Below are 72,089 nucleotides of genomic sequence, written 5' to 3' on the forward strand. Positions count from 1 at the left end.
CGGACATTAAAATGTTGTCACACCCAACTAGAAGATGATATTTGACCAACCCAACCTCATAGTCTACTCCATTCAATCGACTTCTTTTCCTCACAAATCAACTAGCTAAGTTGTTTCAAACTAGCACTTGCCTAAAATACACTTCGAAATTTCAGTACAACCACCATGAAACAAAGAGGAAAAGCACTAAAGTAACATCACATTCTAATGTAAATATTTCAAATTTGACCATAGCCTATGGTTGAAGAGGAAAGGGTTGATAAATATGCATTTTTTAATAAATATAAAATCCTAATACACATGTTGAGCCTAAATTAGAAATTGGAGACATTTTCAAAGATATGGAATTGGTTTCAAACATTAATGTAATTTAAATAAAATTTCTTTACAGATATATTTAAAAATTTACAATCATAAAATAGGAGTTTCTTATAATTTATTCAAATAAAGAATAAAATAATATTATCAACCATATTTTAAATTCTAAATCTAATATCATTAATAATGAAGCTAAAACCAAATGTGATGTAAATGTCTCAAAGATTGTTAATAATGACCCAATTAACTTAAGTATTAAAAATAAATAAAAAATGTTTCATGTCATATGCACAAAAATGTGTCAAAGGAGCTAGCACCATTTATGAATTAGTAAATCTAATAGTTTTTTCTCAAAAGAGTTTAGAGAATAAATTAAATGGAAGTACCAAAATATTTCATTCACTCAAGCAAAGAGTATTTATACATTGCAATGTTTGTTAGCATACAACAAACTTAATTATGATCATATGTATCCTCTAAACTTGGTTTCAATGTCTCTTTAGTTTATGTCTCTTATCTAGAGAAAACAAGCATGATTCTAGTGTCATTAACAAAATTGCTACCTATTAAAATATATAATTTCACCCAATTTGACAAAAGAGGTCAATCATGTCCCAACTATCATATATTTATTATTTTCTCTTCTCAAACCATCTCTTTGACCAATATTTAAATATATTGTTCTCATTTTGATAATCTAAAATAAAATAATATGGCATTTTTACTTGGAAGGGGTAAGAAAGAAGAATGTGGCCTAAATTTTCCAAACCTCCATTAAAACCGTAGTTTACCGCCTTCTCATGTGATTTCTTACATTCTCTAGCTTTGCCTAATCATAACAATCTCATTATGATCATCAACTATTTACTACACTCAAATCAAGGTGCCCATTTGAAAATGAACTTCAAACACCTTTATGCTTGCAGTAAACTATTAGTATAAGAGAATGTCTAACTATTCTTGAATTTTTGTCAACCTACCACATTTTTTTTCAAATCCATCAATTGTTAGTAATTAATTTGTCAAGATTGTCAACTTTCTTGAATTTTGTCAACATCATCAAATATAGTGAGACACTGGTATAAATTATCAACCAACCCTCTTTATGATTCTAACAACTTGTCCCACTTCCTCTTAAAACCATGCACTACATTTACAATTCTTCTTAGAATTGTAAACTTTTTGTACCTTTGTCAAAATTATCAACTATCAACACATGATTTCTATCTAAATCTTCAAATGCAGTGTTTCTTATCAAACTTGTCAAATTGCAACATTCAAAAAAATATTTTTTTTTGAAAATTGACAAAATACAATATTTCTTCTCAATTTTGTCCAACAAAAAAATGATATTGCTTTTCAAATGGCATGTCCCTATCAATTTTCCCAAATATGGTTTCCTTGACACATTGTCTTGCAATTTTCTTTGCCCTCACCAAAGTCATGTATGTTCATTTATGGTCATATAGTTTCAAAAACCTTCAAGACAACACAAATGCAATTGGTTTATGCACTTAAGAATCTTTGATAGGTATATAGGAGAAACAATGGTGTCAAAAAACAAAATATTTTTTATTGGTTTTTGGTAAAGTTGGATAGAGCCACTGAACAATATTCATTAAAATAAAAGCTAGCTCAAAACATCCATAGAGAAAGAACTAGCAAGAAAAGCCTATTTCATTATTTAGGCACAACACAAAAGATTATTTCAAGTCGAGGCAAATCAAGGTATTTAGAGCTTGGAATAATTAAAATATATTAGAAGTATACATTCTCGCCTAATTTGAAAATCAAACATTATTTCATGTTTCTTTGATTAGTTTCATCCATTTTGAATCAAGGGAGTTGTTTCCTAACGTTAACATCATGAAGAAATCAGTTATTATCAATTTCAAAAGTAAGAATTCTTGTATATAAGTTAGAAAAAGCCATAAGGTGATCCAAGGTATTCCAGGGAGGACAAAATCAGCAATTTCTACTAGTCATTAAATTCTAATTATTGTGTCAAAAACATAATTGTCAATATGAGTTATTCCCAACTATGTTAACTTTGACACTATAGCAACTAATTGCATCACAAAACTTGATGATATTTTGTATAATTCACACTAACTATTAAGCCTGCAATCTGGTAAATCGTTAAAAATTCAAATTTTGAGTCTTAACTCATTCTCCCAAGTTTTATGGAAATTCAAAATCCATACAATTGAAACCCATGAGTTTGGAGCATAAGCTCAACTAATAGGAAATATAGCAATAGGGTTTTTAAATCCAATATTTTCAACTTTTTACTTAATTTCATCTTTTTCAATACAAATAATTAGATTACATATATGTTGACATCTCCACCTTCATATAGTTGATTATAACATGTGGGGAAGCATAGATATAAATCAAAAGTTGTGCTTTAGTTATGCTACCACAAGTAGGGAATTTAATCCATCAAAGTCACTCATGGGTTGAACCTAACCCAGTTCCACCTCTAAGGGATTCAAACTTTGATGGATAATGTAAACATGGAACATATCATCATCCTCATCCATTGTGTTCAACCAATTAATCTACAACACACTAACCAATTTCTTTTCTAAGAGATGCAAACAAGGTACAACAAAGTGATTATTTAGTGACTGAAATTTTGGTAGAAAGATAGAAACATTAATTGAAGTGCATTAAATAAGGACCTCCAATTTTCATACTCTTGTGTTTTGTTTTGTTTTGTTTTGTTCTTCTGATATTTTTTTCTTTTTATTTAAGATTTCATTTTCATAGAAATGAAAGCTCTCTCTAAAATTTTATTGTTCAAATCAACAATAGCAATGGGGAGCAACAACAAAAGGACTATGTATAGAAGCATGGCATACCAAGGGAGACCAAGCACATCTGTGACATGCATGTTTTACAAATTTAGTATAAGTGTGGGTATTGATAGATTAATATTCCACCTTTCTTGAGTTGTTGACGAAGATGTTAAGTTGTGTACATAAGTGTTCATAAGAAAAAAGAGTGTAAACATGTACTTTGTTTTCCAATTATGAAGAGAAGAAAATTAAACAAGGACAAGAAATCAATGGCAATTATGATGAATTCCACAAACACATTTGAATCTCCAACTAACATTTTTTTGTTACCAAACCACAAGCTAATTGTTTACTTTATCTTGAAATGTTTGAGGGGCACAACATTCATATGACACACCTATTAGTAACATTTTAAAAAAGAGAATCTACTTCAATATCAGGCATGTTGTGACAAAATGTGAGGCTGAAAAGTTCAAATCTAAGAAAACCTCATCATGGTGGAATGGTGCTTTGTTGCAAAATTATATAGTGTCCAAGATGCCTTCATCTAAAGTGCAAGCTCCCTCTGGGGTTACTGTTTCTCATGGAGAAGGTGATGTTGTTCCTTCTCCTGATCATTTGTTGGTAGTTAGTCTAGGTTAGACGGATGTTGTTACTTTAGTCCCTCCTATGGCTAGCTTTGTTCATGATGCTTGATGCCCCTGGGGTTACTTTAGTTGTTTTTTATCATAATAATGTTGATGGCTCATCCTAGCATGATATTGTTGAACCTATTGTTGTTGGAAATAACCAATGTATTGGTTTTGTGGCTTCTGTGGGAAAGTCTAATGTTGTCTACTCTGTTCTAAATGATTGTGAGTGGTGCATCTAGTGTTGTTGGATGTGTTAATGGTGTAGAGGTTATTGATTCTGGAAATTATGTTGATTTGTTGGCTTGGCACTCTGTGGAAACCAAGTGAGGAGGCATGAATTATGGTTAAAGTCAAACATTCAAATAGGTTTCCATCCAATTCTTCTCCTAAAGCCCACAAGTTGGGGGTTAAGGGAAAATCTTAATTCAGTTGCATTTTTCTTTTTGTAGGGTGGTCAGTTCATTAAGGGCTTACAAGTTTCTGTGGGTGGGGATTACAAGATGTTGCCCCCACCCCCTCTCACACCTCTTTGTCTTTGTTTTGCAATGTCTCCTACCATGTTTTTCTTTGAAGAGCGTATTGTATATCTTTCGGTTTGGTTTGCAAGTTGTCTTTCTTTACACCTACTTTGTATTTGGGTTTAAGGGCCCCTTCAAAACAGGTTTTACTTTATCAAAAACATTTTTAAAATGATGGCTACCACTCACGTTCCTGGCCATGGGTGATTGTCGTCTGTTGTTGTCACAGGTTCCTTTGATGGGTCTTTTTCTACCGTGGGAACTGTTGTGCCAGGTGTGGATCTTGTCTTTCCCGCCTATGTTGGTGTGGGGGCAACTGGTGGTGTGGCAAAGGCCATTGGTGGTGGGGCAGCGGCTTCTACTTCATCCTTTCTCCCTGCTATGCTAGTTAGGGTTTCTAGCCCCCTTCCTGATGTGGGTGTGGTTGTTCCTACCCAGGTTGATGATCGCTCTGCTATCTCCTTTACAGATGTGGTGACCTTTGAAGCTAGTATTGCTCTGGCTTTGAGGATGGGGTCCCGTCCGATTGGGGTTATTTGAGAGGTCACGTCTGTTCCTATTAGTAACCCATTAGTGCTTCACCTTGATGCTGACATTGTTGATGAAGTCAACTCATATGCTAATGATTTCTCTGCTACTGCTGCTATCTGTCGCTTTAGGGGTTTCTGGCCCTCTCTCGCAGAGCTGCATGCTCGGATATCCAAGGTTTGGGAACCTCTCATCTCAATTTAGTTTAGATATACCCTGTTGCCAAGGTTTTTTTATTGTGAGATTTGCTAATGTTGAGGATAGGGTTGTTGTCCTTTGTCATGGATTCTCTTGGGAGGAATGGTTCCACCTGATGGCCAAACCCTGGTATCCAGCTTTTGACCCTACTAAGGAATCCTTTGATAAGATTCTTCTTTGGGTTCGTTTGTCGAATCTTCCCCTTCATCTTGGTAGGACTCTGTCTTGGAGGTTGTGGGGGAAGGCCTTGGGGATTTCTTAATGGTTGAATCGGTTTCTTCCAATATCTTCAGGACAATGTATGCTTGCATTCTTGTGGAGATGGATATCTCTAAAGGGCTCCTTCCTATGATTAAGTTGCCTTCTCCCGGTGGTTCTTGGATCCAACTTCTCGATTATGAAGGTATCCCCTTTAGATGTAGGAAGTGTCACAATACTAGTCATCTTGCTAACCGGTGCTCTTCTGCTAAGGTCAGATCGAACAAATCTTTTTCTTGGTGGTCAGGGGCTTCTGAGGATCATTATACAGTTCAAAAAGTTACATCGGTTGAGGAGGGATTGATTAGTCCTTCACTTAATGATCTCCCTTTGGCTGAGGATTCCATTGATATCTCGGATGTTGTACCTGGGGCCCCCTCTACGATCCTCCCTCAAAGTGTAGTTGATGTTCTATCTCCTGCTAACTCTATGGTTCCTAACTCTTTGCCTACTTTGAGTCAGAATTTTGTTGCTGTCCCTTTTGTCCAAAACATGGCTTCTCGCTCTTTAGTTGGGGGGTTTTTGGGGGCTTGCGTGGATTGGCAGAACATGGTGAGGAAGGTGGAGGATGGTTGGACAACAGTTAAAAGAAAAAAAGTGAAGCCCTCCAATCCCTTGTTTGATATGGCTTTAAGATCTCAAAAGAAAGGACCAAAATGTAAATCTTGATGGTCTAATTATGCCTTGGGTTGTTTGCCCTCTTGTTGGGATTTTTTGTGTCCCTCTAAGTTTGTCGAGTGGTTTTCCACAGTTGTATTTGATTCTCGTTGCTATATTTTTCTTGTCCCTTTGTACAAGGTTTCGAGTCCTTTCAAAACTTGTTTTTACTTAATCTAAACATTTTTAAAATGAGATTAGGATGGCAACAACAAAAATTTTAAACTACAATACTATGCCATATAGTGTGGTAAATATCCCATATTGGGGAAGGTTGGTGGTTGTAAATGTGGAATTTAACACTCCAAGTAATAAGGATTGCAATGGTCTATTTTTGAAGGATGTGATATCATGATAAACACATAATGGATGATTAAAGTGAAACATGTAAAAAATAGTGGTAATGTTTTATTGGATAGATGAAAAAATAGAAAAAAGGAAGACAAAAATGCTCTTTAGTGCCTATGAATGGCATATTGGTGTTCTTGTTGTTTGAAGATGATTTGCAAAAAGCCAAATATGTTGAGACTTTATGTATTCAATTAGAAGGCTTAATTTAATTTATGCATTCAACTGTATTTAGTAGCTTGTGTTGTGCATTGCCAAGATTTAATACTTGATGGATCAAAAGAATAAATTAAAAATGAAGAATATTAAAGGAATCAAAATGTTCATTATGCCACTAAACAAGTTATCACAATTTCATTGAACCCTTGGTTTAATTAATAAACAAAAGAATCAAAAACATTTTTAAAATGAGATTGGGATGGTAATGACAAAAAATTGAAACTACAATACTATGCCATATAGTGTGGTAAATATCCCATATTGGAAAAGATTGGTGGTTGTAAATGTGGGGTTTAACACTCCAACTGTTATGGATTGCAGTGGTCTTTTGTTGAAGGATGTTGATGTCATCAAAAACACATAATGGATGATTAAAGTAAAACTTGTTAAAAAAATAGTCGCAATATTTTGCTGGATAGATGAACAAATAGAAAAAACAAGACAAACATACTCTTTAGTGCCTATGAGTGGGCATATTGGTGTTCTTGTTGTTTGAAGATTACTTGCATACATTCAAATATATTAATTTAAGGTATGCATTCAATTATTTTTAGCAGCTTGTGTTGTGCATTGCCAAGATTTAATACTTGTTGGATCAAAAGAATTGTTAAAAAATAAAGAATATTAAAGGAATCAAAATGTTCTTTATGCCACTAAAATTATCAAATTTTCATTGAACCCTTAGTTTAATGAATAAACAAAAGATTATTACCTTATGTAATCAAAAGTAACATTTATCACAAATTTAACCACAAAATTGAATGGTTAGTACCTTCTTTCATGCAAATAGTTGAGAATTATGTTTATATAGACTCTATACTTTTAAAAATTGAGAGGGAGCCAAATGCCGAATAAATTTTTTATGAGGTTTTTCTCAATGAGAAGACCTCAATCAAAACAACTATAAATTTAAATTTAATATAAAAAAAAAGTATTTGTTATTTTCTACTTTCTATTGACTTAAAATTTACTATTTGATTCTTAAGTAACAAAGCTTGTGTTCATATTATTATTTTATTATTAATTAACATGGAAGATATATATATATATATATATATATATATATATATATATAAAGTCAGCATCTAATTACATGTATAGATAAGATGGCAACAAACAAAATTTGAACAAGTTGGAGGTCTAGCAAGTTACAAAAGAGGCTACTCAAGTTGTCCTCTTGCCAAATTTTGTTTTTCGATCAATTGTTATGTCAATCATCTTTTAACTATGGTTTTTCTTATTTTTGACTTAAATAGTTGTTATGGGTTGCTTTAAACTTAATATAAGTTAAAAAAAAACTACACTTATTGTGAAAACAATATCATAACATTTTTTATTTATTTTTGAATTGACTATGATTTTCCTTATTTTTTAATTTAATTTTTTAACTTTAGTAGTTATTATGAGTTTTTTTTAACTTATCAAAGAAGTGAAAAAACTACTCACTTAGTTGTTATCTCCACTTTTAACTCATTTTTTTCTCATTCCAATATGATAGGAGTTGCTATGTTTTCAATATATATTTTTATATGTATCATATTATTTCTTCATAATAAATTTTTTTAGTAGAGACTCTTTTAAATGATTATTTTATTCATATATTTAAGTTGATAGACTTTTAAATTATTTAAATTTTTTGTTTTTTAAATTAGTTTCCTTTTTACTTTTTATAATTATTTTAATTTATTTTCTGCTTAATAATATCAGATTCCCACAATCCATTACTAATGATTTGATTTTGCTTCTAGATTTGATCGTGTGTGTTTTTTTATCATCAACATTTCGGATCACACTCACCAGGATGAACCTGATACATATTACATTCTTCTTTCATCCTGATGGTGGATCATAGAGTGTGATTTGAAATGTTGATGATAAAAAAAAACACACAATAAAATCCAAAAGCAAAATCAAATCATTATTTTTTACTCTTCATTTCATATTGTTTTATATCTTATTTGTAGATTTATGATGAGAGGTCAGCAATAAAATCGTGTCAAACCATTAGACTAATTTTTCGTGTTTTTTAACCCTGTTATTTATTGTTCATCTCACTCTGAACAAAATTGGTACTTATATGAGAACAAAATTAGAATTTATATAAGAGCATTTGTGGTAAGAAGAAAGACAAGTTGAATTTATATGAAAGCATTTACGGTAAGAAGAAAGACAAGTTATCCAAAGAGCACCTCAATGACCTTGTCTTCATTAAATACTACCTTTGCCTTGGAAACAAAACAATATAAGGTTCTCATGATAGCAAAGGCTTCGAATACATTGACTCGTCTTCGAATTAATATTGTTGTCAATGGAGGTCTGGTTGAATTTGAAATCGAATCATCAGATAAATCATACATTCACTCGTGATTATTCAAAAATTTAGTCAAGAGGATGGTGATAGTAGTACTGGAAGAGGGAAGAAGAAAATTGTATGCCTATTAACGACGTTGGACCATCATTGTTTATAATTTAATATTGTATTTTCTTTAAAACTACAAAATTTTGAATTCTAAATATTTGAAGATTACGAGGCATAAACTGTTAATTATTAGATTTGCGTAATCGCCCCATTCTTTCTTTGTTCTTATGCAATGATGTATATTGTTTTGTGTGTGATTTAAGTTTTTTTGGGTTTTTTCCCTAGTCCGGGATCCAAGTTGGAGTTACTAAGCATTACATTGTAACACCTTATATGGGCAAGAAACAGTATAGCAACATGCACGAACCGTGCAATAATCTACAAAGCAAACCAAAAGGATATAAGAAAACCCACATTTTAACAACAAATGCACCACACGTGGAATAATTTACAAAGCAAACCAAAAGGATAATCTTGGTTTCCAGAAAACCCACATTTTAACTCCAAATAAAACAACTCTAAAGGGAAGCAGACCCAACAGGGACTGCATGGCAAGAGCCCTTTTTCTGAAAAAAATTACCCGTTACTTGTAAACAAAAGTTCTCATATGTTTGTAAAAAAAATAGAAAAAGCAGAACAAAGAAACAATCCATAATACATGCCTTCATGCGCATGATTAAATCTAGTATTGTTTAGCTGTTTTCTGATAACAAAATGAAAAGATAGCTGATACTATATCAAGGCACTTCAGGGGATTAAAATAAGGGTGCATGTGTTCTAAGACACATTCACAATCGGCCAATGATGGTGAAACACAATCTAGTCTATTTGCTTAAGAACTTGGGCAGGTGAACTTCAAATGAAACATATGCTGCAGTATCATGGCACGTCCATATGCTCACTAACTACAAACATTTCAGATATATGAATATCTTTTGGATACCCATGAGAAATGGTCCAAGTAGGAAGATTTAAGGCCAATCCTTGCGTCTTTATGGGGAAAAGGAAGCTGACGGTCTTTTCTTTAGCTCTACAGGAAGCATGATATTTTCCATGCATAAGGAGTTGGTAGGCTTCTGATGCTTGAAGAGAGAGTCGCAACTTTGTATTCCTCTGTAATCATGAAAACTGATGAAGAAAGCATAAGTTTTGATGCCAAGGTTTTACATCTAAGCTTCTCCAAGCTACATCTTGTGTCATATTTATCTTGACCCTTAACTTCTCGTTGAAGCATAAATTTTGATGCCAAGGTTTTGCATCTAAGCTTCTCCAAGCTACATCTTGTGTCATATTTATCTTGATCATTAACTTCTCTATGTTGATTGTTAACTTTTAATTGCAGATTATTAACTTTTCTATGCAGATTGTTCAATTCTTCCATGCTGATGTCATCTCCACGAGTAAAGCAGAAGTTAATTTAAGCATAATCCTTAAGTCAGAATGGTAAATATAAGAGAGTTCAAAGTTTTTGCAGCAATTCGTATATTAAGCAATCATACAAGTATGTCAAAACTGATTTTCCAGTGTTCAAGGCGTGCCTTGTGTATATGCACATTGCAAAATAGATACAGGATGTAAGATTCATAGCTGTACCACATCAACTTTTATCTTAAGGTTTCAGCAGTAATTTGTTCATAGGACCAAATTTTCCAACACTGCTTTAAGAAACTGTTAATAAAAACCAGTAACAGATCACACAATTATCATTGATTATTATAAATATATCCGTAGAAAACCATTGAGAAAAAATGATACAAAACATTCTATTAGACTTGTGGTGCTCAACACTAATAACAAGTAGAAGTGTATTTATCTGGTGGGAAATATAAAGAGATTATAATAGCAGAGTACATAACAAATGGCATTGTCTTTATGAAATAACAAAAATGTTAAAGAATTACACTTTGCAAAAACATCCTCAATAATATCATGTTTTTTATTACTACAAAAAACTAGATAAATAAAGGAAATACATTATGAACATTTTTTCGAACTCAGGATGAGCAATCTCTACTGCAATTTTTTTTAAACAAAATGACTTATGTTGCCAAGTTGATTGTGAATGATACATATGGATAACTGTCAACTTCACCTCCAGCGAGACCTGTTATCCCCGCATCTTCTTCAGATTTCCAGAAGTTACTACATGATTGAAGAAAATTATTTCAGTTTTTTATATGGTAAGCCCAGAAGCACTTGTAAGAAATAAGACCTTGTAGACTTCACCAACACCTCTTTTACGGATTAAGACATAAATGATCTGATTATTTGCATACCTATTTTGATTACCAGACAATCGTTCAAGAATGGAGCGGACTTTCTTTTCACTTTTAAGTGGTGGAACTAAGACAGCTGCCTGATATACAAACAAGTTATAATTTCAAAGAACAATATACACCATGGAACAAAAGCTTATAGATCTCGAAAGAAGGATAGCAAGCATGTTAATTTTTCATACCAAGAATGAAGGTGGCAAGCCATATCTCAAAATGCTTTCTGTAAAGAGGCGAACTGCACACAGATGCATCCAGGAGCTGAAAACCTGCAATTGGGATGTCCAGGTAAAATGTGTCATTTAAAATAAGTTCCATCGAATTTGTATAAGCTAAAGAGTGCTGTCAGTTTCAGCATCTTGGTGAGAGCTCAAGATTGAACTAGGTAGGTGAGAATTGCCTCTAGCTTGTGGATGTTGACCAAAGAGGTATGACCTAGCCTCGGAAAGAGAGTTGACTCGGGCAGAAAACAATGTGCCCCTCTAGACATGTTCTAGAATCAAATTAAAAGCCCAAATTACTAGAATATGTACAAAAAAGACTTCCCAACACTTTGGCTGCTTAATATTCAACATAGATGTAATTGTTTGCTCCAACAGACCAGCGAAGACAAAATAACAGCCCAACAATTATGAAGCTGCTGCCATGTTAATTATGAAAGCACCATTATGTTGATTATGAAACTCTCGATTGGAGCTCAATTTTTCCTCCTGTGACTTTTGCACACAGACTCAAAACAAGATTCCATTTATACGTAATTTTAGAAAAGGAATCTTAATATGTAAAAATATTCAACTTTTGATGCCATCTAAGTAGCACTTTTGTCCCTGTAATAAAACTGCATTTATGAGGCTAAAACCATGGCTAAACCACTCCAAACAGTCACTAAATTCAAACAACTGATTTCGACAATGATCCAAATCCACATGTATTGCAACCATACCCTCTCTAACTCTCGTCACCTGTAATGTTCCCATTTTGGACAAGTTAATTATTTATAAAGTTATCAAATTAAAAATATATATTACAAGGTAACTTTATATTTAATTAATTTAATAAAGTGATATACTTTATAAAGTCATTTAATAAAATAATGTTCTAAAGGTTGCTGGAAGAAGCGGAGAAAAAATTAAAAAGGAGGCCAACCTATCGAGGGAAAAAGGATAAATAGGCATTGAGGGCTCATTGTCTATCATCCAAATTTATTGTTGATATTTGTTGATGTGCATTGTGGAGCCTGGAGTTTCTGCAAGTAGTCACCATTGGCCATTGAGAACGAAAACTCTTAATTGGTACGCAATTTTGACGGTGTGAAAGATCACTTGAATTACTGCAAAGTTGAGGAAGTTGCTTCAGACTTTCTACTTGTACTGTAAAGTAAAACATTGTGGTGGTATCAATTGGATGAATTGTTGGGGATATTTGTGTGATCAAAGTTTTCATCTACTGGCAATATTAGGGTTTGATTTGCAGCATTCTTTATTTCCAGGTTTACTCCAGACATTTGCATCTCAGTATAGTAATCTTTAATCTACCTATTTTGCATTGTTAAAAAAAAAAAATGTTAGAAAGGCAGTGAAATTTCAGTCATTAGTGTTACATAAGAGTGCATTAGGAGATCATGGTCATTGCATAGTTTTTTTTTAATTTGCAACTGTAGGTTTGCATTTTTATTTCAGCAAAACACCATAATTGTATGTCATTGTAATTTTGCCAAGAGTTTGGCTATTTGAAATCAGCATTTTGAGGTTAAATTTGAGCAGGTTCATTACATCACCAGATCCTGAGCAAACATTTGTAGCCCTCTTCCTCACAATCTCAAATGAATGAAAAAGAACATGTCAATAGTCCCAGAAATGTAGCTACTTTTATTCTACATTAAGTATATGAACATGAAATGTCACACTCATTGTATAAGCAGAAATATTAGTTTCCGTTTACAGAGGATATAGCCAATCATCCTCAAAAAAATATTTAAAAAAGAAACAAATGAAGAGGAATATTTTCTCCATTCCTATTTGTAGTGTATAAAGGCCTTCAATAAACTTAAGATTGGCTCATGAACAAAACACTGCAAAGGTACCAACACAACTAGCGAGTATAGAAAAGAACATGATAGAATGGATGATTGATGGTAACAGAAAACTTGTTAACTTCACACAGAACCGTCAGTAATCTAAACATTAGGACACACGTCACTGGGATATTGCATTAAGTGCAATCACTCATTTGATTATAAACATCTTTGAAGTTATTGACTCCATGCATCCAAAGTGTAAGAACAATATTGTTATGAATTACCACCAAGAGGTTTTACTTCCAGAGTTGATAATTCAGAAAATGATATAACATGTGCTCCACACAGATTTAACAAATATTTGACTACATTTAAGGGATTGTGTGGAATTGAAAGGTTCAGTTTCATTTTATGATCATGAAGGAAGATCACACTTGAAGGTGTCAAAAGCACAATGCATGAGTTACGGTAACTGATTAGTTACTTGAGATAATAAAATTAACATCAACTAGAATTTTTAATCAGGTCAATTTAGGACAATGAAGATTTTAGAAACTTGTCTATATAGGACAAAGAAATAAAGATCATCAATCCACAGAAACATAAAGTTATGAGGCTACCTCTCCATAGCTAGCATGGCACCATTGTTGGAGAGCACCTCTAGTGGTTTCCTGATCATTCAGTATTTGATCCATCTCCCCTCTCCTCCTTTCTTGGGCTTCTGGATCATATTCGAAATCACGAATCTAACATGCATAATATACATCATTTGGATTAAAAGTGGTACTTGTGCTCTCAGATAGTAATCTTTATTCAATTAAGATACTTTTTTATTTAAAAGATTTAGAATTACATACTTTGAATATTATGTAGCAATATATTTTTTAAATATTGGTTGAATGGATCCTTATCTTTGAACAACTCTCAGACACAGTGACATTATAAGCACAATGAGAATACTTCAATTACAAAAAGATAACGAACAAATTACAACTCAGGCATTCAATAGTAAAATATAATGCTTGTCAATAAAACTTGCATAATATATTACCATTTGATCCCATCAAGACATACTGACCTGAAATCCTTTTTCACGTGCGCTAATTTTGAAACTATCAGCTACTTTCCTGAAAAGGGTAACACTGTAAAGTACTGCCTCATTATCCTCGTATAACATTTTAGATGACCTTGGTACCTACAAAATGTCCATTTCAATGAGCACACTTGCATATGTTTTTTACATTTAATGAACACCCTGTATTTTCTAAAAGAGGCATTAAATTGTCCAGATATCAAAACGGATAGCCATAGACACAATCTGATAAAAGGAAGAATGAATATTATAACTATCATGACCAGCAAAAATGAAGCCTTGCAGTCAATTTAACTTTTTCAATCACCAACCAATTACATGTTCTCCAATATTCCCTGTAAAGAAATACATATCAGAATGGCAAGACACTTGTCATGCACAAGCAATTTCAAATAAGACGCACATTCTGCATATATTACAAGAGGCTCAAAAGTTTTGAAACACAAAAATACTAATGTGAAGCTCCAGAACTGTAGGTGATAAGATGCAACTAATATGCATAAGACAAGTCAGATGGCAGATGATAATCTAGGAGATATATGACAGGAATATTCAAAATGACAAAACCAAAGCAAACCCTCGGAAAATTTATATGATGAACATTCAACACTTAACACTTACAAACCAAAAACAATGATATTTGCCATGTTCGAAAATGAGAAAAAATAGAACCAAAAAAATGAAATTCGTTTTCCCAAAACATTGGAATCATTGGTTCAATGAGTTTAAAATAAGATTATTGGCATTTGTAACATACAAAGCATATGTTAACTAATAAATGACAACCATAACAAATTAGGGATAAAAGTGAGCATACCTAATAAAGAATGCAAATGTGTTATCTCCCTTGACTATAGTCTATAAGTCCTTTGTCCTCTTTCTCCCTCTCTTTTTTGCTTGTCCAAAAACGTATTGAAATTAAGATTTACAACCTAGGCCTTCTCACTAGAGTTTAACTTTTTTTGGCATCTTGTTAGGTGTATTATTTTCAAACTGAGTCCCCTTGCTATGAATAGACTTCAATGTGCTTGACCATAGTGATGAGCTTGGCGGTTTCAGGTTTGAAAGAATGGAAAATCAATAGTTTTATCAAAAACAAATTGAAAAGGCAACTGAATGTGTTAAATTCTTTGTAGAAAGGGAAGGCATAAAGTATAGTTATCTAGATTCTGGTATAGTTTCTGTAACAATTAATGAGGGAAAAAGAGAATGTACTACAATTTAGATAGCTTCTACCTTACCAGAGATCATTTTATAAGCCGTAATGTGGGTCAATGCAAAGCAAGAAAGGTCTTTCCCTAAGATCTTTCTATTTGCTGCCCAGTTAAAATGGGTTTTCAATTAGCTTCATCCTCTTTGAAATGTTGGCACAAGATAACTGTTTTATATAGTGGCAGTAAACGTCACTTTTCTGTCAACTTTTCCACTATCACCCCTAAAAAACCAAACTCTGTCTTACGCAAAGTCGCTAGAGTACGATTAACTTCTAAATATGAAATCACTGCTTATATACCTGGTATTGACCATAATTTACAAGAACATTCTGTAGTATTAGTAAGAGGTGGAAGAGTCAAAGATTTGCCCGGTGTTAAATATCACATAATTCGAGGAATTTTAGATGCTGTCTCAGTCAAAAACCGGAAACAAGGGCATTCTACTGCGTTGTATATTCTTATCTAAGATTTGTATCATTTTATGATGATGCCATGTCAATTGCTAAAAACATGTAAAGTATATGGCTAACCCAATAACGAACGTTTTCTAAGGGGACTAGAGCAGGCTAAAACAATAAGGATAATATATGTCTAAGGTTTAATATTTAATTCATTTTATAAGTTTTCCCTTACTTAGTGTGTGTTAACATAAAATTGGAAATGTCTTGACTTTTTTGGAGCAGACTCAATTCAAATAGCATTGATTTAAAACACCTTTTCCTTTTTTATACTTTGTTTTAAACTAAGGACCTAATCTTATAGATATAGAAAATACAAGATTTCTAATCATAGCAAAAGAAAGGAAACGGATACTCAATTGAGAATGAGTAAACATAATTCTATGCATAAGAATGAATATCTTCTATATATGCAAATAGAATCATGTGGAAAGCCGTATCCGACGAAAGTCGTATGTACAGTTTGGAGGGAGATATTTGATACCTTTAGAGATCTACCCTACAATATGGAGTTAAAAAGCCGAAATAAGTAGTGATTAGTCTTTATGAAATAAATTTATGAACCTTTTTCACACTCATGTCACGCCAAAGTACTGTAGAAAAGAAAATTGATAAATTTGATCCGATCTATCATAATCAATTAGTTAACATGGTTGTAACCGTATTCTTAAGAACAGAAAAAAATCATTAGCTTATCGAATTTTTTATCAATCTCTAGAAAAGATTCAACAAAAAATAGAGAAAAATCCACTAATTGTTCTATGTCAAGCAATAGACAAATTAACTCCCAAATTGATAGTAAAATCAAAACATGTAAGTGGATCCACTTATCAAATTCCCATTGAAATAAAAGAGAACGAAGGAAAAATACTTGAGATTCGTTGGTTATTAGAGTCATCCCGAAAACGTTCTAGTCCAAATATGCAATTCAAATTAAGTTACGAAATAATGGATGCTGCCAGAGAGAAAGGCAATGCTATACGCAAGAAGGAAGAGATTCATAAAATGGCAGAATCTAATAAAGCTTTTGCGCATTACCGTTAATCCACTAACTAGTATAAATAGATCCACAGATCTATCCCATTTTGATCAATAAAAGAAAACTTACTTTCTCAAAATTGATACAAATTTTATTGGAACGAAAACGAAAGGAAAAGAAGAATGAAAAATAAATCATAGATATAATGATAATAAGGAGATTTTAAATAAAATGTTGCTCGAATATTAATTGAAGTTAGTAACTAATGATCCGGACAAAATGAAAAATGCATTTTTTATACCTAAAAATCATTTTTATGAAAGAATTTCATTTGCTTCTCTTCTATGGAAGTTCCATTTTCCCAAAATGCATCCTGATTTTCGGCCTATTTCTTCTTCTAGTAATCGATGTCATTTTTTATCAGAAAAAGACAACTTGGTTTTATTTCATCTCTTTAACAAGTTTAGTGCTAAGCATAGCTTTTTGGTTATTTCAACGGAGAGAAGAACCCACGATTAGTTTTTTTGGCAATTTACAAACAAACAATTTTAATAAAATATTTCGGTTTCTCATTTTATTATGTTCCACTTTGTGTATTCCTCTATCCGTGGAATACATTCAATGTACAGAAATGGCTGTTATTCATATTAACGGCTACTCTAGGAGGAATGTTTTTATGTGGTGTTAATGATTTAACAACTATCTTCGTATCTTTAGAATGTTTAAGTCTATGTTCTTATCTATTATCTGGATATACCAAAAGAGATGTTCGGTCTAATGAGGCTATTATGAAATATTTACTTATGGGTGGAACAAGTTCTTCCATTCTTGCTTATGGTCTTTCTTGGCTATATGGTCTATCTGGAGGTGAGATTGAAATTCAAGAAATAGCCAATGGTCTTATAAATACACAAATGTATAACTCTCCAGGAATTTGGATTGCACTTCTATCTGTAATGGTAGGAATTGCATTCAAACTTTTTCAGGGTTCCCAAATGCCTTGCCTGCATTAAAAACCTATGGCTTCTTATTAAATCTTCCTGCCCCTCTGAGTAAACTGTATTTAGACGGAGAAATGTTTGGATGCCATCAACGATTTAGAGATTTTGGTAGATATAAAAGCTTGAAGAAGAAAAACATTTGCTAGGATAAGTCACAAGACAGACGGTGATTTAGAATCACAACTACAAAATCAGCTAGATAATCTAGTTCTTGGAGAGCAGTTTTTTATATTTTAACATGATTTTGATGTCCAACAAAATTACATTAACAAAGAGCTCCAATTGGATCTAGCCTCACATTGCCGCAATGGGGAGAGAAGAATAGATACCTCTTGAGAATTCTCAAGTTGCCATGTGAGAGAAACAATTTCTACTATTAATATTGGGAAGTTTGTGCCTTCTGGCCCTGCTGAAATTGGTAAGACTTCATTTTCTATCTAAGAAATCCCAACTTCAAATGGTATTTCAGATGATATTGAAGGGACGTGCCCCTATGTGCTCAAGTTGTTGCCTGAAAACCTTCTTCAAATGCCTCCTTTTGGAAGGTGGCATTCTTCTGAGTGAAAGAAAATATTTAATTGATTGTCTTGATTATTAAGAGCCCTGTTGTTTTAATGCCTTTTTTTGCTAAGATCCACAGGTTAGTGAGGATTGGGTTGTTTCTGTGCTGTTAAGGATCTATAATTAAGGTATTCAATGTTCGAACATAATATTAAATCGCGAGGCAATGTAAATAACAACCAATAATGTGATATATTATTATTGGTAAACCATAGAAATGGTTATTAAGTTGTTTATAGTTATTTGGTCAGTAGTGAGTATAGCCATCTCTCTTGTGTACACAGTGGCTGATGATCAATAAAGAATCGCTCAACATTTTGCCCAAATTTATTTAGGTACCAAAGTATTTTTCCTTCTTGTGCCTATGAGTGCAAGCCAGGGTTCAAAAAAGACAGTTAACAAGACCGTGAAGCAGACCAGAGGAAAGTTGTGGAAGAAACAATGGGAGTCCAATAAAAAGAAGAGCTGAGTGCACACCTCAACAAGAGTAGTTGTAAGAAACAAGGAGACTGACTTCTCCATTCGCCTGATGCCCTCATGACATTTACAAATGGACTTGCTTCATGTTGTCATTCAACAAATGTGAGAAAATGTAGGATGTCATATATACACATATATATACATACATGAATACACACACACACATATTGTAGAGGTACATAGCACTGCTAGAAGTATGTTATATCGATGGTGCAGGACAACCAATGTGATGGCCATGCCAAATTTGCTTGTCATCTTTCTCATCTATCCCACATCATTGGTTTCAGTTTTTTCTTCAAAATTTGTTCATTTTGATTATTGAGGATTTGTTGAGAACTATTATAAGCCCTAGATAAACACCCACTAAAAGGTGCTAATGTTTTTATTTTAGCTTTCCCTCGAGTATCCTACTTTCCTAAAGACAAAGAAATAAATGTTCTTACCAAATATGGGATCCCAACTTTAACGAGTTGAGAAAATAAAAAACTCTTGCAAACTTTTCTTTCTCTATTGTAGCAGAAGTATTAGAGGTGGATATTAAAATCTAATATACTTAAAATCAAAAAATGCACAAGACTATATTGGTATGAGTTATTGTGCTTAGTAAATATTATTTGGATCAAACAAAAAAATAATTGAAGCCATTTATTTATTGTATATCATAAATGACCAAGCAGCATTCAGTATAAAGTTTCAATAGCTGACTCTCATTTACCAGTAATGATATATTGCGGAATTACATCGAACACCTAACAAATCTGCAACAACATGTGACATTTGAAATGGTAATTGAATTATTAGAATAAGGAGAGGAATTGAATACTCCTTATAGAGAACACAAAATGATGTTTTTAAGACAAAAAATTGTGAACTAAAACAATTCAAGAAATGTATTACCATTGTAACAAGAATCGCCTGAATCGTCGATTTGGCGATTCGATTCATGGTTCCCAATTTTCTTTTGACCGGTGAACCAGATCAGTGATTTCATCGCATGAATAGCCGATTCATGCAAATAATCACCTTTGTGAATCGCAGAAAATCAAAAAAGTGAGAGGATGATGATGAGGCTTGAGTTAGAGCTTTGTTTTTTCATTTTGTTTATAGATACTGATAGACATACGTTGCATCGATCTTCATTTTACATACATTCTACGATTTGACTCATTATGATCCCATGATTTCTATTTACTTCAGCTACAATTTACATTTTATGTGTAACGTAGTTACGAATGTGATGGATTTATCATTTATGTTCCATGTTAGCTTCTATTTGATGATGTTATAGTGTGTTTAAGTTATATTGAATAAAGGGTGCATGAAATAAGTTTTAAATTGTTAAAATCTCTAAATTTCAAGGGTTTTTTTTTAATTTGCTAATTCATGGTCGATTCGTGATTCGATTCGGCCCTGCCGATTATGATTCTCGTTACTTTGATTAAAACTACTAATCTTATCTAAATGACTAATAAGACCATTATATAAAACATCCAACTTTAATACCCTCCCTTAATGGTCATTCTATAATCACTAAGTTACTTCTTAAATTTTACAAACTTTTGTGGGATTATAGACTTGGTTAGAATGTATGCAGCCTGATCCTCAGTCAGAACATGCTGCAACATAACAGATCCATCTTCATCAAGTTGTTGAATGAAGTAGCCAAGGAGGTCAACATGCTTTGTCCGCTCATGGAAGATTAGATCCTTGGCAAGCTTTAGCAACCCTTGGTTGTCACATAACAAGGGTGAAGACCGTACTTGAGATATTTTCAAGTCAAAAATCATCCTCCAAAGGCAAGCTGCCCCACATGTTCCTTTTTGCAATTCCCAGATACTCAGCTTATGTCAAGGAAAGAGATATTGGCTCATTGTGTCATCAGGTCATCAATAGAAACCCGTCCAATCTGAATCTGTAAAATGAACCAGTTGAGAATCTTTGCTTCTCTTGTATAGAATGCCAAAGTTGAAATTGTTAAACACTGAACGAATGGAGAAATGGAATGAATGATTGCATTAACAATGAACTCTTAATTAGAGTTTACAAATGCTAATAATAGCATGAACCAAAAAGCAAGGTTGTCTTAATAAAGACAACATCTATAAAATAACTGAAAAAGCAAACTAAAAAGAAAGCCTAGATGACCATTTTCTAGAACTAGCTAAATATAGCGAGATGCTAAATATATCAAAAAAATATTCTAATACCCTCCATTAAAGGCCATTTTATCAGCTACCCTACTAAAGACGATACATTGTCTTGTAGTTACAAATCGTTCAAAGTCTGCAGCTACTAAGACCCTCACTAGATCTGGAAAATGTTAATAACAAAGTGTAGCCAAGCCAGACAAAAACAGAGAAGGTAGTTCCCTTCTTCAGAATGATTTGCAACAAGAGTGTGGAACCTGTCACACACTCTTCCACTAACCCTCCCAAAATCTGCAAACCCGTTGACCAGAAATGATCCCAAAAACACCCGACCTAATGTTTGATAACTGAATTGTCCTTCCCTGAAAACAGAGATATACTCAGAACAGCTGGCCTGATTTTGAGGAAAAATTGGCAAACCCTCCAAACTTTGCAAATGACCAAGATGCTCTAACACAGACTGCAAAATATCACGATTTCAAAAGGACAAAGCATCATTTTTCAGAGAAAAGCGGTAAAAACCCTACAAAACATCCCACGTGAAATTCTTCTATTACGGTAACAAAAAAAATTGAGAAAAAACAACCAAAACTAAACGAGATTTTTGGTCTAATAAATAAATCAAAACCAAACAGAAGCAAAGATATGGATCACAGAATACGAAACTTCTAAAAAATGGTAAATCCAACTTAGTTCTTTTTAAGGGAAAAAAATTGTGACAACCAACAACCGGAGAAGAATTTAAATTACTTTTCCATATGTGTTTTCTAAACACAAATTATAGAAAAAAAAATTCCTAAAAAAAATTCTCTAATACCATGAAATTGTTAAAAATTGAATGAACGGAGAAAACAGAATGCATGATTGCATTATCAATGAAATCTTAATTAGAGTTTACAAACACTGATAATAGTGTGAACAAAAAAGCAAGGTTGTCTTAATTAAGACAATGTCTATAAATAGAACTGAAAGAGGAAACTAGAAAGAATGCCTAAATGACAATTAACAAGAACAAGCTAAATATAGCAAGATACTAAAACTATTAAAATTATTCTTAGTATGCTATGCTACAACCCAATTATCTTCTTTAGGGGCAACCAAGAAACAAGTGGTTGTAGGACATATGAGACCACCAACTAGTTGCCTAAATGTTGACTCATTCACCATTGGTGAATCAAATTTGGCTGATAGTTCGAGTACGAGATAACAATATCATCGACATAGATGACAAGACAAATCATATCACTACCATTGCTCTTAACAAACAAGTTTGGATCTAAAGGTTTCCTTAGAAAGCCTTTGGCATCTAAATATTTGTCAATCTTGATGAACCGCACTCTAGGGCCTTCTTTAGGCCAAGCCGCCTTCACTACTCCTCCATACTTAATGCTCTTTACTTACAACCTTGAAAACTTAAGGTTGCATCATGTAAACCTATTCTTCAATATCCACTAAGGCACTTTTGACATCCATTTGATGGACTTCCCAGCAAAACTGAATTGCACTGACTAAAACTCATGATGTTTTGTTTGGCCCCCTAGGATCCTAGTCCACGAGCGATTGGAACTGGGTTCAAGTCTAGCAAAAATTCGACTATGGATCCAAACAAGGTCTATGCCCATAGCACATGGTCCAACATCGATGCTGATAATGCTCTATGCTTCTTTTTCTTCCTCTTAGCAAGTTTGTCAAATCTAAAAATGAGTAGAAGAGCGGACAGCAAAATAAAATTAAAAATGATTGTTTGGGAGTGTCTTGCTTTTACCCGACTGGCTGGAAAAAGGGGACGGACAGCAGTTTCGGGGATGGATGCCATCCCCTGTACTGGTGGTCACCCCCAAGTTTCCTACAAAATAAAAATTGGTCGTTTCAAGGACATTTATGAATTTGGCAAAAAGGGGACGGCTTTGGGGACAGAAAAAAAACCGTCCCCATTTTATCCCTGGGACAGGTACATGTGTCCCCGTGGAACATTGGGTTTTATTGACTTCATTGTGGCATCTGACTAGGATCATCATGTATTCATTTATCCTTGCTGGCAGAACATTCAAACATGTGCATTCAGGAATCCATAACGATAGCATGTTTGTAACCATCATCTCTTGACCATGTTATGCATCCTTGGGCATCCGTGTATTATCTACAACAAAGATTATTGGGTTCAAACATTATCGTGTGTAACCTGTAGCTCAGAGATTATTGTGTGAGATATAACACACATATACGACTTCTTATTGTTAGTGTGTTGTCATTATTCATTCAGCTATTCTATAATAACGTACAACCATTTTGTGAGTAAATTTTTGTATGCTCAATGGTTTCAGCAATGGTGTAATCTTGTATGTTTTTCTGAGTGTGTGTAGTCAGTGTTAGATGGTTTGAGCAATGGTGTAATCTTGTATGTCTTTCATTAATAGTTGCTTGCAGCTACTTATCATTGTTTTATTCATCTCTGATATATGTGTGCATACTGTGAGGAATAGAATGGGATGAAAGCAAAAGTCTTGAAATTTTGATTTGAGAAAATCAATAAAGAATCTAAGTTTGGCAGGCTAGGTTGTTTCCCTCTTTGTGGAGGGTTTTTTCCAAGATATCTCTTGTGCTTCTTGCATTATTTATTACAAGTTTTATCCATGTTTTCTGGTTCAAATTTCAACAGGTATTATAAGACCCCTTAAAAGAGGTGGTGGATTCCACTGGAAATATCAAAGTTAGTTCATATTATCGGATGGTAGTCCATTTGTGTGGATACCCTATAAGAGGAGTCCTCAAATGCTCTGGATAATTACTTGTGGCCATTGTTCATTGAAATTTGACAGAAAAAGATTGTAAAAGAGCACCTGACATATTTACAATAAAATGCTAAGAAAGAGGGACAATGGGATTTCAGAAAACAGAAGATTGAGTATCCAACAAATGTTTTTGTTTAAGGTTTCAATTCTCTTGTTTTTATTTTGAATGTGTATAAAATTTCTTACCATAGGAAGTACAATGGCATCTACCTCTTCCTCCAAAGGCAATAATGAACAAAAAATAGATCCAAATTGTCATTCTAGTTTGTGAAACTATGTTGATATTATAAGACCTCTTCCAAGAGGTGATTGATTCTATTGGAAATGTCAAAGTTATGATAAAGAAAGGAATAGTTAATATTATCAGGTGGTAGGTCATTTGCATGGATACCTTGGAAGAGTTCTCAAATGCTCTGGAAAAAAAAATGAATCAATCAAAACAGTATCCAAATATATCATAAAGCATGAAGAAGCAAAAGAGAGCAGCGCGTACACAAAGTTTGCCCACTGAAAAAAGGGAATGTAGCCCCCATCTTCAAATATTGTGATAGAAGACCAACCCTTTTATACTACCGCAGTTGAGCCTAAACTGAAACCCAAGCACCCATTCCACACAAAAAAAATGGATCTTTGGAAATTTCATTTCAAAATGAGACTCAGGACATTGTTGACCAAGATATAGCAAGATCAAGATGCATATATGCAAATGGGCTACCTCTGAGAGTTATTCATTCCCCATTCCAGAAGAAGATGTTGAAGAGTGTCAACGAAGCTCCAAGAAAGTAAAGGGCTCCAATTATGAGAAAACATGGACCAGATTGTTGGAAAGCACAATCAAGGTGGTTAAGTATCCATTGAAGCTTGTAAAGGATTCGTGGACTGACACAGGGTTATCAATTGTTTCACATGGGTGGAAAGATGCAAGGAATCCTTCCTTGATCAATGTCATTGCGGTCTCTCATAAAGGGCCAATGTTTTTGATATCCATGGATTAAGGGCTAAGTAAAAGATGGGCAATTTATTACTAATATTCTCATCTCTGCCATTGAGTCAGTGGGACCGAGAAACATTGTCCAAGTCATAATGGATGATGCAAAGAATTGTAGAGCAGTTGGTTTGCTGGTTGAAGAGTGATATCAGTATATCTTTTAGACAGTTTATGTGGTCCACTCAGTCACTCTTATGCAACAAAAGATTGAGAACAAAACTAGGTGGATCAAAGAGGTGTATGTCAATGCTGAGGACATCCAAATATTCATCATAAACCACATGACTCAAGAAGTTTTCCAGAAAATTCTTGAGTTCAAAGCTTTTGAAGGTAAGTAACTTAAACTTGAAGCTAAGTAACTTAAACTTGAAGCAGTCATGTAAGTAAAAAAATTAAAAAGTGGTAGTTTACATTTCCTGATTCGCATAAGTTGATTGTGTAATGTTTATTCTTTTTTAAAGTTTTCCTCTATTTAATAGTATTTTATTACTCTTATTATTATTAAAGGTTGCTGAGACCCATTTTGCATCAAACTTAATCATCTTTAGACACCTTGTGAAAGTGAATGTAGCACTTTGTTATATCGTGATTGGCAAAAATTGGTCTATATGGAGGCAAAGCAACATTGAGAGGGCAACAAAAACTAAGCAAACGATAACGGATGACTCATTGTTAGAAAATGTGGAGTATCTCCTTCACTTCACCAAGCCTATTATGAACTTGCTTCGCAACATTGACATGGATGGGCCTTGCCTTGTAGAGATGTATGATGGCATCAATTCCATGCTTGAGAAGATGAAGAAAATCATAAATAACAAAGAGCAAGACCCTGAGACTTCAAACAATTGCAAGAAATTATTGAAGAAGGATGGAACAAGACAACAACTCCTCTACATTTGTTTTTCTTATGCATTGACACCAAAATATTACAGCAACCAATATCTTAGTATGATGGGAAGATTGCCACATATAGAGATTTAGAAGTGTTTGGTGGGTACAAGGAAGCATTCCAAAGACTCTATCCTGATGGTAGGTGAGATTTGATTAAAAATGGGTTCATAGAGTTTGTAAATGCAAGAGGAGTAATGATACTCTTTGTCATCGGTTTAGAAAGGATGATGCTCATAGTTGACAATACCTCCATGGCCAATGATTCCAATTGCTGCAGCCTCTTGATATCAAAACCATATCGCAAGTTTTAAAATTTATTTATGATTTCATTTATTGTCTTCGTAGGTTGCTAGTAATTTTATAACTTAAATAATTTTATTTTAGCTGTTTCAATTTTTAATTTGTCTCGTCTTCATAGGTTGCTGGTTTATCTGAATCAAAAAGAAAGTAGAGCACATATTCTTTCATCCACTCAGTAAAGCACAATAGGTTGCAATCAAAAAGAGCAGAGAACTTAGTATATGCATTCCAACTTGTGTCTGCTTTCACACAAGCACAGTGAATAAAAAGAAGGGGAGTCAAAGATGTAGGATATAAATGCAGACCCTACAAACACAAAAACAAACCATGCCATACTAAAACATTTTCTTAACAAGAATGGACACCAAACCGGATTAAAAAAGTGAGCACCAACCCCAGAGAGCACCAACTCCAGTCAACCGAGTCACCAACCCCAGAAAGCAAAACTCATGATCACTAAAACTTAGAAAACATCATACGCTCAATCACTTCAATAATATACTCTAGTCATGCTATCTCAAAAATACTGTTCTCAATATACTGCTAACAAAAACCAGATAATCACCACCCACAAAAACTTAAGATATTTTTCAGCTCAAAAAACCATATACAGAAGACTCCTTAATCACCCAGTCCTTCAGGGCACAATACAAACTTCATAGTAGTCGCTCATTTATATTCTGTTCTTTTTGTTCCAACCATTCAAAAGAGCGACTTCAGATTTGCATGCACACCCAGCCATTAAGTAAAAGAAACGCAGCCTCTTTCTTCTGCTCAAATCCTTAAAAACACTACTCTGTCGTATCATAAAGAAGCAGGTAGCTGAAACTCGCAAGGAGCTGGCCGATGGTTGGGTCTGCTTGTTGTGTCTCTGCCAGCAGTGTTTTGTTTTGGAGAACGTTATTGAATATCTGTTGTAATGCTTTGCAAGGGGTTTCGGGATCCTCATTTAAACCTGTTTTTTCCTTAATCCAAAACACTGCTCCATTGTAACCAACACGCACAGCAACTTTTTCTAGAGTATCAAACCCCTGTTTTTTTCACTCAGCACAACTCCACACTCTCAAAGAAGATTCTATTATCTTAAAATGTACAGCAGAAAAATCTAAAATGTAATGAACGCACAACCAGTCACTATCAAAAACTTCAGTGCAGCACTTCTATCTTTCAAACATTGACTCATTCCTCTTTTTCTACTCAACTCATATTAGCTTAAGTCATCTTTCCAAAAAATAGTTACATCAAGCATTAAACAAGAACTGCAAAGACTGACCAGTAATTAATGTTAATGCTGTACTCCTCCATTACACAGCCCAATCAATGATTGAAGTTATTGCAGACCTGTGCTTTTCAAAATTGGCACCTTAACATTCATTTCATATGCTCTGCTCACAACATATATCCTTCAAACATAGAAAAGCAAATTTGACTTCATAATATTGTCCCATAATTTCATTTTAAAATCCACAATCCTGAGTAGCGTGTCTTCTATACTGCCCAGACTAAAAAGGAATAGTCAATCATCCAAAAAGAATGCACCACTATATGCACAATTTTTTCAATTCATCATGATGTCTCTTTTAAAAGTGCCTAGCTCGAATTAAAATGCATGATACTGCAAAAACACCCAGCCACAAGCAATATTAAATTCTGCCAGTCTGTTTTAAAAGGCATGACACAATTCCTTAAAACAAAGCCAGCTGCTATCACAATCCAAAATATTTCTTCACCCCTTTCATACACGGGGCTTTTCTTAATAGAAGGCACAACTTCAAATTTTCACATCACAAATCAAAAGAATGCTTCCAGCCAACCACGACATAGGCTTGAAAACTATGGGACCCAAAATAGGAAGTTGAAATAAATACAAAAATAAATCTGAAGACATTTAATGAGCCATTACTTAGACCATTGCATTGAAGGATATATGTTTGTTGCATAATTTAAACTTAGCCACCACATTTGAAGATTCAACCGCTGATGTATCAATCTGACTTGGCATAAAGTGGACATGCAAGCAGCTGACAAGCTGCTAAAGTAGACACACAACCAGCTTAAGCATCCAGGCAGCTCAATCCAATTCTTTATTATTTAGAATGATCCTCCAGAATTTACATGACCTTGATCATCAACCTCTGATATCAATGACAACAAACTCAACAAAATACACTCAACTAGATACTATAGTTTATGAAAACAAGTTTAAAGATACATACATGGGTCCATATTTGATATTACCTTGTGTTTATAGTCCAGAATCCAGGTGATAAGAAAGTAACCTCATTGGAAATTGGGGTGCTTTCACATAGATTTCTTTAAGCTCAGTCTGATTTGATTATTAAAACGGGGTGGATGAAATGTCAGATCCATTCCTAACATGTCGCACAGTGTTGTCAATCAACACCCACCTGGGGGTTAGAGGGATGTGAGGAATACAAACATAAACTCAAATGCAAAAAGTACTAAACTATAGAAACATCAGATCTGGTAGAAAATCAGAGGGAAATCCATGGTAAAAGATTTCAAGGAAATCTAATGGACATCCAGATGAATTATTTCATTGAAACCAGTTTGGATATGAACCATCTACCTTAACTCAAACCATTCAAGCATATACCACTTAAAAAGGTAATCGGGTCCAATTTTGACTAACTCTAAGTCTATCCAAAGTTTGTGATTAGGTCTTCCACATGCCAGCATCTCATGCCAGTGCTTCCCAGTACATGGCATGATCTCACAGAAATCGCAGATCGGAAAAATAGGAACAAAGTTAAATGAGACATGACAAAAATAGAACTAAATTTGAGGACCATATCAGTCTTGGTTTCTCATTGAAGGTAAAGAATGCCAAATAAATATGAAAGGCAGACAATCTAAAACATTAATAGTCAATGACAAATAACAGATTATTACTTCTTCCCGGTACATGGTATGATCTCACAGAAATCACAGATTGGAAAAATAGGAACAAAGTTAAACGAGACATGACAAATATAGAACTAGATTTGAAGACCATATCAGTCTTGGTTTCTCATTGAAGGTAAAGCATGCCAAATAAATATGAAAGGCAGACAATCTAAAACATTAATATTCAATGGAAATAAGTTAATAACAGATTATTACTTAGGTGTTTAAACTTGAATCTTATAATCTTTGTAGAGATAATAAATATTTTTTAAATATTGAAATATTTAGAGTTCAATGAAACTAAAATGAACCATGCATCTTTATTGAAGGATACTTCAAAGAGTAATGAATAGATAATGAGCATATTTTTCCTAAAACAAAGAGTTGTCTTGAAAACATTGGACAGGCACCCATCAACAACTTTTAAATCTGTAATTATAAGCATGAGCTAGAATTTAGCACCATCATAATCTCGCTTAAAACTTGGTTATTTATAATTCAAACAGATCTAAACCAATTGCACATAGATACTCCTCCAAATAATAATACAAGTCCTACTAGTGTGTTTCCTAAAGCCAGCATGCAATAAAAGACAAGTCATACCACAAAAGTAGAAAGTGTTTCATAGTTCGATAGCCAATCCTTTTGAGAATATTTTGGCACAACTGCGAGAAGTGTGGTCAAATGTTCTGAGCTTATCATATCCTCAGCTTTCACTATGTTGGAAAGATCACGCACTGCCATGCTGAATGATCAATAAAGGCAAGTTAGCCAGACATAATATTTGGACAATTGTTCAATCAAAAAAATATTCATGCTAACCCAATATGCAATACATGGCACAAAAAACTCAATCCATAGTGTTAGCAATGGCACTTCCATGTTTAGTAAAAATTTCATTTTGATTCCTCCATCTACAAAGAAGAGCATTCTAAAGTCTAGTAAAAGTTCTGTTCGACCTTCCTCCTCTATAATAATTCCCCTATGTTCTCCAAGGTTTCTTCCACAGAGTTCCAGGTTATCAGTTCATACATTGCCTCTGGTTTATGTCATACCTTCCAGATTGCTTCCTGTTTATAGCATTAAGTTGGCTCCTGATGTTGTTAAACTCAGCCACACGTACCTGGCAAGCAAGAAGTAAGAAATAGTTAAGGTAAATTGGCGGTGCACATGTCTCTGCTAACTTCAGCCTACATAATTTTGCCAAAAAGAGGTTTTCCTACTTGCCAACCACTAGCAGGTCAAAACCGGTATAATATTTAATTTGAAATGGGTTCAACTTATTAGAGCTATAACCACAAAATACTAAAAAACTAAAAAGAAATAGCAAGAAATATTAAAGTTAATGAAGTCAATTTCAGGTGCCCTAAAAATTTAAAAAGGAAAATCTATGTACTCTTAGAAGAAATACTAAATACAATAACACTGAATATTTGTTTGGGTTTACAGCTACCATGTTAAAGCACCACCTTCATGCATGCAAAAGTGTTGTAGCACAGTTGCACCTAAGCCTTAAATATGTCAACATGTCTTACAAGTTTACAGCCACAGAGAATAATATTTGTGCCAATAAAAGAGTTTTCAAGTCATTTGGCTTGACAACACCAAACTGCTGTCTATCAACAATTTGGGGAAATAGTTATGGTTACTCTTGCTTTATGGATAATTACCTGTTGAGCCATTGTTCATTGAGATTTGACAAAAAAATATTGTAAAAGAAGACAACGACATATTTACAATGAGATGCTAAGAAAGAGAGACAATGAGACTTCAGGAAACAGAAGATTGAGTGTCCAACCAATGTTTTCTAAGAAGGAAAGGACAACGAAAATTAACAAAGGCTCTGCATAGTGCCAACAAATTTATTGAAACTGAAATTGGATCTCTTATAATTTCTTTGAGAGCGCCTCTGTTGAACATATGTCTTGTGTGCACAAATTATAGTCTCCCAATGGAATTATTCATTCATTCTAAAACAATGGAATCATTCATTCATTCCAAAAGCTTGAATCTCTTGAAATTTCTTCAGAAGCATATATTTTCTTATTATTTGTCCACTCCTATTGATTTATTTTTCTCTTAACTATGGATCTACACAATCTGTTTCTTTGTCATTTTGGCATCTGAAGCAAAAGGAAAACTAGTAACACACTCATGGAAGAGAAGGGCATTAAGGAATTGGAGAGATGAAGAAAGCAATGAAAGAGGGAAACCGGAAAAAGATATGAGATAATGCTGCATTGAGAATATGGAAAGGAGATAAGGGCCACTGGGTTTAATGTAATACGAGTGAAATTAAAATTTGGTATTTTATTTATGTACAGAAGGATAGCACACATTATCAACCAGTGGCAATTAAAAAGAACAACATTTAGCAACATCCGAAACAGTTGCTATTGTATAGATGTAAGAATGTGCAGACAAAAACAGATGCATTCTGCAGAATAGCCTGAACTGATAGGGCTCAAGGATGACCGTTCATGTCCAAAAGATAATGCAATCAACATAAAATAAGTTTGCCCAAAGAAGAAGAATTCCTCGCATACAAGGATAAAGAAAATCCAATGCAAATGAAGCAACAGCTTAGCCATCTGTAATCTGTGATCCTGTGGGAAGGCCAAATCTAAGTAGATTGGTTCTTGTATGCAAGGAAAACTGTAGAAGTAACCCTCACAGACTGCCTTCCCAATTGATTGGAAAACACTTAACAAGAGAACTTAACCAGTGCACTGGTGAAAGAATTATTTGAAAAAAATCTGTCAAGTTAGGGTTGATTTGGTATAAAAAATGGAACAAAATCATACAGAGTTGGATGGGATAAATGTTTAGGATAATAATTTTCAATGTAGATCTATGAACCTAAATGATAAACAAAGCACTTGAAAAGTAAATATGAAACTAAGTGACAATGATACTAAGGACTACGTAAACAAATTGATCTGATATACTATTCCTACCATTCATAACTAATTTTAAAACCCAATAGAACTTTGTTCACAGATGGTGATGCTGATGAAGGTAGACTATGCTATCAAAAGCTTCAACAAATCACCTATATACACAAACAACTATAAGGTCGGCTAACAAATTATAGTACCAAATGCAGAGAATGATATAGAATTATTATTAGAGAGAACAAGATTCAAATAGTCTAAGGAAGAAATGGAGCATACAAGTAACAGTCGAAGTATCAAAGCTACAAAAAATGAGAATAAAATTTAAATCTAAAATAGAAAACCAAGCAATAAAAACAACTCAAATGATCTCCATACTGATAATATATAAAAGACACAACTGTAAAGATGTGAAAAGCATTTAATTAGGTGGATCTGATGCTGAAACAGTCAAGAAACACACAGTAAACAATCACAACAGCATATGAATAACAAGATATGAAATATTGCCAATTTTGCCTATTTTTCCTTAAATAGGTATGAGAGATGGGAATATGTCATAGTCAAAAAAGCAATAGCTGGAAGTCAGCAGAAAGAACAAATTATGAGTTTAAAACTTACGATTCAAATTTTATCAAAAAGGTCAAATTTGGCAAAGTTTACGTAACAGCAAGAAAGAAAATGCAAAGTGTGTGGAAGCTAAAAATAGCAAGATGGTGATAAGAAGAACGAATGTGAATTAACAACAAAGATATGATTGACAAATTTGATAGAAAAAGGTCCAAATTGTTCCTTTCATGACTTGTAGCTTTCAAGTTTCCAAGAAGCCTAATCGTTAGTTAGCTAACAGATTGGTGCATAATTCCTTCCTTGCTAAGATAGAGTGCTGAGCTTTTAGCTCAGCCTGGATGCATGGAAAGGTTCAAGTGATTTTAATTATTCTATTCTGTATTTCACTTTTGAGGATTAAAGTTCATGACTTTTCAGCTTGTAAGTCTAAATAATCAGTAGATAAACATTAAGGTCTTTCTTCCATCTAGTCCTTTCAAGTGATATTGATGCTTTTGTAAGTAAAGCTGATTTTTGGAAAATGAGCATTTTAGGTAAATTAGTACTAAGATAAGAGCGTGATAGAAAGATTGTAACATACTAAGTACAGTAAATTTCCATGCAACTATGAGTTCTATCAATTGTGGGCATCGTTGCTTCTAAGTTTTTCAAAGGAATGAAAGAATATTTAGAAGATAAAATAACAGCTGTATCCTTCCGTGTTTTGAATTTTTCATTATTGTGCAATTTATGCAATCTTGTTTAGCACTAGGACTTACTCAACAATTATTTTCAAATTGTTTCAAGCATAGATGGACTATTGGCAGAGTACTTTTCCGAGTTTCAAAAACTTGCCGAGTTTTCTAACTTGGCAATTTTTATGAATTTTACTCACGCCAAAAACTTGCAGAATTTTTGGAAAGAACTTGTTGAGTACTTGCTGAGTTTTTGTTAAAATCTCGGTTTTAGTTTTATAACAGCAGTTAAAGGCAAAGAACAGCCCAAATCAGTTTCATTTCTCATTTCTTTACTTGTATTTTGCTGAGCGGGGAAAAGTCTTCCAAACACTTGCAAACTGATTTCAATCGATTTGAACTGGACTTGGGGTGGGTTTGAAAGCACATTTGCAGTGTGTTTGGAGTGGAGTTTTTGAAGAGGATGACATCAATGATTTGAAAAGGCATGCTATGGAGGAAGGCGTGGATTTGGTTTCATGCTGGATGACATGAGTTTAATGAGTAGTCACTACTAGTGCCAAGAGAAGCTAGAGGCAGAGATATATCTAGAATTGAGGACAAACCACAAACTGAGTTAGACATACCGAGCAAGAAGGCAATCATGGCCAGTGCAGAATTCTAAGATTAGACCCTCCAATCCTCTCCCTTAGTTTTTATTAGAACTGAGAAGAGGAAGATGTAATTAGAATGATGTATTTACTTTTCGTTTTACATAAATTAATTACTTTTTTGCTTCCAGTCATGAGTCTTCTCAAGAGAATGTGATTTGTACCCACTTTGTGTTAAAATATATCTAGACTAAGCTTGTTTGTTTTGTGTTCTCATTTATTGACTCATTGGATGTATCTTCTCAATGGATTTTGAGAAAAAATACATTTCTAATTAAATTAAAGCAATTTTTTAAGTTGTCAAGTTTTTGCTGAAAACTGGTCAAGTTTTCCCCGAATTTATTTTTCAGACCTTGGCAAGTTTTTGGCTTTGGTGAGTTTTCCAACTATGGTTTCAAGTATTACTATAGAATTGAAAAATTCAAATAAAACCTTCAATAAGATAAGATAATTTTATTAATGTCCAACAAGATACCACAAAGAAGGTCGAAGGGACTACCAAAATACGATAAGAGAAGCCAATCTAATAATAAGGGACTACAAAACCTCCCTCTAATCTCATTCTAAATGGGGCAACAAAAGATAAAGTGTATCTTTGTCTCAAGCTCTCCCATGTTACAAAGCCGACTGAACTTATCCTCCCTAGCAATTAGGTGACTAGTTTGCCTACAAATGATGAGAGTCCACCCTGAAAGACCCTACGGAAATGTGGACCGCATGTGTCCAACATCAGGAGAGGTATGAGAGTCATGCAAAGCCTCGTCCTATAAGTCTTGAAACTTCTCAAGCATAGAAGGCCATCCTCGACTGCAACTCCCCCAAGGGATCAATCCAAGTTATATGATATACTGCCTGTACATGTCCATCCTGACATGCTTGTGCAACTCCTGATGGAAATGGAGGATATGAGCAATTAGATCCCAAGAGTAGTGGAAAGGAGGAACGTAGTCAATCTTGATCCCCACTAACCTCAATAAAGCAGAAACTTGGGCAAACCAACATTGGGTTGGATGTAATATCCCTAACCGGATATTTTCACAAAACCCTTAGGGCCCGTTTGGTTGCAGGCATAGGAATTGGGAATTAGAAGAGAAAATTTGAGCGGGAATGGAAATGGGGAATGAGAATAGGAAATTACAATCCAATCCCATTTATCTCTTGTTTGGTTGCACAAACTTGAATTGAAGATTGAAGGTTCGAACCCATCAAATTTAATGAATGAAAAAATATACAATCTGCATTTCACAGAATATGATCAAAAAATCCAAAGCTAAAACCTCTATTAGAAAAACTCGAGCGGAAGAAGACGCGGCATGAGATATAAACTAAAAAATAAGGAAAATTCAAATAGTCGTGAAATCAAATGGAATGTAGAAGCCACAACGTAGAGCGAGAGTGATGAGCTTCAAGATGACAATTTTCTTCTTCATCATCCTCTGGAGGAAGATTCAGGTCCAGGCCAACCTTACGAGGCACAAATGACACAGAAGAACCGTAATTGCTACCTAGGGTTTTTAAGGTTTCAACTTCGTTACAGCTGCCATTACCTGCGGCAACGGTCGATTGTGGCAGTTTCGGCTAAAGCTTTGCCCTGTTACTCTAACAAACACGGGCGATCGATCTAGCAAACAAGTTTGACCTTGAATTTCTCTTCCATGGCAGAGAGCGGGAAAATTCATTTTCGCTTTGGTGCCTCTGAGAAATGTAGCGGCTCTATTATAATGAAGCGGATCTAAAAACATTTTCAAATAAGAAAAATTCAAAATGGGAATGGGAATAGCAATTCCAATTACAAGTATTTTGGAGAATGGACAAATGCTCATTTTGGGACAAAATGGGAATACATATTCCTATTCCCAATTCTGATTTGGCGCACCAAACAGAGAATTAAAAATGAATTCTAATTTTCTATTCCTATTCTAATTGTATTCCAACAACCAAACGGGCCCTTAAGGAATCTCAAAAAAAAAAAAACAGATATATATTGCAATGTATTTCAAATTTCAACAGCAAAAACCCCCAATAAACAACCAGATAAAAGAAGTCCCAAAAGATTATTTCATTGATCTCCAATAGAAATATATTTTTAGAATTAATATTTCATTGAAGGTCATCAGTAAAATGACCAAGAAATTCGCTCGTTGATACAATAACTACAGCAAGATTGGATAATAAAAAAGATGAACCTGGAATACAAAGTGAAACTCCTAAAGATCCAAGCTTGAAATTTTTTGTCCTCTTACTTGTTGAAAGTCGAAGCTTCTGAAAAAAGCTATCCAAGAGAGAATAAAAACCCAAATCAGAAACCAAGTATGCTAGAACTAAGCACCATCTTCCCTTTCAAGAACAAACAGGTGACTCTTCACATTCCCATTTATGTTTCTTTATTTCCTCTTTAAAATAATACTTTTCCCCCACTTAAGAAATAAAGTGTGCATAGATATTAGTGACATTAACAATATCAGCTTAAGTTATTAAGTCACTTTATAATAAATCAGTTAATCTTCAAGCATTAAAATTTTGAATCAAATGGACTAGGGTATGCATGTGTCATTACTCATCGAAAAGGTCTCGACAAGACGCTCCTAGTCCCACCTTGAAATACCAAGAATGTTAAGTCCACTAACTTACTAAAAATAGCTATAAACCTCACTGAAACAACCCCAATTAGCCTTCCACTGAAATCTCCTAAGCCAAAAATTGTTCTAACCGAATAGAAAACCTAGTTTTCCCATGGGACCAAGGCAAAACAAGCTAAAGGCACAGCAAAACTCGCTAACTAGAAAAGGGGGCATAATAGTGGCCCAGTGGAGATGACACTTGCAATCACCTCCAAGGAGCGATAAGTCAAATAGAAGTATTTGTACAACCCCTCAGCCAAATCTGCAAAGGCAAAGCACCAAAGATTGTGGAGGAACCAAACCAGGTCGAAGATGGCCCTAAGTCTTAGAGGGTGTGCCCCAAACTTGGGTAAAATAATACTATAAGGAATAGACTGGTGAAATCTGATGATATGCTTGAGAAGAAGGGTCTAGTCCCTCTCCACCGCAGCCCAATCCGACTCCACGAGAGAAGGGCCCCCAAACTACAAAATCGTAAAGCACATTCAATCTGATCAAAATGTCCAAGAGAGCCACCTTGGATGTGGAGTCATGGAAATGATGTCTAACACACTATCACTCAAGCAAAGCAAGAGCCATACCCCTTGTTAATGTGTGGTTGCATGGCATGTCTCATGTTGAAACGAGGTCTAGAAAACTTGAACCCCAAATATGTGTAAGAAGAAGACATCTTAACCTCCACAGAAGAAATGGAAATGAAAGGTCTTCAAAAGAACATCACCCAGGTCTTGCCCAGGTTAACCACCAATTCTCACAAGTCACAAAAGGAAGCTAGGTCATCAAGCAACCGCTAAAGACCCTCTAGAGAGGATGCTACAAGAACCACATCATCCAAGAAAAGTAAAATGGAGATCAAGGTCTGATGTAATAGGCAACCATCTTCCTAGAGCATGTACTCCCAAAGGCAAGCCTCCAACTTGTCAATGTAAATGCCAAATAAGGTAGGGAAGTCGGGATTGTTGGTTCCCAAAACCGCAGATTGGAATCCTACGAGCCTTGCCTGCTCGATGCTGGGATATCCAACTGGTTAAGGCCAACTTTCAATGTGATCTAAATCCCCTGCGCTTCCGGCTCTGCAAGACCGAGGCGGGTGCACCTAATCCTGGACGAAATACTTAGATCCAAGATACTTAAAACAGATCAATTAGAACACGAATACAATAAAAGTTTCCCTAATGGCAAGAACTATAGGAAAACTTTAAACTTGCAATTTCTGAACTGAGAACAAAAGTAAATGATTGAAATAATGTTTAGATAAAAAATAAATATAGATTAATGCAACAGATGAATATATTAATTCCGTAAAGGTAAGGAATGAAACATTTGCTAGCGTATGGATTATGAATTAAGAATAAAAGACCAGTGCCTAATTAAATGGGCAATAGAGTCAACATTATTAGTTGAAACGTACAACTTTATAAAGTTTAATATATCTAACTATAAATAAATTTAATGATTCAGACACGACGGATCAATTATATGAATGCAATTCAAATTAGTCTAAAATGCACTTTAACTCCTACGGAGACAAATTGGAACAATAAAGTATTTCACAATATTTAAGTTTATCAAATTTAAAATGCAATAACGATCCAGTCCACTTATCCAAATATTAAAATATTTATAGAAAATAATAAAAAATGATTATAAAGGACACAACTTAATAAAAAATTAAAACTCTAATGCAAATAAATTAAATAAATACTTCTTACTAATCCGGAAATAAAATCATACTGGAGACATTCCCTACAGGTGATCCATCCAATGTAATTCAACTCTAGAATCGCACAAGAATTTATTCCATAATTCACCATCCAGAAGCTTAGTTCAAAAAGTCATTTCCTTCGCCAATTGGAAAGATATAATCTCTCATAAAGCATAGGTGAGGAAAAAAGTTAAAGATACAAGAATGAATATTGTCTCTCTCCTAAATTTCATTTTACATCTATTTATAAGTTTTAGAAGGGTGCCGGTTATTATACTAAACATCGTATCCCTTCACAACAAAAAACTAACCAAATTAATTTTATTTGGGAAAACTAACTAATATATAATTTTATCTGAACCCAAACATAATCGGCACTTTAGACTATTGTCTTTTATATCTCTTGGGCATCGTTTATTTCATCTTCTCCTGCGCAATTCTTCACCCATGAAATGACTTCCCTGATCCAATTACAATCTGATTCAAAGATTGAGTCCTGGAAAACTCGCAATCCCGTGAGCACTTTTTTGCAAAACTTTCCACACAAAGGCAAGTAGCAGACTGCAAAAGCACCACTTCCATTCAACCTCTGCTCTTCTCCATACAATTCCTTACTGCGTGACTCTAGAGGTGATGATGCGATTTCCCTAAATCCCGTGGGCATTTTTCTTTGCAATCCACTGAACGGCTTCTTTCTCCAAAGCGTAATTTGTGACATTCCACTCTTTATTTACTTTTCTTTTACACAATATTCAAATCATATACATTTTAGAGCCGCCTTGGTTATGACTTGAAACGGGTAGAGTAATTGATGTCTGAAAACAAATATTGTGCCCCATTCTTAGATTTTAAGTCTCCACTGTCAACATATGATGCGCTCCTTGTTGGAAGTTTCATCCGCACAATTTATCTTTTCCATCGCACTCCATCATCAAACCTGAAACAAATGCAATGAAATATTAGATATATTAACAGTTGGTGCTAATTAATGTAAAATTTTCTTGATTTCTGTGGAGTGGATCCAGTGTCTGGCTCGTGTAAATCTGCTATTGATGACTTCCAAAAAATAGCAAAGGCTTTCTTGATGGACGAGGGACGCACTGTCACTGGATTCCCAGAAGCAGTTTGAAACATTACAGTTGCCTTATTTACAGTCTGCGACTTGGATCTAGTATGCAATTCAGAAAATGTGAAAGACGTGTCTTACTCCAAATTATTTTTTGCTCTCTGGATTGACAAAGAGGAATCATTTGCAGGATACCAACTTCAAAATTTGATGTGGTTTGACTCCGAGAAAACAACACTGTCACATAATTCTCTTGGGCAGCACCAAACATTTTAATATCCTTATTCCTAGTTTGAGGAACAGATTTGCAATGTGATTTGACCAACCACAAATGGTAGATTGTGGTCTCATGATAGAAGATGTTGGAATTACTTCAGGATCTTCTCCTTCAGTAGTTTGAGGCACCAGCATACTGTGGGATTCCAACACTTCAGATGTAGCATCTTCAAAACAAAGAGGCTGTGCCCTCTTGATAGATGGTGTTGTAACAGCTGGAGGGATTATGGGAGCGGTTGGTAACAGTCCCCTAACTTCACCATTCTGTGAAATATCAGCAGAGCCAGGGTCATTTTAATTCTGAACCAAAATCCTTGCCAAGAACTACCCTAGCTCTTTTCCAAGGACAAAGACGACATACAGACAGATTTTCCTGAATCTTTCTTAAACATTTCAGTAAAATCACTGGCTCCCTTTTGAAGAAATCAAACCATCTGTACTAGAATTTCCACTAGCCCTATCTTTAATCAACAAGTTAGATTTTGAGCAATTACTAAATTGCAGCTCTTCATTGCGAAAAGATGATTTGAACACTGATCGTTTACTGCTATATTCTTGCCCAGCTTCCCTATTTCAGTAGTATTACAAGTTAAGGATGAGGTACTAGCAGATATCTGTAGACTACTGGCATGAAGGTTTCAATCCTGCTCTGCCACTAATTTTCTACAATAATCTTATTCGTGTTCTGCATCATGTCCATTGACAAGGAACTCTGAATGATAAGGATTTAAATGTGGTATGTCAACAGAATTTGAGGCCATCTGCAAGGTAATTGGTCTCTGCAAAGATCCATCACATCCATTTTCCTTCGAAGAATATCTGTCATATCTGGTTTCCTTTAGCAATTAATTCACCGAGGGAAGGCATGCTGTTCTGATCCTTGTTTGCAATCGGGCCACCATTTTTAGACACAAAATATTTTCCTCTCTCGAGTTTCCACTTCCCACTCTCCCCTCTACATGGGTCACAGATTTGTGAAAAAGGAATTTCATCAGTCCAATCCATTATGATTGGAAACTTTATCTCAACCTTATATACTAACAAGTGCCGCTTCATTCCTTGAAAGTCAATCGACGATTCTTCACAAGAAGAAACTGCATCAATTTTACTGACAACAATGAAAACTTTATCAAGTCTCCAAAAATGTTTTATCACAAATGGAGGCCATATTTTAGGGCTCCATCAGGGACATCCCTGCTTCACCCCAATAGTGCTTTCTATATGATCTGAAAAACCCTACTAAGTCGTAAATCTGCCCACCACACACTCATACAGCCTCATGATGGTGGTCAAAAGAATCTCTAAAATCCCCAAGTTCTTGAGTCTCAAAAACAAGGCCACCCGAGGAACAGAATCAAACACTTCGTGAAACTCCACAAAGCGATAGTAGACTTCCACCAAACAGTACCTAACCTCTTCAATGACAGCCTGCTACATCAAAATGTGGTCCATGGTGTTAAAATCTACCCTGAAACCAACCTGCCCCCTCACCCTAAGATGATGTTGATCAATCTCCTTGGACAGAATAGAGTGCAGCACTGTAGCATATAGCTTAGAGAATGTGTACCCAACCATAACAGTCTTGTAGTTGTTGGAGTCTGAGGTAGGCCCAGTCTTGTGAATCGGATGAATAATATGTCGCAACTTAAAAGGTGGAAACCAGAGCACACCACCCCGTTGACGAGCATTATGAGGAAGGGGCCCAAGATTGTAATGCCAAGCTTGAAGAGTTCTGCCTAAAACCCTTCCACATCTTGCAGCTCTATTGTTATTCACTTGACAGCCTCACTGATGGTGAGATGGTGAAAAGATGGCAATATGGCCGGGGTTAAGGAGGAAGGGGGATTGGTCAAGAATGTTGTAAAGGGCGAAGGTGTGGATGGCCAAGGAGCCGAAATCAAGCATGGAACAAGGGGGGGATGACAGGGAGAAAAGGTGCCCCAAAAGGGCATAGGGAACTGCAAAAGCACAATTTTGTTTCTTAATTAAACAATGAATGTTAAGATGCTCACATTCATTGTGGCTCAAGATGCTTGTGCATACATATTAACAGTGATAGTATAAACTATAGCCTATATAACCCACTTTAACCACACCTAGAGTAACCATTCTTGCCTTCACTATGCACTTCTCACAAAAGTCCACAACAATGATGGGGCTATTGTAAGTTGACTTGCAGATGACTAGTTCTTGTTCACTTTTGGAAAGAAAAGAAAAAAAGTAGTTGCTTGGGGTTATGCATCTAGTTCTTGAAGTGTAAACTCATTTGGGTCTTTGTGGCTGGGTTACACAAGATTCTAGCAGTTAAAGCAACCATGTTTTGAGATCAAGCCAACTCAGGTTTTCATCATTAGCAAACTAGTGGTGTAGACATAAAATTAGTTTCAGGTTGATGCTTTGGTGATTTGATGGAGTACACAAAGGAATATTGCAATCATTTTTTTGAGGAACTACAACACAGTAACACAAGTTTCTTGCACATCACGGAGTATTGATTGAGTAGACAGACAGTCCAGATATTAAGAATGTACAATACAATCTACATTTGTTATTGGCAGTCTAGTTGAACACTTATTCTTGTTATGTTTAACATGGACAACATTTAAAACATATTTCTACCTGAAGCACAAGAATAAAGCAACCAGAATTTGAAGTTAGGAATAAGAAGGTACTACCCATTACTCAGAATTTGGACTCTTAACAGGAAGAAAATTGAAATGAAAACCATGCCACCTACAATTTTAAGAATTTTGATAAACATCAAGCCAGAATAAAAAGTGCCAAGAATGACAATTCAATATGTAACACAAAAACAAGAAGCAAGCTATGTGGCAGCATTATATGCAGTCCTGGTGTCTTCCCTAGACAACAATGATGCAAACACTTGCTGGGTTTTCATTCCAGCACATCTAGTCATAGCATGTTTAATTTACTGTTGGCTATAATCAGAAAATTATGTCTTGCTCAGTTATGTTAGATCACATCCAGTAGACGGAATCTAGTATGTGAGAATTGTGTTAAGTGATGCATGAAATCCATAGTTGAAAATGTTAATTTTTTATTTTAAAAATGAACAAGAACTAGTCATCTGCAAGTCAATTTACATATAGCCCTATCAATGGTCTGGGCTTTTGCAAGAAGTGCATGGTCAAGGGAAGAATGGTTACCCTAAGGGTGGTAAAGTGGGTTGTATAGGCTATAGTTTATCCTATCACACTTAATATGTGTGCACAAGCATCTTGAGGCATGATGAATATGGGCATCTCAACATTCATTTTTAGTGAATCCAAACAAAATAAGGATGATTTACAATTTTTCATCCAAGAAAAGCAGCATAGGTGTGCAAGGTATTTGGCTGGTAAATGAAAATACTAAATAGAGGTTATTTTTTAGTTAAGGGGCATGGATTGTAAAAGAGGCTTTCGATCAATCTCATGCAAATCTATATGAGCCATCTTTGTAATCATATAAATTCTCAATGTAAGGTATTTCTTTTAATGGGTGATGGTTTCTCTAAAAAAATGTCAGACTACTTTTAAAAATAGAAATGCTTTGGTTCCTTTGTCAAGTTCAAACAATTAGTTGAAAATCAAATGAGTAGACCAATTAAAAATGGGTGTAAGTTCACTTCCAAGTAGTTCAAGAACTGCTGTGGGAAGGAAGGAATTCAAAGAAATTAAACAGCCCCATACGCTTCTTAACAAAATGAGTGATCATAAGGAGAAGCAAGATGATTGTGGAGAAGGTTTAGTGCATGATCTAGAAACACCATGATGAAGCAGTGAATGCACGGTGTATCATTTAAACAGAAGTCCATTAAAAGCCTTGTAAGACATTGCAACCAGAAATCTCTGATCTTGGCTAAAACACAGGGTAACAGAATTGTGTTTTTGCTGCAAATGCATATGTTTAGTTCCTAATAACAAAAGAATAAGTTTGATCATAAGAGCTATGGATAATTCTTTGCTTGCTACAGTAAATAATATAGAGCACAGGGCCATTGATATTTCTACAAGTGATCTCATGATTAATCAAGATGATGTAAAAGAAACAAAACACTTCTTAATGTCTGGACTGTCTGTCTACTCAATCAATACTCAGTGAATGTGCGAGAAACTTCTGTTACTGTGTTGTAGTCCCTCAAAAAAATTATTGCTATATTTCTTCTTGTACTCCATCAAATCACCAAAGCATCAACCCCAATCTAATTTCACCTTCAGGCCACTAGTTTGCTAATGATGAAAACCTGAGTTGGCTTGAACTCAAAACATGGTTGCTTCAACCGCTAGAATCTTGAGCAACCCAGCCACAAAGACCCAACTGAATTTATTCCACTTCAAGAAATGCAAGTCTTCTTGATGGAATGGTTACTAATTAACCATCTTAGATGTTAAATTTCAAGGTAGAGTGCTCTGTTTCTACTCATCCTGAATATTCTAGTGCCGAGGTGTTTTGTTTATTAATTTTGATTTGTATCTCTTGATTCACCTTTGAGATATTTAAGTGCCAAGGTGGCTGACCACTACATACAAGCCTTTGACTACTGTTGTGATCCATCTTGAAATCATATGCCATTCTTCATGCGTTGAAAAAACCTTAAACAAATATGTATATGTAAGTTGCCAATTCATAGTTTGTGTTTATGTACACCATCCATGTCACCTACCTTAAATGAAGATCTAGGATCCATGTGGTTGAGTTATAGACTTTCCCAGTAATGTCTATAAATCTGAAGTTATGAGAATATCATTGGACCTACATTGGAGCTATGGAGATCTCAAATGAAACTTGGAAAATTTCCTGGCTAACACTTAATCATTTGCATTATGTCTATTTGAGCAATAATGCAAACTGAAAGAAATTGTAACATTCTAGTAAGTAGGATGTATTCAAAACATATTCATCCATGTATTCAATGGATGCAGATATCTAATTGTACTCTTATTCAAGTTTTTAGATTTCAATCAAAATGGGCTTTGACTCACGCACATTCTATAATGTGGCGAAAGATGAATTTGTATGTCATATGAGAAATGTCATTTTTTTTCAATATTTGTCTTATATGCAGATATACATTCTTGATTGTAAGTAATAAGATAGGTATCACATTGTTAATATTTTATGTCTTAAATGCACACATGCATTCTTTATTGTGGAAAAATGTGAATTTGTATGTAATGAATATGTAATTCGAAGCAATTAGACTTCAATGGCATAGTTTATTTTTTCCAAATTGAAATCATCAAAATTTAGAAATCAAGTAATGTATTTAAACCTCTTCCCAAGTTAATTTGAAATGCTTGTTGTACACATGCAATTATGCTTCTTGAAATTATTTTCTTGCTTTACTTGGTGAAATTGATTTCCAGACATATGCATCCTATAGGTAAATTGATTTCCAGACATGCATCCTATAGGTGTTCATTCCCTATTCATGAATGGAGATAAGGATAAAATTTGAGTGCTTTCTATATCTCACTAACTTTCTACAGTCCAAATCCCCTATTTGATGGTAGAATTTGCTAGAAACAAATTCTATTTCTCCAAGGCAAATGCAAGTTTGCCTATTAAAACAAAACTGATAAAAGGGGTGATCAGTTTAGCAAGATGAAAATTTAATATTTATCCTTTCAAAAAAGTTTGAAAGGTGAAAATTGACCCTTTGCACCTTTCTCCCATTTTTTCATGTAGAGAAATATATCACTATGGTTGTTTAAGTGCTCTCAATGCACCTTAAGTGCATTTGTGTTCTTTGATACATAAGACCAAACTCTTGTGCAATCTAGGTGAACTAGATAGTATCCTAAGTGTCGCCTTTGTTGTGCAAGTAAAACTATGAAGAAAAAGTAATGCCATATCTTTACTATTTGTGTATGCTCTTAATGGAATTCAAACAGACTTGATGGATGTGGCTTAATTCACATGCTTCCTCTTTTATGTTTAAAATAAGAAATTAACAAACGTATTGCATCTTTCCTTCTTGCAATAGTTTCTTGTTTAAATGACTAGGTGGTGGATACATGAACCTAGTATTTCTAATAGGGTGAAAACCTGTCTCCCTATTTGGTGTCATCTGTTTAGCTTGACACTTGTCAATGTTCCTTCTTGAACCTTACAGTGAGTTGTCTAGAGAGGAGTAAGTCTTCCACAAGTGCATTGTGTAAGCTTGAAGTGTGCTTCATTGGAATGTACACTACTTTCCAGTGGATTGGTGTGATTGCACTTCTACAACTTGCATATTGATTGTCATGAGAAACAACAATGTGTGTGCGCAGTGCACACTGATGTGTTGTGATTGTCAACACATTTTTAAAAAATTAGAAAATCACAGGTCATGTTTTCGACATGGTTACCCAGAGACCCATCTCCCACCTCTTAAAGCACATCTCAAAGACAGAGAGGTGTCATCAATACCGAAGACATATCTGGAAACTTCCCAACGCATGAAGTTCTTTTGGCTGCTATTTAAAAATTCTCCAAATCAGAAACCGGCATCTCACCCTCAAATGTGTAGTTTGGAACACTTAGAATTCAATGGCATAGTTCATTTTACTCCAAACTGAAATCATCAAAAGTTATAAATCAAATCATGTGTTTAAACCTCTTTCCTAGTTAGAATGAAATGTCTGCTGTACAGATGCAATTATGCTTCTTGAAATTATTATTTTGCTTTAATCGGTGAAATTGATTTCCAGACATACACGTCCCATAGGTGTCCAGACTCCAAATACCCTATTTGATGGTAAAATTTGCTAGAAAAAAAATCTGGTTCTCCAAGGCAAATGCAAGTTTTCCTATGAAAACAAGAACGATAAAAGGTGAAAATTGTGAAAGCTGAAAATTTCTCCCATCTTCGTGTAAAAACATATCATTATGGTTCTTTAAGTTTTCTAAATATGCTTTAAGTGCATTTGTGTTCTTTGATACATGAGACCATACTCTTGTGCAACTAGGTGGACTAGATAGTGCCCTAACTCATAAGTGTCACCTTGGTTGTGCAAGTGAAACTGTGAAGAAAAAGCAATGTCATTTATTTACTATTTGTGTATGCTACTTGGTGGAATTCAAACAGATTGATGGATGTGGCTTAATTCACATTTGAAATAAGGGCCCGTTTGGTGAGCAGAATAGGAATACGTATTCTGGAATAGAATGTATTCCTGTTCTCCATTTGGTTCAGCCAATATTTGATGGGAATTCGCGAACCCAAAAATTTATGTTTTCTAAAATAAAATAAAATGGAATAGGAATACGTAATCCAATACCACCTATTTGGATGGAATTGCAAAACCCCATTTTTGGGCCAAAATTGGAATACGTATTCCTATTTTACCTCATATTCCAATCCCGTTTTGGTGCATCCAAACAAGGAATTCAAAATTTTTGGAATACGTATTCCTATTCCGCTCACCAAACGGGCCCTAAGAAATTAACAAATGCACTGTATCTTTCCTTCTTGCAATAGTTTTTTGTTTAAATGACTACATGATGGATACAAGAACCTGGTCACTCTAATAGGGTGAAAGCCTATCTCCTTATTTGGTGACATCGGTTTAGCTTGATGCTTGTCATTACTCCTTCTTGAACCTCATCATGAGTTGTCTAAAGAGGGGTAAGTCTTCCACTAGTACATTGTGTAAGTTTGAAGAGTGCTGCATTGGAATGTTGCACTACTTTCAAGTGGATTGGCGTGATTACACTTCTCCGACTTGCATATTGATTGTCAGGAGAAACAACAATGTGTGTATGCATGGTCAGCACACACTGATGTGTTGTGAATGTCAACACAAAAAAATATATATATCAATGGTCATGTTTTGTCTTGGTTACCCGGAGACCCATCTCTCGCCCCTCAAGACGCAACTCAAAGACAGGGATTTGTCACCAGTACCGAAGACGTCTTCAGAAACATCCTAACTTGCAGGGTTCTTTTCTGGCTGCTGTCTGGAATGTCTCCCAACCAAAACTTGGCATCTCGCCCCAGAAAACTTTAGGGAAATGTGTTAAAGGACAAATGCATTAAAAGACAATAAAGTAAGCCAAATAAATAAAAAAGCATGCATAATGTTTCAGCTGATATTTGGGATGAAATAAAAATAGATGCAAAGTTATAGTGGTCAGATCTATTGACAACGTAGACTTTTCAAAGGGGCATAAACAGTTACATGGCTGATCTACTTTCACTGTAATGGTCTAAAGAGAAATTCCCTTTACTATTTACTGTTCTTGTAAGACTGATTTACTATTCTTGTTTTCAAAGTTCTCTATCATGATATTTTCTGCAATATAACTAAGTTATATCAAAAAAATGGTGTCTCCAAGTACCCTTATCTCCTATTTGTGGAAATTAGCCATACCATTGCCAATGCCAATGTCCAAGTACCCCATCTCTTGGTAACAAAGGTTTTTGTTCATTTTATCCCTTGTGTCATTTAGGGCACAAATATTATCGAGAAAATATCAGGAACTCAAAAAAAATAGAAAAGATTAAAAATATAAATATAATAAGGAGAAATAACTAAAAGTTCTTTTGATATTTAATGCCATCCTAATTACAGTATTTATAGGTGAGTGATTACATCAATAAATGATACATCACTGCAATTAAATATACAAGATGTGGGTGTATTCAATATTGTGATAAGTCGATAACTAATGCACTTGAAAAAACATTAAACACGGAGAAATAACTTTAAACATTTATCAATTGATCAGTTATTATTTTATTTCATTGAAAATTATATTTTTACTCATTTTTTAAGTGAAAACTATGGAATCACCTATAAGTCCTTTCCACAATTCTTCCCTAAAAGTGTTATATTTTATCTCACAGGTGCATTTCAACTGTTTATCACATCCTTTTTAAGAAAAAAGTTGTAGTAAATATTAACATACAAATAATTTTCAAAGAGATAGCACTTTTCCTGCCAGATATGAATGTTGGTATCATCACATAATACACTACAATCTCTACACCTGAAAATTTCTTTGTTCAACTCTAGCTACATTTAGTTCATCTGAATTATTCTGGACCAAATGACCCTCTGAAATCACTAGCTTTTGTGGGTGTTACTCCTTAGAATTTCTTCTGTATTGCTTGAATCATATTCCCAAATTTTCATTTGTTTCTCTCTGATATGTACACAAGCCAGATATAACCAAGGGAAAAAATATGATTCAAGAAATTTTAAAAAGGCCAAAACTGTGTATGATTTATTTGCCAAAAGAAGGCAGATAATCAGAGGAATTAACTAAACAATTCAGCTCTGAAGAATTAATAGCAAAAAAGAAAAATTCATCCCATTAATAGCTGTGACCTATTAGCCAATGCTATTTGAAGAAAAAATATAATATTCTCCTGAAAAACATTCCACTACTTAAAAGTTATATGCTCTTATAGGTCTTACTAAAACTATTAGAGGGTTACAATTGCCAAAAGGAGATAAGTGAAGTAAAATCCTACAGGGGTATGTGAATGGCATAAGGCAGAAAACCTAAGATAATAGTAAACAGAAGCCAAAACACCAGTTTCCCATTTACCTTGAGACCATCTTCAAGCTTTGATACAGCCTCGTGAATGGTATTCACAGTCTCTCGAAGGGGCGACAGTACAGGGTACTTAGCTTCATCCCATGTAAACCTGCACAAGCAAACCAACATCAAGCTTGATGCTTTGGAAAAATACAAATAAAATAATGCGCACTGTAGATAGATTGAATCTGTATTGAAGCTTTTTAAATTTTCTTTATTTCCCTTAAAATAATAAAAACTCACCCTCAGTTATGTAAGTTAACACAATTAGAATGAATATGGAATCCATGTGATTCAATAATTACTGCATGTTAGATATAATATTCAAAAAATGGTTTTCAATATCACTTTCTCTATTTCCAGCAGCTGATTAATCACTCCCAATATGTTGCTGATAGTACAGGTGAATTAATTTATAATCAGATTTGCATTATGGTGATTCTAAGTCAAATCACTCTTCTGGCTTTTCATTCTCCAATTCCAAGCCTGTAGGAATTTCATCTTCAAATTGTTTGAACCATAGTCCTTCCTCCAAAAGGAGTGATAATCAAATAAATAAAAAATTGTTCATACAATGCTTACTTATCCTTGTTTGGTGTCTCTTATGTATCTTTTTCCTTCAATGGTTGCAATTCTTTGATTCTTCACATGCCCCTTGACTTTTGATCACAGTAAACTTTAATTATATTTTACAATTATAATTTATATTCCATTTTACTTTTTATCATTCAATATTTTCATTTATTATTATTTATTATTTTTATAATCTCGTTTAGAAAAGGAGCATTGCAGTCTGCCCATCCCAAGATTTTTGGTCACCAAGCAAACAGATCCTATGATGCTCTTGCAACTTCTTCTCCACTTCACCAAATCTTTCTTGGATATAACAGAATCCCAAACCAGTCTTGGAAATATTGTGAGTCTCTCTAAGATGCAGTGCAAAGTGTTTTTGAACAACTGTCCTTCATGTCTTCAAATCATTTTGCTTGATGATTCATGTTGTCCTGCAAAGTTTCATACAAGATAGCCGACTCTGCTAATTGATCTGTTACTGCAGCTTCCAACTTTTTGAAGGGCCATTTCTCTCTGAAAAATCATTTCAGCATTCATCTTCCACTAGTCTGATATCATCACAAGTTGTGGAACTTGAACCAAGATATCTCTCTTCCTTTATTTCAAAAACTTGGTTATCCCAATTGACAAATCTCTCTGCATCCATGTTACATCCCAACTTTTGGCTCAATTTTAAATGTTTCTTTATAGCCGTTGAGGCTTCATGAGAAGTTGAGCGATTGGTTAAATTAGTTATCCGTTACAGTTTTGTGTGAAAATGAAGTGTTGATTATTCGTTATGATCTCATGGGAAACTGGAATATTGGTCAATTGTTATGACAATATAAATTGTAAATGGATGGCTAATATGATCATATTCTATGATAATTTTCATTTCATAAAATGATGAGATATATGTTATTACCATGATAAATTTCTCTTGCGAGAATGCAGCAAAGGGGGGGAAGCATTGCCAGAGAAGGAATTGGGCATGAGGGCACCATCTACCATTGAGCCATCAAGTATGAGTCTTAACCACCATGGCTAAGGGAAAATAGCTAGGCAAGCAAGGGTATACCAAGGGACTACCGTGAGCTAACTGGATTGACAACTTTAATGAGATAATAAAAGTTTTCCATTTGAGCATGAAAAGAACTAATAACAATTGTAATATATATATATATATATATATATATAAAGATCATTATATAAAAAATATTATTTACATCTTAAGCCAATGTTTTTATAATATTATTTTTTCCATCCTTGGCTAAGGTCTTATTATTTTATCATGAGCGGCCACTTTGCTAATTGTTTCATCGAGCCTTATGTCACCACGGTGACCACTTAAGCGGATGGCTCCTTGTCTCCATTGCAACTCTCATCGCCACCTTTGTCTTGGACTTGCTTCTAACCGAGCATGGAGGAGAGCAAGTTATATGCGGTGGGATTCAATGACAAAGGCCCCAATTTCCATAGTATTTACCAAGTGCCGTAATTCTGCTATAACCATCCCTCGGACTTGTTTAGCTTTGTTATTATAAGCTTTTCCACAGTGGGTATACTCTGCAGTTGATTCCAGTCTCTATCTATTAGTACAATCGCAGTTTGTACTGGAGATACTCCCATCATACCACAGTTGTATTGACTGCAATCCATCCTTTTCTTAGTTTATATTTTGTGTCATCCCGCTTCAATGCCATGAGCCCAGATTGGGGCTTCACAATTGGAAGGTCTCAAATTATATTTTTGCAAGTGCAAGAACCAGATATCGCAACAACCTCTATCACAAGAAGGCAGGTCAAGCCATGCATTCTTTTTAATATTCTTTCAAATTTGATAATAGAAGTTTGATTCCTTAAATGCTAGAGAAGGAAATCTTTAATCTAGACCTGATAGTAGTATCTATCAGAATATTGATCCAATATGGGTAATTTGTTTAAAAGGATTCATATCAGTGCAAGCTTATACAGAGGCATTTCCCATATGTCTCTGAGATGAGAGACATCACTCTCTAGAAGAACCAGTAAATAATTTGCAAGTAGCGTGAATCTTTTGCTAAGCCACAAGTCCACTGGATTGCGCAGAATGTAAATGGTCGTGATAAAACAACATTTGGACCTTCACCCCAGAAATTCCTCAAGGATGACCAGTAGAGTCAAGATGAAGCGAGTGAACTAATAAACAGTAAATAGTGTGCTAACCCTGCATGATTAAGAGAAGAAAATCAATAATGAATAAACAAGTAATGACTGTAATTAATCAAACCAAGTCACTTCATGGTGGTCTAAGGGTATGATTCTTGTTGTCAAGCCAGTTGTGGTGTGACATTCTATCACCTGGATGCTCAGTGCCAGGACAGGGGTGTCTCATGCCTAATCCCAAGTAGGGAGAGCCTTTTCAAATAAGATTGTGTGGCGATACGTAAGGGTCCATGGTTGGGAGGTTAAGCCCTTGACAATGCTTCTCCTCTCCACTAGATGCCAAGGCTTGTACAAGACAGAGATATGATCTGCATTCAAATTATTTTCTTTTAACAAATATTTTCTTTTTTATGTACTTGCAAATTCAACTGAAGTTGCGTTTAGATTGTTAATATCATTTAAGCAGTTACTCTCTTTTCGATTGACTAGTATTCACTTAATCTGTTCCCTTTCATTTGATTATGTAACGCAGTTGTCATAACTGTTTTTCAAGTGAACAGGAAATGTAATTTAATTATATTTAGTCATTTTAAGAGGAATGGAAAATAGCTTGTTACAGAAGGGGGGTCAAGATCTGTATTCTTAAGCCATTCACGAATAACGGTATTTTACTTTCATATTGTTAAGGTTCAGTTAAATATGAAATTATCATGTGACGGTTACAAATATTTTCTTCAGTACTGATCAGTTGAACTTAGTAGAAAAGATCTCTCTTTCCATTTAGTAACAATTAGTTACAATGGCAATTATATATATCATATTTGTTGGTTGAATGCTCCTTCAATTGATAGTTACGATATTTCAGTTGAACTGATTCTAACCATTAATCTCTTTCATATGAACTAGCTGTTATAACTGCCTTCTCACGCTCATGAATATGGAAAAGTGACTGTGTTCAATAGTTGTTAGTTAAGGATGGAAAAACAGGATGTTAAAATCCATTTCAAAAACTATCCTTAGCTTCCTTGATCTTCATTTGTTTCTTACTTTGGTGATTGCTAAATCTCTGTCAATAGAAATTGTCTTTTGCTCCTTTTTAGATACTCCAAAACTTTACATAGGTTTCTCCAAAGATTCTATAAGTGTCTTAACATGTCTCTTATCTTTATTTTTCAGCTCAGATTTCTTTTCAATGGTCATATTTGAAGCAAATTTTGGATCAACAAATTACATCATTTGCATGTGCTTGTGAATCAAGTTTCTATTCCATCTCTTTAAAACCAATAATAGTTGAAGATGTGAAAATGTCTTCACACATCAATACTGGATTCTACTCAATGTTTTCTGCTTCTCCATGTCTATAATGACTAACATTTAATGTCTCCTTAGATCTAAAACCCCATCTTCCTCGTTTTCTTCATCTCTTTAATACCAACAATAGTTGTAAATGTGAAAATGTCTTCACACTTCAATACTGGATTCTCCTCAATGTTTTTTGCTTCTCCACGTCTATAATGACTAACATTTAATGTCTCCTTCGACTCTAAAATCCCAGCTTCCTCATTTTCTTCACTCCTAAACTAACTATTGTCATGTTCAATGTTTTCACACCAAAGTCTGATTTCTTTGTTGGTCCACATCTCATCACCAAGGCTTATATTGTTACCACTCTTCACCATGACTGTCTTGCTATGGCTTGAATCTCTAATTGCTGAGGTCTCAATATCAATTGTTATGCTACAAGAATTCTTGCCAAGGTCATCTAGACTTTCATGTTTATGGCTGCCTGCTAACTTAATACCACTCTTCATATTCATGAAATTTGTGAAAGACGTGCTCTAGGGCTCTTTATTGGAAAATATTTATGAAATGCATCCATGGTATCAATAACATCTTGTAATGTGATTTGTGAATTCCTCACATTTAATTCTTCTTCTCTGACTCCTAGAAGCATTTGTATTATTTTGCTTGATTTTGAGCATTTGATCCAACATCTCTATCATTATATCAATCTTCTTTTCAAACTTCCCTAAAACAACTATCCCCAAAGAAAATTTTCTCTCCATCTCCCATATTCACTGGTTATGTCACTAAACTGCATATGAACAAAAACTGATAAGCTGGCAAGATACAGCTCCCATACCATTTGTAATGTCCTTTTTTAATTTTTCTAATTTTCCTTCAAATAATAAAATCTAACCCTCAATAATAGAAGTTTGCACAATTAGAATAAATTGAAATACATATGACTCAGAAATCTCTTCTAGAAATGGCTTTAGTTGATTAGATTTAATATTCAAAAAATGGTGTTTATGATGAAGTCATATATTTCCAGCAACTGATTAATCACTCCCTTTCCTTCTGCGGTCATCTATAACTCAATGAAGCATCCTTCCTGCCCTTACTACAGCCTGATATTTGACCTTAGCTAGTCACTATCTGCTGCTAACTGGAAAGGTACTTTATTTCGAACTGAATTTGCACAATATTGAAGCTGTGTGCAATAACCCTGAAGAGTTGCAGTTTTTGTCTTCCAACAACAAGCCTATAGAAGTATCATTGTTAAGTTGTTTGAACCATAGTTCTTGCACAACATGGAGTAAATAATCAAATATAAATAAAATTCTTCGAATGGTGCTGTGAGCTGTCTCTTATATATCTTTTTCCTTCAATGGTTGTGATTGTTCACAAGCCCTTCATTTTTTATTAAATTAAACTTTAATTTCAAATAATTATTATATTTTATTGTTTGCTATTTTAAGTTATTATTATTTATTATTATAATCTGTTTAAAAAGTAGACATTACAGAATCATAATGGATTTTTCGGAAAAAACATCCCAGAATGACATCATACTCTGCCCACATCACCAGCCTAAAATAATGTGCTTTGTAAAATCACTCAATGCATATAAACTTAATTCTTCACAAGGATTCAAAGATAGGATCATTTTATGTTGAGGATCATCTATGTAGATGCCAAGTGTTCCAGCTGAGCTATAAAGCAAGGAGCAACTTAAGTGAATCTGAACTAAGTAAACATTTGATAGGCATGAATTACATTTGAATGGCAACATACTTGACAAATTTGCAGGAACATGTCACCCTTCTAGCAGCCATTATTAGCTGTTTGCTTTACTAGTAATACAGGATTCTACTTTTGGTTAGCTTTTAATGATTTCCAATAGCCTTTTGACAGCTATAAGATGCACTTTCTTGGACAGTTTTTTGGTTAAAGCTACTGTAGCATCGCATTTTTAGGTTGATGTTTTATAAACAAAAAGTAAGTTTTATTTTGGCATTCTCTGCTGAAACAGAATAACCTTCATGTTTTGCAATGCAACTTGCATTCCAGAAATAAAATATAGCAAGTATATTTGTCTAGCTTAAATAACGGTGCAACTGGATTGTAGCATGGTTTTATTTGGGTCTGAAAATACCAGTTATATGCTAATACTCTACATTTGTCCTGCCAGATTCATTCCTCTCTCACACCAGCACTCACATGTAGCATCAGAGCTTAATGTTTTTTTAACCTTATACTGAGCATGTAATGTCTCTGCTGGATGAAAGCCCATTATGTTATCTAAATCCCAGCAGACATTCTTCCATTGTGCTAGCAAGCATGTACTCGAACCAGAAGGTGGGCCTAACAGTCATGTGTCCATGAGAGGGCTCTGATCTGTGCTGACCATTCACTATCAATCTAGGCCTTTCAAGTTGCTATCATCCCTCTTAATGATGCATGGATAAATAGTAAATACACCAGAATTCAAAGGAGAGAAATATGAATATTGAAGAGAAATATGAATACTGAAGAGAAATATGAATATTGGAGAGAAAATCGGTGTGAACGGGAATTTGTGACTGCGTAGTTACCAGTTGTATTGCTCCTGCTAATTGGAATGCCTTACACAAAAATAAAAGAGATTGTTGATGGAAGACATGTTTTCATTTGCATAGTGGGCTGCAAGAATGCACATGATGCAGTGTGTACCTTGAAGAGACATCCTACAAAGCCTGAAGGAATAGAAAAGGTAGAAGTAACAAATCTCCAACAACTTGAAAATATATTTCAAAGACATGAGAATGAGGAAACTGAGACTAATTTTGTGCCAGAGATAATGACATGTTGCATAAGATGAGAGGGTATGGAGAAGCTATCAAGGAAATAGTGATTGTGGGGAACAAATTGAGATCACTGACTCCTAAAAGGCTTAATATTGTGGCGACCTGGCAGAGTGCAAGGACATGGAGTTTGTAGGTTCGTGCTTTTCTCATGAAGACAAGATAAAATACGTCTTTGGATGGCTCTAACCAAAAGGGGAAGGAACAATCTAGAACCAAACTAAAGAACACCACATGTTACTATTGCAAAAATCATGGTCAAAGAAAGAAGATTGCAGAATTTTAAACTGCCAAATCACAAGGAAATCAAAATAGCAGCAACAATATATTTTATCAAGCACACCATGATGGTGATCAACCAAGTTATTTAGTCCAGTGCAACGAGATTTATAAAAACATGTAAGGTTAAAAGGACAAAGAGAATCGTGTAACCCACGTGTGGGGTTATGCCAAATTGGTGTCTCACTTTGCGATGACCCAAAAAAATCTAGCCCGAGGATCGTATAACAATTGCTTTAGAGGTTTGCTCTCGGCAGCATGAAGAAGCGATATAGCCGCTTACTCTACGCCAAAGGGAACAAATGTATCATAATATCGACTGCATTTTGATAAAGATTGTGGTCTGTTGTGATGGTAAGTTAACCTACAAAAAATGAAACAGGGAAAAACAATTTTTAAAACGCTAAAACTATACCTAGTAATGTATGAATCAACAGGAACTCCTTCCACTGTAAGTCTCCCTGAATCAACATTAGATGCCCGTTCCAAATCTTCAATCTGTCTCTGAATTTTTTGGGTTACTCCTTCCACAAATGAATTTGCCTGAAATTCATATGAAAGGAAACTAAAATCATAAATTGGATCTGCTTTAGCCTGAAGGATTATCGGTTACCTCTGTCATCATTGGAGAAAAATCAATAGAGTGGACATATTAATCTTACCTTGACTAGATCGTCACTGAGAGCTAACAGAGAATCTAGCGTTCCAATCCGAAGGTCTGGTATATAGAACTGGAAATAAAGAGTGAATTCAATATTTAATGGAACGAGTTTGGAGATAAGAGATCTATATGATAATTTAGCGGATCTATATGATATTGTTTACTTACTCTATAAGAAGGGGTGTCAAATGCATTCTTTGAGATTCCTTCCTGCAGGATTTGCCATGTTGAGGACGCTGAATTGTGGAGAGGAAGAGACACCAACAAGTACTTGCTGCTTCCCCCCATTGCAGACCTCGCTGATGCCGAAGCCTCAGAAGAGCAAGAGAATTAATGCAATCCGTTCTAATACCTGCACTTTTATGTGCTAACCGAGAAACGCCTTCTAGCTTTTGTATATAGAGGCACCTATCAGGAATCCATGCAAATATTTGGGTGCCCCTTGCGATGATAAAAATTGTATCCTCTTTTAGTTTATAGTTTTTTTTTCTCAAAAAGTGTATTTTTATGGGATATTTAGTATAATTAGAGGTAAGTAAGAGATATTTTTCAAAGCAAGTCAAATTATGATATTACTATCAAGATTTAATGTGTGATTTTTGAGTCAAATTCATTGATCCATATTTCATGAGTAGTTGTTTACCAAACCCCTCTCTCATGAGAATGAATGGAACACTTAGCACTCATTGGATCTAGTTGATGCTCACAGAGGTGAAGCACCAGGACTTTCTGGGAGGTCATCCATCCCACTACTATTCTAGCTCAAGCGCATTTAACTACAAAGTTTCTTCCATGGTTAAACCCATTCCGCTTGCAACCCCATTTGCAAAACATTTACCAAGTGTTGTGCCTTATGAACCATTCATTAGAAAGCCCCTTAAGCTCATCAATTGATAAGTAGGAGATATTTTCCACAACAAGTCAAATTATGATATTGCTATCAAGATTTAACTGTGTGATTTTTGAGTCAAACTCATTGACCCATATTTCATGAGTAGTGGTTTACCGAACCCATCTACTTAGCACTCATTGGATCTAGGTCATGCTCACAAAGGTGAAGCAGAAAGACTTCCAACGAGGTCACCCATCCCAATACTACTTTAGCTCAAGTGCGCTTAACTATGGAGTTTCCTCTATGGTTAAACCCATTTTGCTTGCAACTCCATTTGCAAAACCTTCACCCAAGTGTTGTGCCTTATGAACCATTCATTAGAAAGCCCCTTAAGCTCATCAGTTGATAAGTAGGAGATATTTTCCACAGCAAGTCAAACTATGTTATTGCTATCAGGATTTAACTGTGCGATTTTTGAGTCAAACTCATTGACCCATATTTCATGAGTAGTGGTTTACCGAACCCATCTCTCATGAGAATGAATGGAATACTTAGCACTCATTGGATCTAGGTGATGCTCACAGAGGTGAAGCATTGAGACTTCCTAAGAGGTCACTCATTCCAGTTTACTCCAGCTCAAGCGTGCTTAACTACAGAGTTTCCTCTATGGTTAAACTCATTTTGCTTGCAACCCCATTTGCAAAACCTTCACCAAGTATTGTGCCTTATGAACCATTCATTAGAAAGCCCCTTAAGCTCATCAGTTGATAAGTAGGAGATATTTTCCATAGCAAGTCAAATTATGATATTGCTATCCCAATTTAATTATGTGATTTTTAAGTCAAACTCAGTGACCCATATTTCATGAGTAGTAGTTTACCGAACCCATCTTTCATGAGAATGGGATCTCATTCAGGGGCTTAAGCTTCTATTTTGTTAGGAAGAAGGGGATTTGTAAAGAATAAAATGAAATGCTACAAGATCATTTGAAATCTTCTCCCACAAATAGGAGCCCCTATACTATAAGGGGCTTATTTGAGTAGAAAAATAATGGTGGGGCTAAAATTAGCTCCACTTAAGGAAATATTTCTAAAATTATAAATTCGCGCTCCAATAAAAATTTAGAAGCAAAACTTAGAAGGCACAAATTTCCTTCAATTTTGAAGCTTACATTTATAAGCTATATTGCAATAGAAATTCATGGGGTCATTGGAATTAAAATATTCCTAAAAAAAATTGAACATTCAATTATAAAATTTAGGAAGCCCCCCTCCATTTGATCCCATCCTAAGTCTATTTTTATGCCAAAGTGTTAAAAATAATAATTTAATTTGTTTGAAATTTACTATTTAGTTTAATTTTTTAATAATTTAATTAGATTTATAAGTGGAAAAAATTTGTGATATCAAAATGATAATATAATTTTTACATTGGTTATGTTAATATTGTTAGCCCCAATTGATGATATAACTGAGAATGTTATGAATGTATGTGAAAGAGTCATATCAGTGGTTATGTTGCCATTGATGTGAAAGTCTTAGTTGGCTAGACATTATGTTAATTTAGTAGAGTGTCATATCATTTGATTGATGAAGAGGATTTGAAGAAAGTATGTTGATGATAGAGTTAATAAGTATGGTATTCAATGGGCACTTGAATGAGTTGGACAGTGATAATGTAATGTTGGTTTGATTGTTTTACAATCATGTGATAATGTAATGTAATGATAAAGTCTATGCATTCGTCAAGTTATACATGTTGCGCCGAGTAGCAAGGTGAAAGAAAGGGTGCAGTATTAACTGAGCGTTTGGCAAAGAGGAAGTTAAAGTTTAGTGTTAACCAAGTAATTTATAAGTTAACTGAGTGATGTATTGCTCGAATGAAATTTAATGGTCACCGAGTATGAGCTAGAAGAACAAGTTAAGAATGATGAGATCCGAGGCTGACTTATGATGAAAATAAAGAATGTTCAAGAAGTTTGAAGGCAAAAGTTAAAGTTAGTTACAAGATCTACAACTGAAAAAATACAATGAAGATTGGATGATGGACATTGAAACAAGATAAGGATGAGCACAAAGTTCAATAAAAGTTTTATTTTCTAAGTGACTAAATACATTGAATTTGAGATCTACGGATGTGGTTAAGTGACAAAACCTAAAAGAATATGGAAGCAGAGAGATCACTATTTAAGGAGATGTTCAAGCAAGTTTTTTGTGACTGATCATTATTGATAAGTTGGTGATTTGTGCGAAGCAAAGAGAAGGAAAGAAGCAAGGTGAATCGAGTAGAGCAAAAGGAAGATCAAGCGGAGTTAGAGAATGAGAAAATGTGAAGAAGTGAATCAGCCAAACAAATCTCATAGAAAGAACATAGAGCAGGACATAGATCTGAACAAGCAAGGTAGTGTTAAAACCAAACATATCATTTGACTATTACTTACTTACCGCTGTAGCAGAAAAATCTCTTAACTGAGTGGACCTAACAAGTCTGTGAAATCATACATGGTAACATTGATTAGTGATATTTGTAAGTCCTTAGAGTAGGCCACTCTTTAGATAGAATCAAGGAGTGATAAGGTCTAGATGATCTTTATGTTAAACCCCTCTAACCAGGTCACACTAAAAATGTGCATATAACCTTTAACAAGGTTGGTTCTTAGTAGATCTCACTTCAAAAGATTAAAATTATTTGGGTTGTTGGTTTCGGGTGGTGTTTCCCTTTGCAAGTTTTGCACATTAAATCATGGTGTCAAATGTGTGATTGTTTTTATGTTACAAGTTTATTTTCATGATATTTACTTAATAATGCAACTTGGTAAAAGCTAAGTTATATTTTTGATACTTGATAAAAATAGAAATAGTGAATAACAGTTTGAAGTAAATTGATTACAAGATTGAATTGTAAGTTGAATAAGATCACCAAGTTATTACTATTGAAGTTTATGAAGTTTGAATTAGTACTAAATATTTGAAAGAACTATAGGATAACTAGCCATAACTGATTCAACCACCCCCCCCCACCCCCCCACCTCTCAATTATCTAACAATTGGTATCAAAGCACAATGCTAGGAGGAAGAAGTTTGAAGGAACTTACTTGAGCTAAAGATTCAAATATGTATACGAGAGAGGTATTAAAGTTGAACAAAGCGAACTTCTCCTCATGGCAAAATAAAATAAGACTATACCTGTCTAGAATTGGTGATGTTGTTACATATTGGTTGGATAATGAATGCACCGCACCACCCCTTCCTATGACCATTGACCAAATGGATGACAAGAAAGATCATAATAGTCTGATGATTGAAATTGCATATACTCTAAATGATCTTAAGTTTGATGATGTCAAGAACTATGCTCATGCTAAAAATATGTGGAAAAAATTGGCACCTGTACATGGTGGAGATCCAAATGTGCTAAGAGGTTAAAGTAGAAAGTCTAAAAGGCAAGTATGATGACATGAGAAAGAAAGAAGGTGAGAATGTTGCACAATATGTAAACTAAATCAAGGAAGTAGTAAGTCCAATCAGAGCTGCTAGAGGAGTTATTAGTGATTCTGATATAGTAAGTAAAGTTCTTAGAGCTCTTCTACCCATTTATGCTATAAAAGTTTTTGCAATTCAAAAAGTTAGAGCTATGTTTGGTAATGATCTGACACTTGATGGTTTTGTTGATCGGTTGACTACATTTGAGTTGAGCAATTATGATCAGCCACCAAAAACTTGGATAATAGATCTATAGATGTGGTTAAGTAACAAAACTTGGAAGATTCTAGAAGTAGAGATATCATTATTTAAGGAGATATTCAAGAAAGTTTTTGGTGGCTGATCATATTAATAAGTTGGTGGTTTGTGTGAAGCAAAGAGAAGGAAAGAAGCAAGGTGAACCAAGCTGATTAGAAGGAAGATCAAGAAAAGTTGGAGAAAAGTGAAATTGTGAAGAAGTGAATCAACCGAACAGAGATTAAAGAAAGAAGACAAAGCATAATAGAGATATGAACAAGCAAGATAGTGCTAAAACCAAACAAATTATTTGATTGTTACTTTCTTACCATTGTAGCAGAAAAATCTCTTAATTGAGTAGACTTAACAAATTTGTGAAATCCTATATGATAACATATATTAGTGATGTTTGTAAGTCCTTTAGAGCAGGCCACTCTTTAGATAGGTTTAAGGAGTGATAAGGTCTAGATAATCTTTATGTTAAAACCCTCTAACCAAATCACACTAAAAATGTGCATGTAACATTTAACAAGGTTGTCTCCTAGCAAAGCTCACTTTAGACGATTGAAATTATTTGAGTTGTCAGTTCTATGTGGTTTTCCCATTTGCAGGGTTTCCACACTAAATCATGGTGCCAAATTTGTGATTATTTTTGTGTTGTAAGTTGATTTTCATGATATTTACTTAATGCTACAACTCAGTAAAAGCTAAGTTATATTTATGATACTCAATAATAGTAGAAATAATGAGATAACAATTTTAAGTAAATTGATTTCAAAATTGAATTGTAAAGTTGAACGAGATCATCGAGTTATTGCTATTGAATTTTATGAAGTTTGAATTGGTACTAAATTGTTTAAAAGGCATGTAGGATAGTTGGACGTTACTGATTCAACCGCCCCCCCCTCCCCCCCACTTTCTCAGTTATCTAACAAATATCTTTTTAACTAATTATTATGCATCAGTTTGGGTATGAAATATTCAAATTGTGCATACTAAAATATTTTAGATTACGATAAAAGCAAGTTTTGAAGGGACCTAAAGCCCTTTACAAAAAACTAAAGATAAACAATAAAGCATCACCAAGTTTTACAAGGACCTGAAACCTACAATTTAAAACATCAAAATCAAGTTTTAGAGGGACTTGAAACCAAAAGTTTAAACCATAGAAAATGTTAAATGTCATATAAAAGACAAATCTTAATTCATCTTTATATATTAAAAATTGTCTAAGACATTTGCACTATTCATTACGTTAGAGTGAATAAAGTTTTATGTCTAGTAAGGGTCTTATACAAGTTATAATTTCTTAGTAAAGGGGATATATTCATGTGTTCACCTAACTTAAGACTTAAATTTCATTATAGAAGTTAGTTATAATGGGGTCATATAGCCTTTACTTGTATTAAGCTACCTAGTAATTCTATGTCTGTATCTAGGTAATCGCAACTAATGTGACAAATAGAAGTCATGTAGACCAAAGGAACTAAAAGGGATATATGTTTTGATCCTGTATTTTTAAACTCAAAAAGGTAGGAAATCTTATGGGAACTTCAAATGGTGTGGGACCAAGATTATTCGATTTGAAATATCCTCTGGGATTGAGAAGCCAACTCTTCATGAATAAGGATGTTGGAGAGGGGAGGAATTTGACTTAAAGTTAAAGGTGATGTGTTAGATTATTCATAGTAGTTTAGAAAATTGACCAATGAATTGAGCTTGGTCATATAAGTTAGAAAGCACATATTGTTTTATATTTTGGGATAATATACTGCAACCCCTCCACTGTTGAAATGAGAACAGAAAAATCAGATCTAAAATATGTGTAATAAATTTTTGGCTCATTTCATGGGTGCATCTATAGAAGCTAGAAAATAACAAATATCTTGAAAATATTCATATTCATCTATCAAATTTTAGCATTATCACAAACATGTAACAATTCTAGATACTAAATCACCTTTAAATAGAAGAGTTTTTGAATATGGTTTAAAATTAAATTTGATTCAATAAATGAAAACACGAGTTAAAGAAAGACACCAATAACTTAAATGACATAGCTCTCCTATATATTTAGTGTCAATTTCCAAGAGGCTCAATTAAGCACAATCAATCTTTTAAATTAACATAAAAAACATAGAAATAAAGTTTGCAAATAGGTCTCTTAAACAACACTAGAAAAATAAAAGTCTTATGATGACCCAATCCAACAATTAAAATAGAACAAATTCTCCCTTTATAACCAATCTCATTGTAGACTTAACTTGTGCCTGGTGTTGATTATCATTGATATCAAGACATCCATATCGACACTTTGGTTATATTGGTTGTTTGATGACAAGTTTTAGATTTTTTTGTATATTATGTGGTTTGTTGGTAACAATAGCCTTACAATTTTTTTGGGTGTATACACAAATGTTCCATAGTATAGATATCTCTCACCACTTGGTTTTTTATGTATGTGTCTACATGATTCCACTGTACACTCAATGTTGTTGGTGATTTTTGCAACTATAATATATTTACTCAAATATCCTTGTCATATATAGTAACTTGTGTAGATAATCACTATTTGTCTCCATTCTTTGGATACAACATGTGATGGTCCTTGATTTCATCTATTATGTTGAAGTACCTTATATTTCCATATTTTGGTCTTGGTTGTAGCACTTTAACGATGTCAATAGTTGTGATGAATGATTAAATATCTAATGTGTGAACTATATACACAATGCAACATTATGGTAATATATTTTCTATATTTAGATATGATGTTTAGAATTAATTTTAAAACTCCAAATAAGTGCATAATTTTTATCACACATTTTGTTATGATGTTGGCATGTGTGTGCTTGGATAAGAAATGAGAACTTTTTATATCCAAAGTATGGTGTGGATAGTGGGGTATCAATATAATTATTTTTTATAATGATTTAGAATAATTGGGAGGGGGGGAGGGGGCATGGGTGAATCAGTTATCCCTAGGTCTAGATGTACCAATTCAACTTTCACTAACTTCAAACAGATCAATCAGTCTCAGTAAACAACTTTGTCTATACAACATGTAATCAGAAAATCAACTTTTCATGCAATTTATCAAGTCTCTATTTCCTATATATGTCAACTACCAGTAAATTAACCACTAAAAAAAATAGGATGCATAATAATAATATCGACACATGTAAATAATATTTTGACACCAGAATTTAACATGGAAACCCAATTTGGAAAAAACCACCAAGTAACATGCTACCAATTTTTCACTCTTATAAAGTGAGATTGATTAAGAGCCAACCCTGTTAAAGGTTATACAATACACTATTAAATGAGACCCTATTAACGGATCTAATCACCCTATTAAGAGTGGCCTTATTAGAGGACTTTGGATCATTCTATTAGAATGTCACCTTGATTAAAGGAATTTGATTGATATCATGGTTAAAATGTAACAGTAGGCTTGATCTGTAAAGTACAACTCACTTTGCAAATTCATATCTCCATTTAGTCGTCTATTGGTTCATTGACTAGCCTCCATTCACATCTCCACCACTGATCTACTTAGCATCTCCTCATTTAATCACTCTTCACTTAACTCTTCACACTTCACTTATTTTGTTCTCCTCTTCATAACTTCTCCTTAAGATCACCAATCAACAATGAACCAACCTTAGAAAACATCTCTTATGCCTCCTTAAATAGGTGATTTTGATCTTTTATTGCTTAAACATCATCATTGATCTTAGGTTTAGGTCATATGCATTGAATCCCTCCATCATTTTGTTCTCCTTTCTTCTTCTAGAAACTTCTAATCAAATCCTTTCCTTTGATCACTTAAAAAACTCTCCTCCCGTGCATTAAATATGCTAGCTCATCAATCCTTATCATTCATATGCTTTGACTAATTTAAAATTTCAATTATATGAGCCTCAAATTCAATTCTTTCATAAATTGTAACTTTTGTTGCCACTCGACAATCACTATGTTCTTCTACTTGGTCATCATTGTGTATCTTGACATACACTATACTGTCTCGATCAGCATCAACAGGCTCGCTCAACCATTACTATGCTCGATCTCTATTGGCAATTCTTCATACATTTTCTCGATAATAACTATCACTTGACTTCTACTTGAGTTCCTTAATCTCTTGCTTCAGCTCCTTCATTGACCAACCAATACTGATACTTGTTCAAGCTTATCCTTTTGACTTGTTACAACTCTAACCTTCATCCAACTATCTTCTTCATTTCATGTATTGATTGAACAACACATTATCTTTTGAAGGACTAACTTATCAAGTGCACATTGTATTTCCATGATACTTAACTTCTCATCACTTAACAACACTGCTAGCTCACCTTGCTATCTCTTCTTTTAAAATCATCTTCATCAATCAAATGATATGGCACTCTACACTATTAGCAAATGTATCTCTAGTAGGTTTGACACTTTGTCTTACCCTTAGGTTTGACATCGATGACAACACAATAATTGCTCCAATATTTGTTCCCAACATTATTGTGAGTGAGACAACATATGTTTTGAATGTGAATCATATGTGTGTGATGCAAGTATGAACTTACCTCAATAGCTTATTTAAGGAGTTGTATACAATAAATAAATATAATTACAAAGACTCAACAACTATACTTTGTGTCGATTATACTTTCATCCTATTGACAGTGAGCCTTATTTTATTGCAAGTGAACCTTACTGTACTTTTGGGGTGTGGTTAACCTAGGATTAAGCCTACTAGCATAACACTTTCATATTGCAGTGAGCATTTTAGGTAGTTAGCCTTGTTGTAAGAAATCACCTCATCTAATGTTTTTCATTTCATGAGAATTATCTTCTATGTATTTTTTCTTAGATTGAATTTTCCACATAAATTCTAGTATTGATTGTGTTGGTGTTTTTAGGCTTCCATTCTTATCTTTATATTGTCGATGGACCATGCTATAACTACCAAATCTTAAGTGGTGGTTGTTGATTATTAAGTATTAACTAATAGGTCAAAAGTTTAAGTGTGTGGAAATAATTGATTCACCCATATCTTTTTTATTTAGTTTGTTCAATAATTGATATTAAAGCATAGTCCCTTGGTAATAGAGCTTAACCACTTGAAGGAGATCTTGGAAGGTTAGGAAGATGAGAGGATAATATTACTCTAATGAAGATTAGAAAGGTATAATGAGTGACATAGAAAGTACCAAATCAAAAAATAAGGAACCTAAGGAAACTTTGAGATATGATAATGAATTTATTACAAAGCTTGGAGATCATACCAGAAAATTCAAGATAACACATAAGGGTGGGAACCAATATTTAAATAAAACTAAAGAAAGAATCATAGAACTAGAACAACAACTACGAAGACCAAAAAAATTAGAAGACATTCTTGTAGATCTAGAATCATAACCCAATATTTCAAAATAAATTGAAGACATTAATAAAATTCATGAGAAATATATTTATGGAAAGACTATAGTAAATGATAACCTAATTTATGATTGGTTAGCATGTTGCAATTTGGATGTGTCTATGGAGGAATTGAAACAAACTAAATATGATTTCAAGGAGATGATCAAGAAATTTTTTGAACAAAATGAAGGGAAAGAAAATGATTTGGAAACAATAAAGACAAGAGTTTGTGAGAATTGTTCTACCTTAGATTAATTACTCTTACAATAGAATGATGAAAAAGGAAAAGTGTTCTTGAGACATATGGATGAATGTTCATATCAAAGTAAAATTAGAAAGAAAAGTTAATAAAAAATAATATAGATGGTCAAGCTACAAGCGAGATTCAAAAGCAAGACACATTATTTAGGAAATCTCTAGTGAGACAACCTAATACTCATAATTATTCTGCTTTCAACGTTTTTTGTCAAATGTGCAAGAACTATGGTCATAAGGTAGTTTATTGTAAGATGAGAAAAGTTCAGAAGACTTAGTACTTTAATAGCAAAATATCAATCACACAGAAAAAGATTGCAAAAATCAAAGAGAGAATCATCAGGAAGGGAAGGTAATGATTAATATCTTTCATGGAACTTGTTATGTATACAATAATTTAGGGTGTAAGGCTAAGCAATGTAGATCAAGGCATCAATTGGTAAATAAAACATGAAATGGTTCAAATGTGGGCCCACAACCCATACACTATGCTAAAAAAATTAGATCTGAGAATTGTTGAAATTACAATAGGAAAGGTAAACTTCTGAGGGGGGGGTGGTGAATCAACAATTTAAACTTGGACCCATAAAACTTTCACCATACATCCATCTCATGCATTCAATGAGTAAACTGACATAACATGTAAATCATGTACATCTAAAACATGTAATCAAGTAAACATTCACACACACATAACACTAGATATGATTACCTAGAAGCCCTCCAAGTGAGAAGGTAAAACTGGGGTGGAGATGACACCCACAAATCTTCACTACTATAGTAATAAAGTGTATCCAATGAAGGTTACAATGTTTTGACCATGAAACATGATCTACCACCCTGTGAAAGGTCTCTCTTCACTCCTTCAACATTCATAGAAATTTTAGGATTTATCCTCCTTAAGAAAACTTTGGTGACAAGATTGAATCTACAATTGAGATTCATCTATTTTGTTGCTTAATCCTTCCCATTTTCTTATTAACTGCATGTAATTGCATAAGGAATCCAACTTAAGATTCATCCTTATCTCCACAATGTCGTAATTCATCCTTAAGTCATTTAAAAAATGGTTTACATAGTTGTTTGTGCCATTACAAACAAATATGTCAAAACTGTCTTACTCAGCATCTAAAGTCTCTAATGCTTGATGTACACTAATCTTTTTGCTATGACTCGACATTTATATCACTTGGCATCCACTTTTTATTCAAATCCTGAATCACTTGGCATACACTGTTTGCTTGGCACTTAAGTGACTCAACACATGAATGGCTCAACACTCACTATGAACTTGGCATGTTCTAATATATACATGTTGTACTTGGCATATACTACTTGTTTGGCATGAACTAAGTAAATAACTTAAGTGTGTTGACACTCACTTGTCAAAACTAATATGAGATCAACAACCTCCCCCTTTGACATGAGTGTCAAAAGCACTTGAGTATACATTTATATCCTTAATCTTACGAGCATAACATATCTCTAACTTAGCTTATATACAAAACTTCAAAATTTTAAAATTTTGTAACAACTTAGATACCTCAAAATATTCCAACTCCCCTTGAGTTGATATGTTTGTTCTATATCCAAAATTTTGTACTCCTGGTGAGTAAATATGTCTCATATGACACTCTTTGACTTCATGCTCTGTTTTATACCTACTCTTGCTCCACCTTAGCTTGATCTGACTTTCTTTGTCCCTTTTCTTGCTTTTCTTACTCTCCCCAATTTCTCACTCTCCTTATATCTCTCCAAAATTATTATTATTCTCCCTCAAAATATGTCTCCCCCTTTGTCTTAATCTCTGCCTTTTTTGACACTTATGTCAATGGGCTATACACTTATAGTGTGCTTGTCTAGAAAAGACTTATGGACATCCAATATTATCTTGAGAACTGCATCCCAGTTCTCATCAAATGACATGATTTGGTTTCCTAGCTTGGTAGCAAGGTGGACTAGATCATCTAGTGTAGAAAGATTTGGGTGTTTCTTCATTAGGGTTTTGGCATGGCCTAGTTCCTTGTGCAAAATTTCCATATGAGGGGTGAGAGTGGTCTAGATGCTAATCATTTTGGCCCTTATGTTGGCCTCATCTATTGACAATGCAGCTAAATGACTTTGGGTTTGAAGCAATGCCCTGAGGTGCTTCTCACTTTGAGCTAGATTCATCAGCAACTTTGTACCGGATGCATTGATGTGGCTCTCTAGGCTCAAAATGTGACTTCTAGTCTCTTGGGTGAAGAGTGATGGATTGCACAATTTAGTGTAGAATGAGAATATGTTCTTAAGTACCTTCTTCACATCCTCAACCTTAGTTTCCAATGCAACTTGTGTTAGTATTATGTCGCCTAATATCTTTTCATTCACTTTGTTTTGGAACTTCTTTTCTGACCATTCTAACAATTTAGCATTAGTATCTAGGTCTTCATTGCTGACCTTCTCCACTATGTCTATCAGATGTTCCATTAGTGGCTTGGTCTCATTAGGAGATGTTAGACTAAATGCATCTAAAAAAATGTCTTTCATATCCTACAGTGCCTACTTCTGTCTATGCTCCCTTCTAAGCATTTATTGATGCTTCTTCCTTGCTAGGGCTTGTTGGAGTATGCCCATCTGTTCTATGGTCATTGTATCATAGTCATACTTGGGTAAAATGATCTCTTCATCAAGGCTCACATGTCCATACTATATGACTTCCTCTGCCTTTAATGAACTCGAGCTCGACACTAAGATTTGCAATGGAGTTGCTTGGCTTTTGAAGAGTGTTAGTAGAAGGAGTGCCAGATGTTGGTAAGGTTACTAGGGCTTGGATGGCAACTTGCTCCTTCACCTTAGGTGCCAGTTATGCCTCTTTAGGATTGCCATGTTCTTCCACAGTGACTTGGCTTGCACCTTGATCTTGTGTTATAGGTGCAGATAAGTCTATCTGGCCTATTTCTTAATGTTCTACAGTAGCAACTTGTGTTTCCACTGTGCTCTTCTCTATTGTATCAACCTTGGCAATTATATCTTCTAGTATTTGGACCAAAGGTTGTACATGTGTGACTGGAGGGATGATAGAAGGTGGTTCTTTTGGATTCACCTTTTCCCTTGCAGTATCAGTCACTATCTTTTGTTGTTCATCCACACTGACCAATATAGGATTATCATAAAGTTTTGCATGTAGTGTGGACTGATCTAATATCTGCTTGAGATCTTCCTTAGTAAGGGGATTGATGTTCTAAGTTGTGTCATCAAAAAATCCTTAACAGTGATTGTTTCAATATCCATACTTATTATATGTTGAGGACTGACACTCGACAATTGTGTGTCTTGCACACTATGTTCTTCATTCTGCTCTGGCTTAGTTGTTGCCTTGTCATCTAGTTGCATTTTTGTTCCTTTCTCAACTATGTCATCATTTTTATCATCTTCTTCATCATCCTTCACTTTAATGGGTTCTTCCTCACCTTCCTTTGTTGTAGTCAACCCATAAGTTACTTTCCACATTTGTGTGGACTCGTTAACAATATCCTCAATATTATTTTATAAAATGTTGGAGGCTCTGTATTTAGGTACAAACCTAACTACACATTTCTTGATGGCCTTAGCAATCTGACCCTTACTTAGTTTAGGCATCACTTGTGCTAGTGAGGTTTCTCTAATTTGTCTCTCCAAGTCTAGACAATAGTGTCATTTCTACTCAACTCTATCATATAAACTCTTTGGCATTGAGTTGGCAAGTTCTAGTGGGGCAGTCTTGAATTTTGCCATCATAGCATATATGGCTTCCTCCACTTGATTTTTGTCCACTTTACCAAATTATCAAAATCTATATGTTTAAATCCTAATAGATTTGCACCATTTTTAACATTTTCACATAAATTTTCTAAGTTTGAAAGAGGAATGTGACATACCACCTTAAATTGGTTGGTGTCATGTGACTCTATTTTCTCTTCATTAGACTTAGCTTGTGCCACATATTTCCTTCTTGGCCTTTTCTATTCTTGACCTCCTTGCTCTACTAATTTGGTCTTTTCTTTAGCCTTTTGTGCTATTGCACGCGTACTAGCCCTTGTAGTAGGTGCAACTGGCTTGAGCTGACTTGGCTTAGCTACCTTCTTGGATTTTGTCATTGGTTGGGCCTTAACCTTCCTCTTCTTTAGCTCGATAGGAGTAGGTGCTTCTTCAACTTCTTCTCCCTCAGCACCTTTCAGTCTTCTCCTCTTCTGGCTGATCTTTACCCATACCCTAAGTTAGTGCAAGAGGTGCTTGTGCTTGAGAATCTTCTTTCTCTTCATCCTCCTCCTCCTTCTCCTCCTCTTCTTCCTCCTGCTTGGCACCTTCACCAAATTTTGCCTTTAGATTATTTACCAGCCTATCCTTCTTGGTAACTAAGGTAGTCTTCAATTCCATTGTGATTTTGGACTTTGCCAATTCATAATTCCCAAATGCCTTAGCATTTTTATCCACCTCTTCTGCAAGTAATGTAGTTATAGCTACAAAGGCTTCATCCACATTTATTTTGTACCCTAAGGGTCTCAACCATCTCATCCTTGGTGTAGCAACTTGTACAAAAGTATAGTCAGCATCCACTAGAAAACATACATCATCATAGTGTTTCTCTACTAAAGACACTGGTATTCTCAACCTCTTCTTCATTGATTGATTGAAGTCTTCAAAATAACTTGTCATTAAGGATTCAAAATTCTCACCTAATTGCTCAATAAATTCACCAATCTGCACTATCATTGTTCTATTTGTTTTCCATCCCACAGTGCCAAATGTAGGGAATATGTTTTCAACATAAAATAATATGCATATCAATAGAGAACCAAATTTACATTTTGCACTCTGTCTTTCTAATTGCTCCAAGGTTCTCCATTAATTGTTGAAATTGTAGCTCTGCTAGATCCTATGTGTGATCTTTCTTAACAATTTTGTATCCCACATCCACAACTATACAAGGCACACCATTTAATCTGCTAGTTTGGTAGAACTTGTGTGATATAACCCTTGCAACAAAGTCTATTAGAGGATCAATGATTGTGTCAACTGCATGCCTCTCTTGTTCCATACTGCTCCACTATTTTTATCAATCACCTCCTTTGAATCACTTCTCAATGTCTTAGGTCGATCTAGGGTTGGGTAACCAATCACCCTATGAATTATCCTTTTAGTAATTTTGATAGG

General features: G+C 34.4%; 1 protein-coding gene and 1 pseudogene across 2 annotated transcripts; one reads left to right on the top strand and one right to left on the bottom strand.

Moving 5' to 3' along the window:
* Nucleotides 1-10,688: 10,688 nt before the first annotated feature.
* DET3 (vacuolar ATP synthase subunit C (VATC) / V-ATPase C subunit / vacuolar proton pump C subunit (DET3)) lies at nucleotides 10,689-57,136 on the bottom strand. The gene is made up of 11 exons (XM_089831676.1): nucleotides 56,856-57,136; nucleotides 56,689-56,757; nucleotides 56,442-56,569; nucleotides 48,934-49,033; nucleotides 29,993-30,060; nucleotides 29,541-29,682; nucleotides 14,205-14,321; nucleotides 13,747-13,872; nucleotides 11,295-11,378; nucleotides 11,113-11,192; nucleotides 10,689-10,978 (listed from the first exon to the last, which is right to left on the bottom strand). The coding sequence occupies exons 1-11, from the start codon at nucleotides 56,973-56,975 to the stop codon at nucleotides 10,876-10,878; spliced, it is 1,137 nt and encodes a 378-aa protein (XP_089687802.1). The 5' UTR covers nucleotides 56,976-57,136; the 3' UTR covers nucleotides 10,689-10,875.
* On the top strand, nucleotides 15,740-16,936 carry LOC149557023 (small ribosomal subunit protein uS7c pseudogene; annotated as a pseudogene). The gene is made up of 2 exons (XR_016364831.1): nucleotides 15,740-15,876; nucleotides 16,395-16,936. The product of XR_016364831.1 is annotated as a small ribosomal subunit protein uS7c pseudogene (transcript).
* Nucleotides 57,137-72,089: the final 14,953 nt, after the last annotated feature.

The sequence above is a fragment of the Cupressus sempervirens genome, chromosome 5 (assembly GCF_028749045.1).
Source record: "Cupressus sempervirens isolate cs-2001-9-10 chromosome 5, ASM2874904v1, whole genome shotgun sequence".
NCBI classification, from domain to species: domain Eukaryota; kingdom Viridiplantae; phylum Streptophyta; class Pinopsida; order Cupressales; family Cupressaceae; genus Cupressus; species Cupressus sempervirens.

Bases quoted from the DNA above. Each gene is read 5' to 3' on its own strand.
- DET3 (XM_089831676.1), bottom strand. From the start codon at position 56,975: ATGGGGGGAAGCAGCAAGTACTTGTTGGTGTCTCTTCCTCTCCACAAT. The intron at 56,570-56,688 runs GTAAGATTAATA...TATGAATTTCAG, and splicing joins TCAGTGACGATCTAGTCAAG to GCAAATTCATTTGTGGAAGG. The intron at 30,061-48,933 runs GTAAATGGGAAA...CTTGCTTGCCAG, and splicing joins AGCTTGAAGATGGTCTCAAG to GTACGTGTGGCTGAGTTTAA.